Below are 72,089 nucleotides of genomic sequence, written 5' to 3' on the forward strand. Positions count from 1 at the left end.
GCTCCCAAAAACACAGCACACAGGTTCACGCAAACCCCTCCACCACGTTAAGGTGGCGATTCTTGATGGGGAAAAATAGCATAGGTGTTGGGAAACCTCTTCAGGTGTTGCGAAACCTGGCATTAGATGTTAAGATACCTCTTCAGGTGTTGAGGAACCTGGCAATAGGTGTTAAGAAACCTTTCAGATTTTGACAATCCTGGAATTAAGTCTTGAGCAACCTCTTCAGGTATTGAGAAACCTGGCAATAGGGATGTTTTTGAATTGCACTTAGGCTGGACCCTCCCCTGGGACCAATTTGCCTTGGGAGACCCTTTGCAGTGGCTATTGCTCCCGAAAACACAGCTCACAGGTTTACAGGGTCATGCAAACCCCTCCACCATGTTAAGGTGGCGATTCTTGGAGGGGAAAAGTAACATAGGTGTTGGGAAACCTCTTCAGGTGTTGAGAAACCTGGCAATAGGTGTTAAGAAACCTCTTCAGATGTTAAGACACCTGGTAGTAGGTTTTAAGAAGCCTCTTCAGGTTTTCAGAAACCCGGCAATAGGTGTTAAGAAACCTCTTCAGATGTTAAGACACCTGGTAGTAGGTTTTAAGAAACCTGGCTGTAAAGCGCAACGTTGCAGCTAACAGAAACTGTTGGTGATCCGAAGTGCGCTTCCCCAAACGTGTCTCTGACGTCACACTCGGTGATAAAGGGTGAAGAAACCTGGTAGTAGGTTTTAAGAAACCTCTTCAGGTGTTAAGAAACCTGGCAATCAAAAAGCATAGGTTTAAAGAAACCTCTTCAGGTGTTAACAAACCTGGCATTAGGTTTTAAGAAACCTCTTCAGATGCTAAGACACCTGGTAGTAGGTTTTAAAAAACCTCTTCAGGTTTTCAGAAACCTGGCAATAGGTGTTAAGAAACCTCTTCAGATGTTAAGACACCTGGTAGTAGGTTTTAAGAAACCTCTTCAGGTGTTTAGAAACCTGGCAATAGGTTTTAAGAAACCTCTTCAGGTTTTCAGAAACCTGGAAATTACAAAGCATTGGTGTTAAGAAACCTCTTCAGGTTTTCAGAAACCTGGCAATAGGTGTTAAGAAACCTCTTCAGATGTTAAGACACCTGGTAGTAGGTTTTAAGAAACCTCTTCAGGTGTTTAGAAACCTGGCAATAGGTTTTAAGAAACCTCTTCAGGTTTTCAGAAACCTGGAAATTACAAAGCATTGGTGTTAAGAAACCTCTTCAGGTGTTTAGAAACCTGGCATTAGGTTTTAAGAAACCTCTTCAGATGTTAAGACACCTGGCAATAGGTTTTAAGAAACCTCTTCAGGTTTTCAGAAACCCGGCAATAGGTGTTAAGAAACCTCTTCAGATGTTAAGACACCTGGTAGTAGGTTTTAAGAAACCTCTTCAGGTGTTTAGAAACCTGGCAATAGGTTTTAAGAAACCTCTTCAGGTTTTCAGAAACCTGCAAATTACAAAGCATTGGTGTTAAGAAACCTCTTCAGGTGTTTAGAAACCTGCCATTAGGTTTTAAGAAACCTCTTCAGATGTTAAGACACCTGGTAGTAGGTTTTAAGAAACCTCTTCAGGTTTTCAGAAACCTGGCAATAGGTGTTAAGAAACCTCTTCAGATGTTAAGACACCTGGTAGTAGGTTTTAAGAAACCTCTTCAGGTTTTCAGAAACCTGGAAATTACAAAGCATTGGTGTTAAGAAACCTCTTCAGGTGTTTAGAAACCTGGCAATAGGTTTTAAGAAACCTCTTCAGGTTTTCAGAAACCTGGAAATTACAAAGCATTGGTGTTAAGAAACCTCTTCAGGTTTTCAGAAACCTGGCAATAGGTGTTAAGAAACCTCTTCAGATGTTAAGACACCTGGTAGTAGGTTTTAAGAAACCTCTTCAGGTGTTTAGAAACCTGGCAATAGGTTTTAAGAAACCTCTTCAGGTTTTCAGAAACCTGGAAATTACAAAGCATTGGTGTTAAGAAACCTCTTCAGGTGTTTAGAAACCTGGCATTAGGTTTTAAGAAACCTCTTCAGATGTTAAGACACCTGGCAATAGGTTTTAAGAAACCTCTTCAGGTTTTCAGAAACCTGGAAATGACAAAGCATTTGTGTTATGAAACCTCTTCAGATGTTTACCCTTAAACACTGAGTGTGTCGTCGGCAACAAGTTCGTGCAAGCACACTTTGGATTACTGTAATTAGGTCACGGTTTGCGCTGTCGGAACACTTCCAACAGTTTCTGAAAGCTGAGATGTTGTGCTTTACAGCCAATATGGTGTCCTTACGGTAATTTCACTCGCGCCTCTCCAGGTGGACATTTTGAGGTTTTGGTTTTAACCCTTTAAAACCTAAACCTGGCTGTAAAGCGCAACGTTGCAGCTTACAGAAACTGTTGGAATTTTTCCGATAGCGGTGATCCGAAGTGCGCTTCCCCAAACGTGTCTCTGACGTCACACTCTGTGATAAAGGGTTAAGAAACCTGGCAATAGGTTTTAAGAAACCTCTTCAGGTTTTCAGAAACCTGGCAATAGGTGTTAACAAACCCTTTCAGATGTTAAGACACCTGGTAGTAGGTTTTAAGAAACCTCTTCAGGTTTTCAGAAACCTGGCAATTACAAACCATTGGTGTTAACAAACCTCTTCAGGTGTTAAGAAACCTGGCAATCAAAAAGCATAGGTTTAGAGAAACCTCTTCAGGTGTTATCAAACCTGGCATTAGGTTTTAATAAACCTCTTCAGATGCTAAGACAACTGGTAGTAGGTTTTAAGAAACCTCTTCAGGTTTTCAGAAACCTGGCAATAGGTGTTAAGAAACCTCTTCAGATGTTAAGACACCTGGTAGTAGGTTTTAAGAAACCTCTTCAGGTGTTTAGAAACCTGGCAATAGATTTTAAGAAACCTCTTCAGGTTTTCAGAAACCTGGAAATTACAAAGCATTTGTGTTATGAAACCTCTTCAGATGTTAACCCTTAAACACTGAGTGTGTCGTCGGCAACACGTTCGCGCAAGCATACTTTGGATTATCGTAATTAGGACACGGTTTGCGCTGTGGGAAAAATTCCAACGATATCTGAAAGCTGAGATGTTGCGCTTTACAGCCAATATGGTGTCCTCACGGTAATTTCACTCGCGCCTCTCCAGGCAGACATTTTGAGGTTTAGGTTTTAAACCTTTAGAACCTAAACCTGGCTGTAAAGCGCAATGTCGCAGCTTTCAGAAACTGTTGAAATGTTTCGGATAGCGGTGATCCAAAGTGCGCTTGCGCCAACGTGTCTCTGACGTCACACTCGGTGATAAAGGGTTAAGAAACCTGGCAATAGGTTTTAACAAACCTCTTCAGATGTTAAGACATCTGGCATTAGGTTTTAAGAAACCTCTTCAGGTTTTCAGGAAACCTGGCAATAGGTTTTAAGAAACCTCTTCAGATGTTAAGACACCTGGTAGTAGATTTTAAGAAACCTCTTCAGTTGTTAAAAAACCTGGCAATCAAAAAGCATAGGTTTAAAGAAACCTCTTCAGGTTTTCAGAAACCTGGAAATTACAAAGCATTGGTGTTAAGAAACCTCTTCAGGTGTTTAGAAACCTGGCATTAGGTGTTAAGAAACCTCTTCAGATGTTAAGACACCTGGTAGTAGGTTTTAAGAAACCTCTTCAGGTTTTCAGAAACCTGGCAATAGGTGTTAAGGAACCTCTTCAGATGTTAACACACCTGGTAGTAGGTTGTAAGAAACCTCTTCAGGTTTTCAGAAACCTCTTCAGATGTTAACCCTTAAACACTGAGTGTGTCGTCGGCAACACGTTCGCGCAAGCACACTTTTGATTACCATAAGTAGGTCACGGTTCGCGCTTTCGGAAAAATTCCAACAGTTTCTGTAAGCTGCAACGTTGCGCTTTACAGCCAGGTTCAGGTTTGAAAGTGTTAAAACCAAAACCTCAAAATGTCCGCCTGGAGAGGCGCGAGTGAAATTACCGTAATATTGGCTGTAAAGCGCAATGTCGCAGCTTTCACAATCCGTTGGAATTTTACCGATAGCGGTGATCCAAAGTGCGCTTGCGCAAATGTGTCTCTGACGTCACACTCGGTGATAAAGGGTTAAGACACCTGGCAATAGGTTTTAGGAAACCTCTTCAGGTTTTAAGAAACCTGGCAATTACAAAGCATTGGTGTTAAGAAACCTCTTCAGATGTTAAGACATCTGGCAGTAGGTTTTAGGAAACCTCTTCAGGTTTTCAGGAAACCTGGCAATAGGTGTTAAGGAACCTCTTCAGATGTTAAGACACCTGGTAGTAGGTTTTAAGAAACCTCTTCAGGTTTTCTGAAACCTGGCAATAGGTTTTAAGAAACCTCTTCAGATGTTAAGACACCTGGTAGTAGATTTTCAGAAACCTCTTCAGGTGTTAAAAAACCTGGCAATCAAAAAGCATAGGTTTAAAGAAACCTCTTCAGGTTTTCAGAAACCTGGCATTAGGTGTTAAGAAACCTCTTCAGATGTTAAGACACCTGGTAGTAGGTGTTAAGAAACCTCTTCAGATGTTAAGACACCTGGTAGTAGGTGTTAAGAAACCTCTTCAGGTTTTCAGAAACCTGGCATAGGTGTTAAGAAACCTCTTCAGGTGTTTAGAAACCTGGCAATAGGTTTTAAGAAACCTCTTCAGATGTTAAGACACCTGGTAGTAGATTTTAAGAAACCTCTTCAGGTGTTAAAAAACCTGGCAATCAAAAAGCATAGGTTTAAAGAAACCTCTTCAGGTGTTTAGAAACCTGGCAATAGGTGTTAAGAAACCTCTTCAGGTGTTAAGAAACCTGGCAATAGGTTTTAAGAAACCTCTTCAGGTTTTCAGAAACCTGGAAATTACAAAGCATTGGTGTTAAGAAACCTCTTCAGGTGTTTAGAAACCTGGCATTAGGTGTTAAGAAACCTCTTCAGGTTTTCAGAAACCTGGAAACAGGTGTTAAGGAATCTCTTCAGGTTTTCAGAAACCTCTTCAGATGTTAACCCTTAAACACTGAGTGTGTCGTCGGCAACACGTTCGCGCAAGCACACTTTTGATTACCGTAAGTAGGTCACGGTTTGCGCTTTCGGAAAAAAATTCTAACAGTTTCTGTAAACTGCAACGTTGCGCTTTACAGCCAGGTTCAGGTTTTAAAGTGTTAAAACCAAAACCTCAAAATGTCCGCCTGGAGAGGCGCGAGTGAAATTACTGTAAGGACACCATATTGGCTGTAAAGCGCAATGTCGCAGCTTTCAGAATCCGTTGGAATTTTACTGATAGCGGTGATCCAAAGTGCGCTTGCGCAAATGTGTCTCTGACGTCACACTCGGTGATAAAGGGTTAAGACACCTGGCAATAGGTTTTAGGAAACCTCTTCAGGTTTTAAGAAACCTGGCAATTACAAAGCATTGGTGTTAAGAAACCTCTTCAGATGTTAAGACATTTGGCAGTAGGTTTTAGGAAACCTCTTCAGGTTTTCAGGAAACCTGGCAATAGGTGTTGAGGAACCTCTTCAGATGTTAAGACACCTGGTAGTAGGTTTTAAGAAACCTCTTCAGGTTTTCAGAAACCTGGTAATAGGTTTTAAGAAACCTCTTCAGATGTTAAGACACCTGGTAGTAGATTTTAAGAAACCTCTTCAGGTGTTAAAAAACCTGGCAATCAAAAAGCATAGGTTTAAAGAAACCTCTTCAGGTGTTTAGAAACCTGGCATTAGGTGTTAAGAAACCTCTTCAGATGTTAGGACACCTGGCAATTACAAAGCATTGGTGTTAAGAAACCTCTTCAGATGTTAAGACATTTGGCAGTAGGTTTTAGGAAACCTCTTCCGGTTTTCAGAAACCTGGCAAAAGGTGTTAATAAACCTCTTCAGGTGTTAAGACACCTCTTCAGGTGTTGAGAAATCCTGGTGAAAGTATGGAGCTTTCCTTCAGCTCATGTGCTTCACACACTGTCGAGAGCCATCACTGTGGGGAGGTTACTAGCACTCTCGGTCAGTTGTGGAAGATGCTTAACATTGTCCTCCGCTTCTTTGGGTAAATTGTCCAAACAACGTTATCAACAACCTTGAATTTTCTTACACTAAGCTTTCCAGCTTTGCAGCTTTCTCCTCTATGGGTGGAGAAGCCAGGACAGCTCCTACTCATAATATTGGTCGAGTGTGAACTGGTGATCATTATTACCTCACAGATGATGTCACCTATCATTCTATCATGATATGTCATGGAATAGTAAGACTTCATAGAACACTTTGATACATCAAAGAAGATTGGAATGTCATCGTACTCTTTGATATTTCAAAGAAGATTGGAATGTCATAGTACACTCTCTGGTTAGATTTATTTGTATTTGATGATCATGTATTTTGATGATGTATATGATTTCACTGTTTACCCACCAACCCACCCACCCTCTCAACCCACCAACCCAGCATTACTGACAGTTCATTGTTACTGTTTGCAAAAGGTTTTGGGTCTGGTAATTAATACTAATCTTTCAGAATTACTACAAGCATAAATGACTGCAATTTTACAGCAAATGATATGTATTTTAACAAAAATACAGAACTGTCTTAGATTCTTTGCACCTCTTCCAACCAAAGACAGTGTAATCACCTAATCAGCTCCTAACATGCCTTGGCCCACCCTCCTATTGGCTGTACTGTTGTGACATTCTATTGAATGCAATGCTTTTATTTCTCAGACTAAGACATGTGGATGGCAAACGATCAGCACAACACAGGTTAATTAGTGCATTTTGTGCATAATGATCATAACAAATGACATGATGGGGGAAACTAATCATGGTCAAAGGACACCACTTGAGTTGTGTATCGCTTTGGTAACGCATTGATAAGTTTGTATGCGGAGCTTTCGCAGAGCCGTTGCGCCTTGGAATTCATCTTTTTCCTGCACTGTGAAACCTGATGAGTTCAACTCAAACAGTTTGAGGAAACCGATTTTATTAAAGTTAAAGTTTATTCACTCAAATAAAATATTTATTCATGCCTAAATTGTTTGAGTAAACATCACTCAAGTAATTATTGTTAAGGTAACTTGGATAAATCAAGTTAATAATACCAATTCCATTCAGTTAATTGAGCTTAAAACTATTAAGTATTTTTCACTCATATGTAGCATTTCTCCAAACTAATTTAAAATGTGTTATTGGAATTCATCTGAATAAAGTAACACTAACTTAAATGCATCTTCTTTACACAAATGTTACTATTTAAGTTGAGTTCACTCAGTTTTCTTCCACTCTGCAAATTATTACGTTCTAGTTGTGACAACTTCAAACTTTGTTGTAGCTACTCAGTTCATTTGAGGAAACTGATCGCCTTAAACTGATTAAGTTGTATTAACACAATATAAAAAACCATAACTTAAACAATTTATTTAATTGAATGCTGAACGCTCTTGACTGAATGCATAACATTTCAATGTTCACAGGTCTGAAAAAGTTTACTCCTTTCCACTTTTATGTTTCCATCACTGACTGGACATCCACATGAAAAGTGACGCATTTTCCCTTGAACTACCTGCTGGTTCAAGTTCCAAGAAACATCAACCAGATATTATATTTATGTGCACACTTTTTGTGTAATGTGGCCTTACATAAACAAATGTAATTTTACATTTATAAAGCTACATTACTGATTGAACTATATTGTAACGTTGCCAATGTTGCAGGAAACATTCCTGAAGCAGATATATGTGATCTGCAATCTTAAAGGCCACAGCAAGCTCAACTATAACATGTAAAAAAAATTAAAGGGGATTTTTCAGCTCAGTTTTCACTTCTAATTAAGTTACAGTGTCCGTAATTTTATACAATGAAGCTGGTGAATAAAATGTCATACAGATTTATATGTTGAAACAGTTATGACAGTAAGACTCATGAAAATAATTAACTCGAAAATAAATGAAAACCTGTCTTTTCCAAGTGGTAACGCAGAAAGTGTGAAGAGACCACAGAAAAACTGCAGAACTGCAATCTGGTAAAAACTATTAAATAAAGCTAGAAGTCCCTGTAAAGTGATTCGCACAATACCTGTCACCCCGGGACAGTTCACCCCAAAATCAAAATTTGTTCCTCTGGCCTGCAGTGCTATTTATCCATTTATACAGTTTTGGTGTGAGTTGCAGAGTTTTGGAGATATCGGCCATAGAGATGTCTGCCTTCTCTCCAATATAATGGAGGAAATACCTTATTTCTGCAGTAGAATCTACCAGAAAGAAAGTAGTTCCTACATGAAACTGCTCACAACAATATCTGTGGATTATCTTGAGTAACTTGAGTCATGATTTCTGGAAAGAGAGACTGGTTTTGAATTTTTCAAATGTATTTATTTTTTGGTGCTTTTAGCACCACAAGGTGAGTGCCGTTGAGTGTCGTCGCGTTATATTAGACATCTTTACAGCTGATATCACCGAAACTCTGCAACTCACACCAAAACAATGTAGATGGACTACAGGGCAGGGCAAAAATATGTATTTTTGATTTGGGGCTGAACTGTCCCTTTAAACACACAAAAATCTGAACTGAAAACAACTAAGGGACCACAGTTCACTGTTTATTGCTTATGCATATTGTTCTCCGCAGTAAAATGCACTCACTTGTTCTCACTTGTTAAACAGTTTAGGCATGCAAGCCAAAACATTTGGCATAAAACATTATTTTCAGACAGTGCTGACGGAGCAGTGGCTCTGTTGACGACTTCCTCCAGCTCATTTCTCAAGGCCTGTAACTTAGGTTTGAGCTGCTTTCTCCCATCATCAAGACTCAAGAGGACAACCTGGATGAAGTCAAAGAAGCCACTTGGCGTTCTCGGGGTGGCTCAAATGGAGCGCAGAGATTAGTCCAAACAAAATCACCAGAGAACCTGGCCAAGATCTGTGAGACATTACAACCTGATCCTCAAGGACGATGGACACGTGGCGAGTTTCAAAGGGAACACCTGCAGACACCTCCTCTTCATCCTCTACTGCCACCAAAGCCACTGCTCCCTCCTCGGTTGCCTCCAACTCACCCTGAAAAGGGAATTCACATGTTCATTGTGAGTGAGTTTGAGCGTACAAAACATCAAGCTAATAAAAGGCTAATGATATAAGTAAAACGTAATTATTAAATCATTATTTTGAGATTTTTACATGCAAGTAAAAGCGGTATCAATGTAGGCTTAAGCTAAGAAATGCTGGACCATAATTCCATGTACAGTGTACAAGATTATTTAGGCAGATTATTACCCTCAATTTTTCGTAGGGGAACCCTTAGGGCCTTCTGGAGATATCAGCATTTCAAATGTTGTATTTAATTTCTTTCATTTAATAATTATACTCTTCTTATTCTGATTGTTGCCTCATTTTAATTTTAATTTATTTTTAATTTTATCTCACAGAACACAGGAGTTGCCTCTGCTTAGGTCAGTTAGTTTGTGTTATTGAGTGACTTCAGTGAATCCAAACTAACCCTTCAAAACGCTTAAGTCAATAACACAAACTAACCAGTCAAGGCAGCAGTAGACCAGTAACTCCCATGTTATGCGAGGTAAAATTATAGTTGGTTTTGGAGAGTGTGATATTTGGCAATGGTGGTTTTAGGTCAGAAAAGGCAGCAAGGTAAAGCGGTGAAAATGCAATAAAATAAATATAGCATACACTCAAACTGATATAGTGCCTAAAATACGTTTTGCTGCTGACCCTGTCCACAGCAGTACATTGCTTAGCTTCCTACAGCGGTATCTCTGCTGCTTCTAATGTAGAGAATTGCTCAAGGCAGCAAAAACTTTGACGATATGTGTGTCTTGTCAACATTTTTTCAAGTTTTTACTCACTTGGACTTCACAAAAGAGTGCGGGCCATCTGTCTTTTAATTCGGCAATGGGAGGAGCCGAATTCACTATTTCTTCACGCCTGAGTGCAAAGGTGCGCTGCATATGTCGATGTAGAGAATCACGTCTCTCTCCATCAGTGTCTTCTTGAACTGCTCCACCATCTCAAGCCTCAGGGTCTCCTGTGTGTCTCTAGTTTCTCCAAGGGGATAACTGGGAAGGAAGTTGACTTCCCCTCTTTTGGGTCTTTTGATGTTGGCCCTGGATGCTGCACCCTCTGGATTGGTCCTGCTGCGTTTTCCTGCATTCACAGCCACATCCTTAATGCCAGCCTCTGCTACGTTTGGTCCTGTAGTTGCCCATTTTGAAGCGCTGGCTGTTCTTCCAACCCTCATACCCTGTTTTGGGTCCATTTTCTTTCAGACAGGGGTGTTTTTCTCACTAGAGCCTCTGCAGCCTTGCCAATCTGTTTGCTACTAGGATATGCTTTATGCTTATATATTTCAGCAGCCATTACATCGAGTATGTTGTGTTTTTGATCCCTGGTCAACCTGAGTGTTTTACCCCTCTTTCACAAATGCAGAGTTGCCCTCCCTCAGAGCATACTCCGCCTCGTATGAGAATGCTGGAACAACAAATATCTCTGGCCATCGGCAAAGACGCTCTGGTGAATCTGTGTTATCAGACAGTAACACTGTGTCATCTGTGCTGGTTGAACTCAGATCTGACTCGACAAGTCTTAACTACCTTAACGGGTTGCCCTGGATGGTAGGTCCTCTATGTTAACTAAATTGCACAGGGCGTTGTCAAACTCTGGGTCTTGAAACTGAAGGCGAAAGTCATAGGACAAGTTCAACTTAGTTTTCACCTCACATATGAGGGCATTTACAGTCTCAGGACGAGAGGGCGAAATGAGCCTCTCAGCATTGATGTCATCGAGGGACGACCCTTAGTTTCAGGGCATCAGTCGCTTCCATTGACACTGTGTTAGGGAGACCTGTAACAGAAAACACAAAGAACTACTCCAGGTGTTGGCTCTCTGTTTTTCACTAGTTGTGTAGACCACCCACAAATATCAGTGTAGACCTCAACGTTACACCATGGTATGAGTGCATTCTTGTTTCTTCCTGGTGTGCAGCAACAGTTAAAACACATGTAGTGTGGCTCATACTATTTCTCATAACTTTCTAAGATGCACAAAGTTACCATGTAACCACAGCTGACAGAGGTTAGCCATAGCATTTAAGGAAAAGTTTGACATTTGGAGAAATGCGCTTATTCACCTACTAGGCCTTTTGCCGAGAGTTAGATGAGAAGATTGATACCACTCCAATGTCTGCACAGCAAATACAAAGCTACAAGCAACAGCGGGTTAGTTTAGCTTAGCATTAGACTGGAAACAGTGAGCCAGGCTCTGTCCTAAGGTAACAAAATCCACCTACTAGCACCTCTTAAGATCACAGATTAACATGTTATATCTCGTTTGTATAATCCATACGCAATCTATACACCAAGGACTGGTGCAGACTGCAGCGTATCATCCGCTCTGCAGAGAGAGTGATTGGCTGCAACCTCCCATCTCTTCAGGACCTGTCCTCCTCCAGGACAATGAGGAGAGCGGGGAAGATCGCTGCCGACCCCTCCCACCGCGGACACTATCTGTTTGACCCCCTCCCCCTATATGTTAAAGCACCATCAGACCACGGCAAATTCATGGCAATAAACAGTTTCTGATTTCTGATTCTGACCACCTTTAGTCGTGTCAGAAACTGGTTATGATTTGAAGGTTTATAATTTCAACCCGTTCTGTGGAGTACAAGAAAGAAATGAATTTCTTCTTCATATTCTGTACCTTTGTGAACTTAAGGACTTTGGCATACAGTCCCCCTGGGGTGGTCAAGTCCATGTAAAGCCATAAATAAATATAGACAAAAGCCCATACTTCAGTCAGTGGCATTTTCCAGGTCTCGTTTTGCAGGCGTTATAATGGTGCAAGGTTCTAAAGCCAAAAGAGTCATTACCTGTCATGAAATACTCACTGGAAGACAGCCTGACCTCTTCATAATTTCAAAATGCCACAGTTGCTGTCATTCACAGATCCCTGCTCATTTGTGCCTTCCAGTCATTTCTGCAGCGGGAAACTGCATCACCCACTATTACCATCTGCCTGTCTGCACCAGCCTGACACGGGTTAGCAGGTTTATTTATTTATAGAGAAGCGCACATGACCAATCCTTCCATATGGGAAACATTTAATAAAAACAGGACAAATAACCGGAGCAATCATCTGAAACCCTCCCTAAATGTGTTCATAGACAAAACTTCTAAACCCAACACATAGACATACACAGTCTGTGTGTCAAAGGAATCAAACTTCCTGGAAGTCATTCAAGAAAGTCGAAAGTCATTATGAGCTGTGTGAGAACCCTGCGAGAGTAATTAAAAGAGACAGTAGAAATAACACTGAGGTGTGTGTGTGTGTGTGTGTGTGTGTGTGTGTGTGTGTGTCAGCACTTGTGAACCAGCAGGCGTTCAGGATTTGTTTATACAGTGCTCAAGTCCTGGGGAGAAAAATCCCATTCAGTCAATTAAAACTACCCCATTAAAGGTAATTGGGTTAGACTGATGTGACAATGTGGGACCTTAATTAAATATCAGACATCTCTGATAAAGATGAATATTAATGATAATGATATTCATGCCTTTTTTTTTTTTAGAGCTACAGATAAAATAGGATTGTCATTAGCATAATGGAGGTTAAATTAATGAACATGCTGCACAAAACGAAACTATGTATACTTGATCACAAAATTCAAGACCGTGGTAGAGAATGTTGGTAAAAGTAACCAGAAACAAGCATTTCCAATGTATACGTCTTGAATTTGATGGCGTTTAAAACGTACGTTTATTTTGAGTTTATTTTTATTTTTATTTCATTTATTATTCTGACAAATATATTCCCGATTAATCCCTTAGTTATAACATAAAATGTCAGAATACAGGGAAAAATGTCCATCACAGAGTCCCAGACCCCAACAAGACGTCTCTTAAATAGTTTCTTTTTAGGACCGAGAGTCCAACACCCACAGATATTCAGTTTGAAATGATATAGAACAGAGAAAAGCATAAAATCCTCACATCTTAGAAGCTGGAAACAGCAAATGTTTGTTGTTATTGCTTAACGGCGTGTGTCAGATCGCAATCCCAAATACAGTCAATGACAAAAAATGAGTGAAAAATATTTACTTTTGTTTTAATAATTTACCTTTCTGGTTCAGAAATGTTGGCTCTACATCTACTGGAAGCCTTTTACTAATGTTTTAACGAGCTCAAGAGTCTACAGCCAAGCAGGGTTCAGTGGTGGAAGTATTCAGATCCTTTTCTTAAGTAAAAGTAGCAACACCACACTGTGAAAATACTCCACTACAAGTAAAGGTCTTATCAGCACAATTCACTTAAAGTATCAAAAGTAAAAGGGTGTAACGGCTCATCCTGTTCATTACGTCTGTTTTGTCTTATTTTGTTCATGTTTTATGTTGCACATTTCCTGTTTTATTTTGTTGTACTTACCTCTCCTCTCGTTTCAGACACTTCACTTCCTGCCCCTGTGTGTTTCCCGCCTTGGTGATTACCTGCCCCGCCCTGATTGGTCTCACCTGTCCCTCATTAGTTACTCACCTGGGTGTATTTAACCTCCGCCACTACGAGCGCCCCCTTTATCCAGATATATCAGCTATAGCTGCTTTAAGAATAATCTGCATATGCCTAGATTGGGAGTTCAGGTGTTTTTGGTTTTATTAAGAGTTTAAAAACTGTTTTATACTGTTACAAAATGTTATTTCAGTAAAGTTTACATTCATCAAAGATAATTGTACTAAATTTTGAATCAGGCTTGTGTGCTGTTGCCTTTTATTTGTTGTGGGTGTCTAATCAGAACCCTTTTTGGATAGTCATTAGCAATGTTAGAAAGAGCAAAACTCTTCAATAATCTCCCGGCACTTTCTCATATTGGTATCTTCTCCCACCAGCTATTGATTGGTCATAGTCATCGACCTCAATCTTCACGGAGACCTTCGGGACTCCGTCCGGAACAATGTGTGAAACAGAAAAGAGAAAGAGAAAATTGCTGGTTTCAGCTTGGCTGGGGAGACCAAAAGGCGCCCAGATGATCCAATATATGTCATTTTATCTGACTGCGTCCAGGCTGCAGCCGCTGCAACCACCGCTGCATCAATCATCCCATTCCTCCCGTCAATATAAATGCAAATCATACAATCTGGCGAGGCTGTGTGGATTATGACTTAGCAGTAGACTGTCTGTGCAAAATGATGCTGTGAAAGGTCACTGGCTCATTAAATTCGGGCGATTGCCAGGACTTGAGCAGGGAGCATAAGGGGACGAGCTGACTCGTCTGTACACTGTAAAGAGCGACAATATTGCTGGGCCTTTTTAAGACGTTCAGAGCTGGGACTGTTGCGCTGGGTTGCAGCTGTTTGATGTGTCGAATCACTCACAGTGAGGCAACGCTGCATAAGTGAACTGTGCGACATTTGTCATTTGATTCGACGTTTATACGCACTGGAAATGTAGTTGATTTTCCAACTTGTTTCATCATTAGCTCGGCTAAAGAGGAGAAAACAGTTGGGAACAGTTTTACAGGGGGGGGGGGGGGGGGGATGTTTGTGTGCATAATAAAAAAAAGAACGTGACCTGAATGACTAATAACTGAAAATACCATCTGCATAGATTCAGAATCAGAATTACAAATTCATATTTCCCAACATGACCGGGCTTTCCATAACTCCCCAAGTGATGCAGTGAGGCACACACAAACACAAACACACACACATAACACGTGCACACATGTCAGGATGATACTGTTTTTCTTTCTGAGTTTTTTTTTTTTCCATTTTAATTTTTTTTTTTTTTTTATGAGTTCGGTGTTTTGGACCACCTGATTTCATTCTGTCAAAATTAAAAGGAACCATAAACCCTGTACTCTGTCACTTGTCACCACTCATGTTATTTAGTTAAGACAATGTATTTATGACATTTTGGTTGGGAAATGTCAAATAGGCCCCTGTAACTAATTCAAGTGACTGTGAGTGACCGACAAGAGTGCAGGATTAAAGGTCCCATTTTATGCTTCATTTAATTTCAGCTCTATAATTATATTCTGGGACTCCACTAGAGCAGCTTTGCATGATTCACAGTTGAAAAAAGTCCTTATGTATCTTCTCCTGGCCCTTCATGCAGCCCCTCAGCCCCCCCCCCCCCCCCCCCCCCTCTGTCTGAAACAAGCCGTTTGAGACAAACTGAACAACCTCCAAAAACTTGAAGAGTAGTTCCTGAGCAGAGCGCTCCAATAACTTAGACAGACTGAGCGGGTGGATGAGCATCCCTGTACTTGGTGGGTGGTGCTGTGCCTGGAGCAGATGACCTGCTGGGGGGGGCGTGGCTGAGGGCGGTGACTGTATAGTTGTGACATCACAACCTTACAGAGGTCCTGATGGCTCGTTTAAAGGTACAGTGTCTGAATACGGGCTGTGTTTCATTTCTCTGGACTGAGCGTTTTGATCCTTTCCCAGTATTTATACAGCACCCAGACCTGCTTTATAATCAAACAAGACATGGACATCTCACTCTCTACAATATGGGACCTTCAGTTTACAGAGGTTTTGGTCAAAAACACGGTCTACAGTGTGACGGCTACAGGGATAGCAAAACGTGTTGTTTGTGACTGTCCAACTCTCAAATGTAATGATTTACCTTACCCTTGCAATTTGACTGTGTCAACAGATTTATGTCCCCATAACATGAGTAATACATGTCCACACACACACACACACACACACATACACACACCTCTGTTCTGGACTTAATTTAGTGGTGGCTAAACTCCAGCCTCAATCAAACAGTCCATTTAAATTGCAGACCTTTCTCCACTCCAGGGATAATTACCCCCATTATTCTATTGATGAAGTGGCACCTGAAACATCCCTTTAATGTTTTACCCTTTTTGCATTTTGCAGCAGCAACACGCCTCCCGTGCTGCATAAAGCAAAAAGTTGTTTTTTAAAAAAAGATTGCAATGACACGGGTTCAACCTCCAGAAAAAGTGGCCACCTGTTTCAAACTGCGGTAACGGAACATTAACCTCCACCTGCTGCTTCTCTGTCCTCTAAAAATATCGATGCAACAAAGTGCCCCATTATACCTTCTACCGCTATCAATATAAAACCGAAAGAAAAATTAAGTTATTCCTCAGATATTAGAGAAGTGTAAGTCTTGTTATTCATTCAGGCCAGCCCCTCCTTCCCTGCCCGTCCCCACAGAGGTTTCAGTGGCACGGCAGCCGTCCTCATTTGTTTTGCAAACTAATTCAGGGCTATCAGCAGCCAGGCCGATTAATTAGGCAATCGGTCGGGAGCGGAGGGAGTCTGTCACAGCGAGGTCACTGCATGAGGTGTCCATTATTCTCATCTTGCACTGAGGTGTATGGAGACCTCTTGCTGTCGGCCTTTTATCCGTGAAAACAATTCTGACCCGCCGCAGAAATGTCCCAGCATTACTGTGCATTTAAGGATTTCAGTGCAGGTGTGATCCCCGCTGGTTTCCAGCTGCTCACTTTTGAGGAAGTTTGGGCATTTTTTGCTCGATAAGTTACTGGAAACAATTAATCAATTGTTTAAAATAGCTGTTGATTCATTTTCTGCTCACACTGACTTATCAGTTCATCAATGGAAGACAAAGAGTTGCAGGGCAGTGCAATACCATAATAATAATAATACAATACTGCATGAAGTGAAAGGGACAGGTGCGTGTTATTGTATTTTGGCCTGCTGTGTCCATCGTGAATGAACATCATAACATAAATCTGCTTAGAAATCATTGAAAAAAAAAAAGGAGCTTGCCTGAGAATCATCACATAGTTGATTCATAGTTTTCTAAAGTAATCCAGTAGTAGCCTGTACATCCACAAGTACATAGCAAACAGGAACTGCCAATAGATCATCTGGCATACTTTTAATGTTGCCAGTTTCCAAAACGTTATAGGCTGAAAACACAGGGCTCAAGCTGAGAATTTAAAAAGCTCTTTAAAGTCAAAACACACCCACACCGTACAGCTTTCTGTGATCCTGCACGTAATGTCATTGAAATAAATGTACAAGAATTGACGAAACTGTAATACTTAATCGTGTTTTTAATCTGTGGCATTCCTATAATGTTCATATGTAACATAACACATTGTATATAACATATACTATAGGGACTCACTCATTAGGGGCTAATGCTGTAGAGTCCAATACAGTTTCAAAATTTCTTTTTTTATCGCCTATGATTTGAGTGGTTTTGAAATCACAGGCCACATTAAATGAATATGCTGCTCTCTTCTGGCGTAGAATATGAACTACAGCCAACTTTAAATAAGCTAGAGGACTGCCACCCTCTACCAGCTGTAGACTGATGCATATGTTGCGGTCACTTGTCAAGACCATGTGACCACGTACTGAAACACTGAATCAAAAAAACAAAACAATTTAAGAATACAAATTACAATACATTTGAATAAAAACTCAAAAACATGAAATATGCACAATAAAAAAAAGAAAAAAGATGCTATTCATTCAATGCTCTTGGCACGCTTTAATATCGCTCATCAATAAAAAATCTCTGAAAGATAAATCACTGTTGAAGATAACTGTGGAAGGTGAATTCACGGAGAGCTGTGCAAAAAAAAGTGAGGATTTGCGGCTTTTCTCCGTTTAATATCATTGTCAACGCATTCTCTCTGGGTTTTGGGCTGTTCCCCTGACTAAACAAGCATTTTACAGACTAAACAATAAATAAAATGATATAGAATAATCGCAAGTTGCAGCCTGCGAGACTTGTGGCAGCCCTGCACAAAAACCACGTTACGCCGGTGGATCGTAAGCATCGGCCTGTGATCAGGACCTATCGGTTAAATGCCTCACACAAGTGTGTATTTCCCAACGATGGCGTGTCCAGACTGCATTGTGCTAGTCACGACACTCGTCACGCCGCGGAAACAGTTGCTTGAATTCCCTTAAATCAACTTTACTTCAAATTGCTGTTAGACAACTAGGTGCAGTTTTGTTTTTTTCCCATTAAAATCAATTTATCACTCACTGACCTTGAAGTGGTGGCTCATCTTTTCTTTTCTTAGCTCCACATTCAGACTGCTGCAACTCCCTCTTTACAGGTCGTAGCCACATTTCAGTTTCACTCTGAGGCTTTAAGCCAAATTAAAAAAGCTTTCAGCCTCACCCCAGCATCTCTTCACCCCCTACCTGTTTGTTTAGGAGCAAAGCTTAAGGGTCAGTTCATGCTCCATTTAGAGCTCGTTCGTGAAGTGAAAAGCCACTGTCGTAAAAGGGGGCAGGGGGCATGGTATTGTTTAATCACAGGGATATAGGCGAACATTGTCAGACAGTCTTTTGAAGACATTCATAGTGTTGCACATAAGCGCGTGTGAATGTCAGATTGTAGAGTTACAGCAATGGTCCGACACGGCTCAAGCTAATCCCACATCAGAAAGGTATGGGGGGAGGAGGTTTTCAGAAGGTCTTCAACCATCCAGCAAGCGCTTCTGACGCAGTATGCTGGCCCCTCAGATTTAGGCTCAGAGGCATCACACTATCTGATCCCTGTTTAGGGCCTTTTAGTCACCTAAACATGAGCACAAACCTCAGATCCTTTGGTAAAGCACTCCTGATGAGTCCAAACTGCAGTCTAGAATATAGATAGACAGGACTGATCGAACCAGGGCCCCTATACTGTGGAACCGTCTGCCTGAGGAGCTGAAAGAAAAAAAAAACATTCACAAGACAGGAAGACTAAACCCTGTCATTAGCCAGTGTGGCAGTTTTTGGGGTTATTGTCTGATCAAGTGCTTATAGTGCAGAAATATTCTCTCTGGTGCTAATTCTGACAGGAAAGCCGACAGCATATTTTGCTTCTGCTGAGGAAAGCGTGTGCTGGAGAGGCCATCCTGGGAGAGATCCACGTCGGGACCACAAGGTTGTGTGTTTGTCAATAAAAATGTTCGAGCTGCGATCTCCAGGCAACTGGCGGTTCTTCTTTGTGATCTTTCGTCCGGGTGAAGGCCCAATTAGTTCTCCTCGCATGGGCTCTGGGGACTCTAACAACATTTCATAAGTTACACTTTTTCGTTAAACTTCCTGTTCCTTGGCAAAAGAAGACATCCTTACTTCCAGCGCAACATGACACGGTCAGTTCTCCTCGATCACTCGGCCTCATGCCCAGGCTCTTATAATCAGTCACCCACAGTCACAATCAGCCAGACGCACTACTGCCGCTATCCACAGGAAGCAGAGGGCACAGAGCTGCATGCAGCACAACACGTCTACGATATTGGGGGAAATACGCTGGCAGGCAGTGATGAGGGTCAGCCTTACATGCCAGTCAGCTCTGCTGGTATGGAAGTAAACTCTGCCATGCACCCACACTTGAAATCTGTTTTTTTTTAATTCTTTAAAGAATTCTGCCAGCTGAAGATGATTTTCATAGTTTTGGGGAATACCCCCGATTTATGTATTTGTGTATGAGACAGTGTCACTGAACTTAAGAGAAAAAGTTCAAACACGTTCAAGAAGTTCAGCTTTTTTATGTGGAAGAAGTAAAACTGGGGAAAGCATGAGAACCAGCCGGCAAACTGTGAGACACAAAAGCAGATTTTTAAATTCTTCACAACATGGTAAAAAGATTTCAGTTTACAATGTCGTACAAATAAAATTAGATAGCAATAATAATGGATGGAGAGACAAAGTGATTCCAGTTATTTACAATGCAGTTTCAGGATTATTTGCTCCCGTTTGAATAATAAATAATATTAATTTGAATAATTTGAATAATACCATATCACATTAACAGCTGATTCCTTCAGTATCTGCATGTTAAACTCTCTCCCTCCCACAGCTGTTCCTCCACGGACGACTAAGAAGAGGGTCCTCATCTACCCAACCCACCGACACTTGAGTCAGATATTCAGGTGTATCATGCTTGTAGTGGCTCCATGTAGCCTTGGGCCACTAGCCTCAAATAGAGATGAGGAGTGGGCCACAGAGGTCTGGTAAGCTCAATTCTTTCTGCCTTGTTTTCAAATGTTTTTGGGGTTTTTTTTCAACCAACGATGCCTCAAGGGACTGTTTAAAGCAGTTTAACGGGTCATTTATTCATTACAACTTCAATGTATTGTGTTGCATGGACTCGTAGATTACCTGTGTGGTGTCATACTGGGATCTTTTTTAAATCACTTTGCTGGTTGAGACGCCCCAGGCCACATTCTAAATGCGTGTTCTGCTCTCTGCTGGCGTATATTAATGATCACAACTAAGATGTCACCGATTAATAATCCAAGCAATCACATGCGTACATACCCAAAAAAATATATATTTCATTTTTAATTAAATATTTGAAAAAAATAATAATAACAAAATCAATATTGAATATTACAGGAATATTTTGGAAATTATAGTGATGAGGAAAGGAGGTAAACAATAAATCAACACTGTATGCACTATACAGTAGTATAGCACAGTATAAGCACCTGTAGGAATATTAGTGATATTACATTGAATTAGTTTAAAGTATGACCTTTAAAAGTATACTGCCAGTACATTACAGTCACCTATAACGCAATTTACTGTGCTCTTCAGTTTTTAAGTCATCATTACAACAGCTCCGTGCCACGACTGGGCCGCCCCTCTGAGGTTTTGAATGTGGCTCAGTCATCGTGTAGCCTCGCCCCCCTGGCTCATATAATCAGTCACCTACAGTCACAGGCAGCCACACACACACACACACACACACACACACACACACTACAGCCGTCCGCGGAGAGCAGAGCGCGCAGAGCTGCAGCTACACATGTGTTTGTGGACATATGCAGTGAAAAGGAGCACAATGATGAGGGTCAGCCTGCAAACTCTGATAACATGTGAGTACACTCATTCAAATTTCTCTCTCTCTTTTTACACAGAAGATTTCCCTTCATGTAAATGTCTTGAGGAAGTCAGAATATGGGGGGGGGGGGGATTTCAATAGTAGATGGTGACATTTGAGAGGGGAAATGCGGACGTACAACGTTAAACAGTTGACACGTCACCTCAACCACCACGTACATTCTGATTAATATTCAGGCTCCGTTGCAAAAATGTCCCTGTTGCTATTTGATGTAGCTCTGAACCCTTAGAATTGTTGAAAATCTCTCCCAATGTTATTTAAGTTGCTGTTGATGGTGACTTTCTGTTTTCTAATTTCCTGTTTACAGCCAAGTCAGGCGTGTTTCAAGACATTTTTCACAATTTTCACAACAAAGCTACAAACGACAGGCTGTTTTCAAGATAAAATCACAAGCCTGCTCTCCTTGATGGGTCTTACACAGCAGAATGCCTCTTGAAGGATTTGGTCCTGAGCTCTGCAATTCCAGTGAGAAAGTACACAAAATACTTCCACTGGTCTTCATAACTTACTGACGATTAAACAGATTTGTGTCGGTGACATTAAAGGTCTGTGGCAGGAAATCTTTTTTTTTTTTTTTTTTTGACTTTGACTCTGTGAAGAAAGCCGTGCTGTTTTGAAACCTGCGACTAGTGATGGCAGTCTTACATCACAGGATGTGATGTGAGGATGTGTGAGGATCAGTTGAAGCATATCCTAAAGAATGAGACTTTCGGTCACAGGATGATGCTGAAAAATTACCACTTTTGCTACTTTTACTACATTTGAAACACTATGACCAAAGTGCTAAGAAGACGGGAAAACCTTGAATGTGTCATACCTGATCTCTGCCCTGACTTCCTGTTCCTTGAAACGCTGAAGACGACACACTCGTCCTAAAGCATGACATGATCCTGCTTCACAGAACATAATTCTGCCGTGACTGTTAACTGTGAGCCTCTCAAGTCTTTTATTTTGAAGTTGAAAGTTGGTGACGCTGTGTTGTAAAAGTCCCAGCTGCTGAAATACCCTGACAGACTGCATTGTTAAAGGATAAGGCATTATTCTATCATTTTTCTTATTGTCAACAAAGCCCCTGAAAAGACTTAAACCATCAATGTGTTAGTCCATCTCTCAGCACTTTCTTACTTCCAGACCTTCTGTGGCACTGACTGCCCAGCCCATTGGTACCTGTTGAAGACGTAAACTTTCCGCCAGGAGGCTGACTTTTTCCAGGGCCCGCACATGATAAACATCTGTCTGAAATAACAGACGAGCCATTGTTCAAATGTATTGATGATGCATGATGAGTCCATTGAGAAGCACCATCTTGTTTCCGACAGGGTCCAATAACATGTGCAGCAACAACAACAGCACTACAGTGCGACTAAAGGAGTAAACAGTAAACAATGAGACAAATAAAGAAAATAAAAAGTACCTGTAAAGAGATAACAATCCGAAACAAAAAACGCAAAGGGGTACGCCAGCAATTTAGTATTATATTTCCATAAAGTTGGACTCACAATGATGACATCATCAGGGTTATCAGAAGACATTATACAACTGTTTTCACGGGCTGAGTAGGACTGCTGAATAAACTGACCTTAATGTGTCAAATAGGTGGAGTGGCCCTTTAAGATAAGACAAATGACATCAGAGAGGACCGAGATCGAATATGAGCAGGTGAACAATCTATGGTCCTCTTAGAGACTATGGGGGCCATAAAAAGGAGCTGATTGGAGAAACAAGAATGGCTGTCGTATGCTCTTATGTGTTGAAACACGTTGCTGCAGGAATGCACTTTAACTTTAACTTTGGCAAGTAACAAACATCTTCTGTCTTGAATTGCAGGTCTGCTGTTGTGCTGTGCGGCAACTGCACAGCATACAAATGAATCAGTCACACCGACATTATCTTCATCGCCCTCCACTCTGACGCCAGCATCTCCACTGAATACTGGGAACACGCCGACCACCGTCAGCTCTCTGAGTTCATCAGCTACCCAACCTGCCATGTCATCTGCTCATCTCACCAGTGCATCTCAGTCCACCGACAATGCAGCTTCCACTCCCCAAACCAACAGCACAGCCACCGCCATGGCCACCGCCACCCAGCCCAGCAGCACCATCAGCAGCACCATCCAGCCCAACAGCACAACCACCGCCATGGCCACCGCCACCCAGCCCAACAGCAGCACCATCAGCAGCACCATCCAGCCCAACAGCACAACCACGGCCGCCCAGCCCAACAGCAGCACCATCAGCACCACCGTCCAGCCCAACAGCACAACCACCGCCATGGCCACCGCCACCCAGCCCAACAGCAGCACCATCAGCAGCACCATCCAGCCCAACAGCACAACCACGGCCGCCCAGCCCAACAGCACCACCATAAGCACCACCGTCCAGCCCAACAGCACCACCACGCCCACCGGCACCCAGCCCAAGAGCAGCACCACCACTATCACCCCCACCACCACTACTACCAGCTCTACAACCAGCACCACCCAAACCACCACTGTGGTACAAGAGGGACACAAGTCAGAGGCTCTGAGCTCAGGTGCGCGGCAACAAAAAGTTTTGTTTTTGTTTTTTTTCACATTTGCTGTTCACAAGTGTAAACAATGTAAAATATGTTGTGTGACAGGTTTATGGAAACTAACTGATGTACTCATTCGATCTTGATTTTACTTTATTTTTCTTTATTTACAAAGAAGACATATAGTAGGATAGTAGAGTGTCCACACGACCGCTACAGATGTCCCTGCTTCACTCCTAAAAGTGAAGGACAGCCCGAACAGGAAGTCAAAGGGGGCTGTCACCCCCGACATTACAGAGTAATCTACCAGAAATGCGCGCTTGCACGTATTTGATTGACGGCATTGCATTGCGGAAAACGTTGAACCAGGATATATATTTTTTTGTTGTGTCAGGACCCCGCACCGTGTCAACGCTGTCGTCTCATTGAAATGAATGAGGAAGCTGGGATGACACAATGCTGTCTGAATGCAGACTTGCTGTTTATCACTGGACTCACCTTCATTTCCTCTGGTGTGCTAGTTATTTATTAACTTAAATTAATTATAAAAGCATAGTCAAAGTATGTTGCCAGTAAACTGCAAGTTATCTCACACTACCATCTGTTTTTTATGTAAATTGTTCGTGTTGTGTCACACATTGGCTGACACACAACCACACCTGAAAGGAAACCAGTAAAGCAGAGGTGATCACCGCTCTCTGATTAAAGAGGTCAGATGTACGCATGCAGTAGTCCCAGCATGAGATTACCTGATCCTCCCTCTTCCTTTGACCCCCTTCGGCACTGCGTCAGTCCGTGGTTAATATGTGAATGAAACAGTTTCCTCCCGCGCTCCCTTGTTTGCTTTGCAGTCGAGTCTTTACAGCAGCTGTTTGAAGAGAAAAGGCCAATTCTTTTCCTGCTCATTCTATCATTCACAAAACTGACCGTTTTTTTTCATGACGTCCCGTCATTTTCGGCAACGTCATTTATTGTGGCAGCACAGGCCGCTACAGACCTGTTAGTGTATGCTGGAAGTAGAACAGGAAAATTCATAAGCGCGATGTCTCTGCAAATTAGAAACTACTTCACTTGATTTACTTTGATATGTATCTTAAGTTCAGTTACCTTCTTTGGACTTATGTCCTGTAACTGAGTTTGAACTCTGTACCTCATGTGCAGGAACTTCCTTCCCATCACCAGTAATCATTACATCTGATAATACACGTGACTCAGAACTTTTATGGCGCCTCTCTAGGGCGGTGGTTTTTTTGAACTTGAACTTGTGAACGGCTTCCAGGTAAGAGGAGTGATTTGGAGTGTGGCAGCTGTCGGGGGGGGGGGCCTCGGTGCCATCTCACAGGTCCAGTTTCCCCCAAGGAGATTACTAATTAATACTTTAAGCTCAAAGGTCAGTTTAATCATGTTTACGTTGTGAGGGAAGGTGCCCATCAAGTCTGATACAGAGTTAGAGATTTACCAGAAGAGGATTAAAGTCAGCCACAAACAGAAGTGTAATCATCCAGTCACGTACTGTATGGGTCGGACCAATAAGGGAACCGTGAGGTGTGTTCAGACGATGACTGGCAACCTCATGAACCCTTTGGATGGCACAAACTCATTTTTAAGTTAGACCTGGTGAAGCTGAAACAAAAAATGATTCTGGGAAGTTCTGAAAGATAGAAAGAAATTTCGGAACCCCTTGGACAGATCATTACTCTATCGCAGGAGTAAAGCGTATTTTTTGACCAACAATGGATATTTTCAGACTCATTGCCTCTCTCTTTCTCTGTCTCTCTCTGTCCAGGAAGTGTTGCAGCCATTGTTTGCGTGTTCATCGCAGCTGTCGTCCTAGTGTTAGGTGGGCTGTACCACTACAAGATCCGGTGAGTCCAGAGCTGAAACAAATCTCCTACAAAGTACATTAACATGCTACGGTTAATGCCCTGAAGCTCAAGCAGTGACATTTTGTGTGAAATGTAATTTCATGCAGATAATATTTATATTGACTAAGTGAAAAACAGCAATTATGAACGTGTCCCTGGTTTTAGCCTCAGTGAGTACAGTCAGTGACCTCTTGTTTGAATAACAAGAAAGAGTAGTCCCTTAGGTTTCATCTCATTTTTGTTAGTGAATACATATATATTCTTTCTATTGTGTATATATATATATACATATATTCTTCTCCGTTTTCTCCATTCCAGACGTACGTCCTACGGCCGTCTTCTGGACAATGACCACAGCAATTTGGGAAACTTCAACAACCCCATGTATGACGCTTAAATCTTAACTTTTGACCTCCTGAAACCAAAGTCCCCAGTCTGCAGAAGGAGAACGTTCCGATCATCAGAGTATACATTTTATAACTGTGACATGATAGCTTGATTCCACTCCATTATAAAAATGCAAAACACATGTGACATTTCTAATCTTTGTTCAAGTAGCCTCGTTTTTTATTGGTGGGTACAGTAAACATGAAAGGACTCGGGTAGCTTCTCAAACAGCTCTGGACACAGCAATGGAAAATAGTATTATAAAAAAACAGCGCCACCAAAATGTGTGATTTAAGGGCTCACATTTCTGCAAGAACATGCATGAAGAGAAAATAACGTACATCATGACACAAAATGTCTCTTTTATCATGTATTGATCTCATAGGCACCATCTGAGACGCCTTTTCCTTACTAAAACTGTGAAATGATGAGATTTCGGTACCATAAGTAGATGTTCAGAGCTTCGAAATTTCAGTTCTCAACCTAAATGTAGCCGGCAGAGACAAAGTTCAAATCTTAGACAAGCACTCATGTCCTGCTTTTACGTAGACTTTTAGATAAGGAGGAGGTAAAGAGTCAGTAGTCGGATTATGGAAATTCTATGAAAGTGCATGAAAGGATGTTGACGGCGCATAACTCTTGCTCTCTAACTTTCCCCGAGTGGATTTACAGCACAGGGAGTGGAGGTCGGCGAGAGAATGAAAATAAGAACAGGAGAATATCAACTAAATTATAAGGAAATAGGAAGGAAAAGACAAAAAGAAACCCTGTGTGTTATCCTGAATCTTTTGAACGGTTTTCATTTGAACCAGTAATCTTGACAGTGGACAATTTGGACCATTGATTAAGCAGAAAAGTAAGGGTTAAGGCTTGACTCCTAATATCTGTAGAAGGTGTTTCAGTATTTCTCTTTTAAGCTGGGAAGTAGGTTTTTTTCGACAACACAGCGGGCCAACGTTAGCGTTAGCTGCTACGACCACCAACAGAGGAGTCTAACTTGAGGAAAAGGTCGGTAAGGTTGTATTCATTAATTTTACAAATTCAGTGTGTGAAAAGTGTGTTTTGCCATCCAGGGAGTTGCATCACATGCAGTCCTTTTTAAAGTTAATATTGTTGTCGTGTTACAAACTGAATGGTGCAGAGGCAGGGAAGTGTCCTGAAGTGTCCTTCTCAGCAAAACACTGAAATCTGCTCCTGCTCCAAATGTGGCCTTAATAAAATGTGGGCTCTGTCTCATACCTGATCAATTTCAACCACTAGTTAGGTTTTAAACATTGGATGTTATTAGTTTGACGTTTTTTTCATGTTTTAGTGTGATTTCGCTGTGCTTAGCAGCTCAGCCAGGCAGGCTGCATTTCTGATTGTAATTTTCCCTCCTTCAGTATTTAATATAGTATCGTTTGTTTGCATTCAGGTGAAGAATAATGTGACACTTTTGATGCTTTTGACTAAATATTATTGTGTGATATGATTGTATTTAATTGTTTGTACAATAAAAGCGATAAAAGAACAATGTGAGTCCCTGTGATGAAAATGACAAATACGAGCACGCTTTTTTTTGCTATGCTAGTAGCATGGCTCTAGGGATGGCAATGTCAGTCTGTTGGTCAACTGCTTTGGTCCAGACTGAAATATTTCAACAGCTGGATGTGAAGTTTTGTACAGACATTCATGGTGCCCAGAGGATGAATCCTACTGACTTTGGTGATACTCTGATTTTCCTCCAGGGCCACCGCGAGGTTGACATTTGAGGCTTTCAGCGAAACTGATGGATTATCATATAATTTGTTGCCATTCATGTTCCCAACAGGTTTATTTGCTTTTACTTGTCATCTAGCGCCATCATCTGGTCAAAATTTACTATATACCTATATACTATACAGACCAAATACCTCAAAAACTTCCCATCAGCCTCAGCTGTACTTTGTGTTTAGTGCTAATTATCAAATGTTAGCATGCTAAAATGCGAAACAAAGATGGATTAACATGGTTAACGTTACACCTGCTAAACATCAGCATGATCGCATTGTCATTGTGAGCATGTTGGCATGCTGAAGTTAGCATTTAGCACAGCCTCACGGAGCTGCTAGCATTGCTGCAGACTCTTGTCTGGGTCGTGGGATATTTCTAAGACTGAAATATTAATGTTTGCTGAATTTTGATAAAAATAGAAGTCCAAAGTCTGCCAACAGTGTTTATACAGCTGCATTGTTTACTGTACACCTCAAAACAAAACACAATGTCTTTGAGGTAACAACTGACGTACAAACAGAAGGTCGTGGTGTCATTAAAACAAAAGGGCTTTATCCTCTGGGGCTTTGTATTTCATGTGAACAAACAGATATTCTGAACTGACAATAGTACCAAACGAGATCAGAGGTTACCAAAAACATCAGGATTCCTCTTCTGAGTGCCATAAATACTGTTGATCAATAGAAAATGAATTGAAAACACTTGATAATTGAACTGTTTTGCCAAACAGTCTCTGGTTCCAGCTTCTCAGACGTGAGGATTTGCTGCTTTTCCGTGTTTTATATCACCGTAAATTGAACATCTTTGGGTTTGTGACTTTTTGGAACTGCTGGGACCTTTTGTCAGTTTTCTGACACTTTTTTTCCACTTATGAAAATAATAATTAGTTGCAGCTTTAAGCAAACTGCTGGTCTAACAGGACAACATGTGCATCAGCCAAGCTTCGCCACTATAAGGTCCTACTGCTAGCAGGGTCAAAAATAGAAAAAAAAGACTCAAATCTTTTAGAATAATCTTTAGAGCTGCCTCCACGCTTGTGACAGTAGTTTACAAAGCACGTACACATTTTATTGAATTACTGGAGTTGTTCCAAAATAATCTTAATAATAATAAAAGCTGCGTCAGAGAGCAGAAAAGGTTCAGACCCTTCAGCTCTGTGTTGTCCAGAATAACTATCTAACTATCTAAATTCAACACCATGATGGCCGTTTCAAAATCATGTGAAACAAACAGCAATATGACGACACAGTGTGTGCGTAAAACACACATGGATGCTTAGGTTCGGCTCAGTGTCTTTCGTCTCTGCTCCTCAATGGGCTGCAGAGCATTTATTAGTGGAAGCTTTAATAGCAGTCCTGTCATCACTGCCCCCCCCCCCCCCCCCCCCCCCCGTCGTAACTGCATCCATTCTTCCTCTTCCTCAAACCCTCTCCCATGAAATCCTCCTCTCCTGCCCACGCTCTTCTTCCTCCCATCTTCTTTCTTCTTCTAAACCTAAACTAAACTATTTATTGTTGCCTCTTGGCCTAAACATTCATGGTCGCATGTTACTAAAATACTGCACTGTGACTGGACAATCATTGACTGGTTAACCTCAGCAGTGTGTGGAAAGTACCAGTGTCACCAGTTGAGTTCATCTCTCAGTTAACCTGCGTTCCAGTTTAACGCTCTCTCTCTCTCTCTCTCTCTCTCTCTCTCTCTCTCTCCTCATTAATTCTAGCTTGTAGTTCACTTCCCGTTGTATTCTGTCAAGATCCAAATAAACTTTCCACGATTAACGTAGGTATATCTTAAGGAGGTGAGACCCTTGTACCTGGACCCATTTGGGGTCGCTCCACAACAGATAAATCCCTGTAAAGATAAGTAACAAGGTGAGTGAAGCATCAGCTCTCATGTGTGAATCAGACAGACTCATGTATTCATGCACTTTGGATCATTTTCCTCGTGACTACTGTTTACCGACGCTAACGTAAGCTTGTGAAGGCCTTAACTTCCTTCAACTGACCTCGAATTGAAAAGGAAGAAGTTCAAACTGGCCAGCTGTAACCAGTCTGTGTTCTGTGTCGAGCACTGGGTCCGCAGGAAATGTCCAGCGTGGCGTGTTTGTGTGCAAGGTAACGTGATTATCTCTGTGGCCATCCATCATTAAAAGTCGTCATTACACCCGTCAGAAACTCTTTTAGCTTGTGGACCAGGAGGGTGTGGCCAGGGCGAAGGCTGGGCACAATTGTCGGGGCTGTGCAAGCAGGGTGGCAAGGAACGTGGGGAATAGGGCCCAAATGCGGACAACTGAGGCAGAGCTTGATACAGGGAGATTATTTCACGAAGGACATGAACTGATACATGCAGTGAAGGGTGATTAGGGAATGAGGCGCAGGCGAGCAGGTGACTGCAGGGCTGATCGGGGAAGTGGGACCAGATGTGTGGGTGAACGAGGACGTATAGTGGAAAAGGCTGAGGGCATCCGGTGGACAGCTAAGGTTTACACCCAGAATCTAGCACACATTGTCACACAATTTTAAGAAATAATAAAGTAATGTCTAAAAGTTTACACTGCTTCATTGTCCACCCCGACGTGAGCCTTGAGGTCTTTTTCCTTTCCACCACCTGCACGCTTGCGGTGCCACGCTGTCTGCGTGGACCATCCCTCCACAGAAGGGGGACCATTTTTGTAAAAGCCTGTAAAAAATTAAGATCCTACATTACTCATCATTATTTTTGTCTCTGGTTACAATATATAATACCACAATTCACTCACATTTTACATGCATTCAGCTGTTATTATTGTGAAGCGCTTACCACCACCACCACCACGGTTTTTGTCATTTTATGTGGCTAATTTAATGGTCTGCGTCCGAAGTATGTGAGTGAGCAGTGGAACGACTTACCCAGGCGGTTTTGAGTTTTTGTTGCATTCGAATGAAGTGTGTTTTATGACGAGTTATCAAGGCAGTTAAGCTAGTCCCAGTTCAGTAAAAGAGAGGAACTTGAATTCAGAAGGTGTGCGGTTGTATTTTTGGGTTTAATAAGGAAAGTAGGTGTAATTTCATTCAGTATTTCATTTGACATTTTGTGAGTTTAGTTACTGGGAGTGAAAAAAGCTAAGAGAGCTTGTGAAGCGTAGTGAACTCGCCGCTCACACACATCTCCCAGCTGAAACGAGGGGTTGTTGGTCAGCTGTTGGGCTGACTGTGGCCGGCTGGAAAAACGTAACATATAGCCCTGCAAAAAAAATAAAATCCTACATTACTAATCATTATTGTTGTTGTATAACTAACGATTGCTTTCCACTAGCCAAGAGCGGTGCAAGGCAGGGCAACTGGATCTGGCCTTGGTTACTGCGTAACATTAGCAAACGCTAAGCTAGATTGTATCACGGAGCCGATGTTTTGGCTGATGCCCGGGATACGAGTACGGGAACGAGCAACAGGAAGCTGACTGCCGTTCACTTCGCGGCCACCGGTGTCATTAATAACAACAACTTTCTGAAAAGTCCATATAGAACCTTCAAGACAGAGATGTTTGCAGTTTGTACAGGACGTATATCCTAAATCTGCAAAGTTACAAATGACTAAAGAAGCAAATATTTACCCCCTGAAATGTAGCCTGGTAACGTGCAAGACTAGAAAGTAATATAAAACGGAAATAATCAAGTAGATACAAGTACCTCGAAAATGTAAAGAAGCTTTCCACCACTGTTACGTCACCTCGCTATCTGTCGTCATTACTGGACAGCAGAAGTAATAATAGAGGGAGCAGATTCTGGTGCTGCACTGTTATTATCAGGCCCTAAATACTCCAAGCAGTGTGTGTGTGTGTGTGCGTGTGTGTGTGTGTGTGTGTGTGTGTGTGTGCCCGCTAATTACACTGAGGAAAGGGCGGGACCATCTTTTATATTACAAACATCTGGACAGCAGAATATACTGTGTATATAAAGGGTGTAACAAATACAGTCCTGTTAAAATAACAAGATAAGCAGAGTCTCACAGGCTGGCAGTGCTGCTCAGAGACAACACTGCACAGCATGCGTGAAGTCCACTGAGTATCACTTGGTTGGTTTCACCGTGCTCGGTGTACAGAGACGGTGTCAGACTTTGACAGACAGGAAGAAGCCCCCCCCCCCCCCCAGACTGTACAGGTAAAACTCCTGCAGGTGATTATCAAACTAGCTCTCTACTCACACCAACTTTTAAAACCTCAAAAGCTTTTTGGGTTTGTTTGTTTAGTTCACAGTATTGCAACATGCTGCTCTCGTCAGTTACAGAGAGAACATACAATGTGGTGACCTGTCAATCATTGTGATCTGAGCTGGATCAGATGCGCGCGCACACCACTCATGCTGCAGTCAATGTCGTCACTGGAAGATGGAGTATGAGGTCTTTGCTGTGTGACGTAGCACCTCTGCTCTTTTTCTCTGGAGGTTCCCCAACAGCGATTTACAACACATTCATTTATTTTTTTTTGAGTAAGACACTCAAAAGTAGGACTTTTGGAAAAACATAATGATAAAAAAAAAAAAAAAAAAGTGATATCAACTGAAAAATGTATCAGTTGCAATTGGAAACCTGAACTATGCAGGCAGCATTTGTGAAGGGCTATAAATCTTAACTCTAGTCTGAAACCTTCGAAACCACACACACACACACACACACACACACACAGGCACCAAGCCTACTAACAGAACGGAAACCGTTTTCTGATTAGCAGCTCTTTTTGACTTTCCAACGCACTGAAGCGCCGCTGCTTCTGGTTTCTTTACATGTTTGAACTTTATGATTGCAAGCTCTTGCAGGGTCTGAAAACATGCTGTTTTGCCTGTCGTTGTTGTGTGTAAATTATTACCCCCCCCCGCGGCCAATAAAGTCTAACTACCTAACTAACTATCTAACTGTGGTTAAGTTGGAAAAGGAGATAAAAGGTAGAGAAACAAAACTAGATGGAGATTTTGGAGATAAGAGTGTGAACAGTATTCATTTTATGAATTTTGTGTCAAGCAAACCACTGCCACCTCACTCCTGCCCATTTATCCATATTCAACCCGACATCAGATGATGTCGTGGCAACTAAAAAGGCAGAACTGCAATTGTTTTTTTAAATGAACTGAAACTTTTACGTCTGCGATCTGGCAGAGTGGGAAGTGGCAGGGCCGAGTATTCGTGGAGGTCTTGATGATTGAGATGAGGTGCCGCTGGTGTGGCTCTGCTCTGGCTCCAGCACACCTGCCTCCACTCACACCAGCAGCTCACACGCAGCGCAGAGCTGTTCGGTGCGCCACGAAGATCCAGAAATTCCCCTCGAAAAGCCTCGTGAACTCTGCTCCTCTTCAGTAAAGAACTTTTTCCCGTTCCCTGTTTGAGACTTTTTTCCGTTTGCCACATTTCTAGTGTTGCAGTTGTTTGTGACTAATGGTGGTTCTGGCGGCAAAACTCCTGACGCCTCAAAACTCTCTCGAAAAAGTCTTGACTTAAATTTTCTTTCTATTTCTTATGTGCTGTTTGTGATTTGTATCACCAGTAGATGTCACCAATCACCAAGGTTAGCTGCATACACAGAGGAGACGGCTGAGAGGAACATGAGGTCCTCAGGATGCGTGTGTGTGTGTGTGTGTGTGTGTGTGTGAGCTCTTGTACTTCTATCTTTTTCAACCTTCAGAGTGAGGACATTTTGCCAGGTGTACACATATTCACAGACTCAATTACTGATTAAAATAAAGCTACCATGATTCAGACTGTCGATTACTTAAGAAGTATTTAAAGAGCGAACATAAGCATACTGCCAAAAAAAAACCTAATTATGTGTTTTTATCTTTTACGAGGTTATTTCTTAAGCAATTTGTGACACTTGTGAACTCCAAAAAATAGGTTAAACTATTAATTCAAAGTAAAAAAAAAAAAAACCCACAAAGAATAAAATATTAGAAACTCAGTACTAAAGTTGACAGTATTGTATTGTGATGAAAAGTTGTTTTATTCTGAAATGAAACATAAATGAAGGAATACCAGGTTTTGTGTGTGATGCATCATTTGGGAATTGATTGAAATGTTGTCCCCAAAGACAGCCCCTTCTTGATTTTGCACTTGTAAGATGAAACTGGATGGATGGATGTGATTCAATTTAGACATTTGGGCCAAATTTTGTGTGCGTGTGTGTGTGTGTGTGTGTGTGTGTGTAATATGTTGCTTAGGGCCCAAAATGTTCAGAACAGCCCTGCCTCACCAGAAGATTGATGCTGTTGTATTATTTCATAGTTCTTTTCAGTGAGTCAATGCCATTCTCCACAGACAGAAAGACATGTAAACACCACACACAGACTCACAAGGTGAAAGCAACACCAGCCACACGCTGTCAGGGCTGGTAATTAAAACCAAAAAAAAACCAGATCAGCAGAACACAATCAGACCACTAATTAGACTTAATGAAAACATTCCGTTAAGCCACATTTCCCTTTGCATTTTTGGTTTGTATCTGCAAGTCCTTACAGCGGAGTGTCTTCATGCTTCACTCTGATTCCAAAAAGACGATTCGACCAAAAAACAGAGAAAATTTGAAGCAACACATAATGGAACTTAATTAAAATTCAACAGTGATTTTGCAAAAGGGGATCTCATGTTTGTCAAAGGTTCTTACTTAAACTCAGTTTGAGGGTTTGCAGCAACAACAAGTCTGTGTAAATGGATCTATGTCATTTACACTTGTATCGTCCCAAACTGCAAGCTGACGTTGACATTTAAATTATTCAACCAAAAGTCTTGGTCCTGGTTGGTTCACACAGCCTGTTATGCATTTCTCAAAATTAGGAACGCGTCTAAATTTTGGAGGAGGTCATGTGACCTGACAACACCACAGGCATCAGATTAAAAAGACCATCTTTGGTGAATTATGTTCGGTTTTAACTAGCTTACGACTAGCCCAGCTAGCTTATTTGTGTTGCAGTAGCTGTTTCTATGGTACAATGATGCTTATTATCACTGACATTATTTGCATTCGTCACAAACTATCACTAAACCGGCTGATATTTGCTCCGTTGGTCTGGGAGCCGATTTATAGACACGAGTTAAAACACAACTTTTCACCAAATCATGTAATATAATAATACATCATTTATTAATGATGTCATTTTCAACAAGCGATCATAACATAGCGTTTTACACAATAATGAGCCCATGTCATGGAAAACTTGACTGTGAGTAAAAGCTTAACTAACCACTGTGTTTTGAAATATTGCATTAGCACACATATCATACTGTTATAAACACATAATAAAACACAAATGCCAACACAATGACCAGCCACCATGACAAAAACAGCTGATCCCGGAGCTGTGTGGGCAGAGAACTGATCTCGATGTTTGTCAGACTGCTGTAGAAGAAAGTCTCTCGGCCCTGAACGCTGCACGTTCTAATATGAAACTGGTCCGATATTCGCTAAAATATAGGCACAAGGTCACAAGCAGCAGATGGCAACCCAATAAAAACAGACAGGACGGTAAAAGACAAAATAACAGAGTAGGAGTACTTCTTTGTTGCTGAAACACACAAGGTCAACATTGTATTGCATCTATTTTCACTACAATATCCACTTGTGGCAACTAAAGCATAATTAACGTTTTTATGAACATATTTAGGCAAATCAAAGCACTTGGTTACGTTTCAGGAAAGACTTGTGGTTAGTTAAATCTTACACATCAGTGACTTGAAGCACAGGATAGAACATGTTTACTTTTTGAATACTTACTTCAAATAATGACGTTACCTAACCTTAAAGCTGGAGTGCAGACCTTTTGTCTTCCGAGAGAGTTGCGTCAACTCAGTTCTCTAACTAATTACCAAAGATCGCAGGTCTGTCTCTCTGTATTTTCCATGGATGTATTATATTTACACTTTCGATTTATGCATTATATTTATTTATGTATATATACTATTTTCTAACTGCTTGCCAGGAACATCCTGAAGTCTACGTGAATCACGTGACGATCGAACATTTTGAACTTCCTTGATGCGACTCTGTCTCTACCTGGCCCTGCTGTAGCATGGCAGTAGCCCACTCCGTTGCTACCACGGTTGCTCCCCCGTTCAGGTCTGGCAAACCAATCATTGCTGGTCGACGTAAAACGCATCACTACTGGTGCACCAGTTCAGGAGTGTCGCCACAGACACCAGATTTAAAAACTCCGGTATACTGAGAAATACAGAGATTTACCTGGCGGCTTAATCAGCATTGTGTGAAGTCGTTCGGACCTTCATTTATATGTAAAAGTCCTGCGCTCCAGCTTTAAACAAAGTGTTTTTGTAGCCTGAACCTAACCGCACATGGGATGCAGGATGTGAACCCTGTGCCATATTTGCTGATCCACCCCGGCCCCCCTCAATTCTGTTGTACTAATACTTCCCGAACTTGGCGGTGAGAAATAATCCAGGCATCAAATAAGTTTTCATCCAGTTTCCCACAGCACACTCTCCATGTGATAAAAATACAAAGAGTTTAACACGACATCTTGGTGACTTCCCATGACTGTCTGAATCAACAAGTTGAAACTTGATACTGTTGCAGCACTGACTGCTAGAACCATGACTGGACTGAAAACTAATTGACCGTGAGTCACTGTTTTTCACCGTCAAACAACACTCCCACAGCCTTTCTGAATTGTGTCAGCTCAGGTTCGTCAGGCAGGCTGGTGACTACAAGGTTGTTGGTTCAATGGAAACGCAGAGCTGCCACAATGACGGAAAAAAAAAAGAAGTATTTAACAGGAAACCCTTTGTTGCAGGCTGCGGCTGCAGATTGCACAAAAATGCGTCTTAGAGTCCACATGCTGATGAAAATCGTTGTAATGTAAATCCCCATTGCAAGTAAAAGTCCTATTTTCTTTCACTCATCGTGCAGAATGCCGTTTTACACAACGTTGTGACGTGAGGTAAAATGTTACAAACCTCCTTCAGGAAATGTTGTTTGACTGCCCTTGAGCAAGACACTTACGGGATATGCTCGGTAGCCAACACTGCCGACTTATTCTAACTTCACATACTCTTATGAAGGGTGCAACATGTCTTAAAATAACAGGCCCTATTCATGAAGACAGAAAGAGGAAGCAGCCTGACCATAAACTATCACTGACGGGGAGACTTTTATCGTCTACTCCTACGACCTTGGTTCCAAATCATCAAGGTTTCTATTGTGAAGAGAGTTTTTTCAGACTATGTTTTTCATAATTGAACCATTAACAACAGTTTGGCTTTACCGCGTTAGTTGTCCGACTGTTTACTTGCCTAAGCCTGACCCGTTGACTTACAAACTGAGCGCTTCCTGTACATGACCATACTTGTGAAAAAAAAAAACTGTGGTTGGATGACGGCAGCAATTAGTTAGGATCTTCCCATGAAAGGCTCTGGATAAAGTGGTTGAAACTGTTTCCTGAGTTATTTCTGAGTCTGACTCAGAACAGATTTTGTAAGACTTTTACATGTGATACGTGAGTGAAGGTGAGTTTACGATAGGAAGCGTTTTTACTTCTCAAGCTGTTGGAGACGTGTAGTGTTAAAAATAATGATGGATATACTTTGGTGTCAGTGACAGTTACACTGGGGGGGGGGGGGGGGGGGGGGGCATGAGACATGACCGTGACCATGGTCCATGGTCAGAGCCAGAGAAACATTGCGAGAAAGAAAATAAATAAGATAAAAAGTAGAACCAACAAACTAGAAGAACTAAATTGCAAGTCTTTACGTTGCATGGTTTATGTGGATATGTGGGTTTGGTGCATTATTGTTTGATTTAAAAAAGACATAAAAACCACATCTATGTTTGTTGGCCATGTTTACCCTGCTTGCCATGGTTGCTCTGTCAGTCTTACATGTGGTTCTGGGTGAGGTCTCACATTTTTCAGGATTGTTTGTTGTGTTCATCTGTGTCCTTAAACTTGCAACTTCTCATGACTCATCATGGGGTGTTTGTATGATTTTCGCCATGAGAAGAGAGGAGGACAGTTTCAGAGCGATGAAGTAACACAGTTGTGTCATACACACACACACACACACACACACACAGCTCAGATCAAAGTGTGGCTCCTCTCTTACTCTACTGTAACATTCCACTGGCTGCTCAACTCTCGGCCTGTACGTTGGACCGTTTCTCCGTTACCTCATTCAGACTTCCGACTCCGTTTCTCAGTCCCTTCCTGTCACCATGTCAAATTTCAGGTTAGCCTTTGACACAAAGCATCGTCACGAGGTGCCGACCCTAACACCAGACAAAGAGCATTTACATCAGGCGATTCTGCAAAAACCCAGATGGCATCAAATCCCAATGTTTTAAAACTCTTTCTTTGTACAATATCTGCACGTGGCAACTATGGTAGAGTTAAGGTTTGGGAAAGTTTGCGGTTGCGGTTACTATTTTAAATAAGACGTGCTATATGTCCATCCTCCATTCCCACCTCCCCCGCCTTACTTTCTGTCTCGCTACATTAAGGGTACACTACTTTCTGCGCTGGCGCTAAACATTGGACGGAAATCCTGAGGAGCCGAATTGTCCAATGGCTCCTATTGAGCATCGGTAGCAACAGCAGTAACAGCAAGGTTTTCTGTAGAACAATCTCTAACGCAAGAGCAGACTGATGAGCATGAACTTGTAGCGCTTCATTTTAGCAAGTTGTTTTAGTAATTTATTCCACTTTCGTTTCAACTTGCTCTTAACCTCATTAACCTCACTGACAGGCTATTACACACTTTTGCTGTGTAGCCAAACATTGTTCAAATCCGCAGAACTTTTTTGTGTCGTTAAATATAATGGAATAATGATACTGTCAGACAGTGCTGGATAAGAGGATTTTTAACTTAAAGCCACTTAAGGGGAACTAAAAGGGGAAAACTGGACGTTAAGGGGTTAAAGAAAAACTATTTTTGTTCCACAATCAAAATTGCAAAACGGCCTCCATCCATCCATCCGGAATCCATTTGAACATTTGTGGCCCTGTCTTTCTACACAATCTCCATAAATGACTCTCAGAGCCATTCTCTCAGCCCCCCGTTCTTTTACGTATATGCAGATGACACCCTCATGATCACATCAACATACACCACAAACTATAACGAGTTGAATCAACACCTCTCTGACATGCTCATGTATACAAAGGTAGTTATTTGATGCAGGAATATTTTATTAGATTGTAATTCAGTTGTTCCAGGTATTTTGTCCACCCCTTGCACACCCGTAATTTAAAAAAATTAAAAAAAACAGTAAGTAACTGTAAATTGTTTGTACATTTGCCAAACAAAATACATAACTCATGATACTAAACAAATAACTTTTCCAGTGATTCAGCATTTGGGTGATCTGTAAGTGTCTGGTAAACCTACTCTCCTGCTCCTCCCCTCCACTCCGGCCCCAGGCAACCCAGTCTTGCCCAATCCTCCCCCCCAGGTCCCCTACCCTTCACAGCCCAGCCCAGCCCAGCCTCCCTGTCCAGGGAGCATATATGAACAGCAGCCAGTCCCGCATGGAGGTCAGACGTCTTTCTGCAACGGAGAGTGATCCCAGCTGCACAGAATCCCACTGATTTTATATAGGATTTAAGAGAAGTTAGAAAGAACTAGAGGACAGACCTGGTGCTACTGAAAACTGGTAGGTTTATGTTTTTTTTTTACATATTTTAAATTTTAATTTAGATTTATGCTTTAGTTTTATGGGTTTATGAGCAACCAAGTATGTGAATATTTATTTCTTAAGAACACATAGATTTTTTTTATTTCGACTACAATCGCAATTCTCTCAATGTAAATCTGTAAATCTGAATCTTATGCCCAGCCTCTGACAGTGTCTCGCTTCTGGTTGTGTGGAAGTGACTGTATTATTATTATTTTTTATTTTTTTTGCTTCCCTCCTTAGCAGACAAGAACCAATCAGAGATGGAGCGTCTGACAACCACCCTCGTCATCATTCTTCTTACAACAGCCTCCGCTAAGCCGGTAAGTTTACCACAAAATCATCCATCATCATCCTCCTCCTCCTCCCTCACTGCTTGTTCTCTCTCACCGACTGTGCGTCACTTTTCCTGTTTTTGTTTCTTGTTGCAGTCATTCTCACAGCGGAAGTTGTTGTTTTTTTTCCAGTATTCTTTTTTTGTATGAATATATTTCAGATTCTAGAGATATTCTAGTTTAAATCCTCTCTATTGTATGGTAGTGCACACAACAATAGTGCAACAATTCCCTGTTTATGTTGAATTTCCTCTCTGTGTCATTTTCACTAGTGCTGTGCGATTGTTGTTTGTTCAACACATTGCAGTATGCTTTAGACTTCAATTCAATTTAACTTATTGCGACTGTTTGAACCCCCGTTCATTTACAAATAACACAGAGGTCGACTGATAGAGCTCATCTATTTTGCACCTTTCAAAAGTTGGACTGAAATTATCGGTGTGTAATTGCCAGTTTCGTTTATTTTTCTGCCATGATAGCACCCCCTCCCCCATAAATAGTGTTCTCCAGGGGGCCTGAATGTTCGGTTTAAACTGATGATGCTATATCGCACTTGTTATATCCCGTCAAGTCCAAGAAGGAAGTTAACATTTGTTACTCAGTGCTGCGATTGGAATCACAGGATAACGTACAGAGTTGCTGAGGTTACAGGACTAGGCGCTGCTGCAAATTTTGACACTCTGGTCATTTGCCATTACGAGAAGATAAAGTTAGTGATAGTTAGACCCCCCCTTGCTTTGTATAATGTATATAACACTGAGTGTGCTGGTATAACATGAATAAAAAGTCCTCTAGTGGGAACCGGTGCAAACATTTAAAGCCTAAGCTAACAAGCTTTGTTGTAAAAGGGGAAGCAACGTCTTTGTTCATAGGCTCCTGACAGCGCTGGTATTGTAAATGCTGGCATACTGTCGCACTGTCATGACGTTCAGTGACGTTTTTAAACTTTCAGTGCCACCATTAGTGAAATGATATACTTCTACATTGCCAGCACAGTACGGTTGATGGTTAAGGTGTGGAAAAGTTTTTTAAAAAAAACAGCTAACATTAACTATCGGCCTCATCACACGCAGGACACACTGCCTCCTGCACTGGGCACTGTGTATTATCTGCACACTGGGCTGAGAGGAAATTGCAGGCTTTATTTGACAGTATCTGAGTGTAACGTTTGATATTCCCTCTCAGATTGGCTGGCGTCGGCATCATGACGCCGACATCGCTGACAATGACTGGATAAAGGGATGGCTGGTCGGAAACAACTGGTGGTCTTGGCGGTCCACTGAATCTACCACCTTCGAAGACTCCTCCTCAGAGTCGCGCCAGTCACTGGAGTCTTCGGAATCTAGTGAATCTTCAGAAAGTGAGTCTTCGGAGGAGTCCTCTGAGGAGTCCTCTGAGGAGTCCTCTGAGGAAGTTCTAATCACTGATCAGACCACACCGGTCGTGACCACCACTGCCGTGACGACCGTCACCACAGAAGACGGGAGCACGCTCACCCCTGAAACAGGCACAATGAGCACAGGCCAGCCGACGACACCCGGCAATGCCACTTGTTGTTTTACCGTGGAGATTCCAACGGCAGCTCCCATCACAGACAACAGAGGGGACAACTGAGCAACTGTCAGCCAGCTGCAAACAACTATTTCTATTAAACATTTGCTATTTTCAGGGAATTTTTGACTCTAGTTGCGAGAGTTAAACCTGAGTGGGCTTTTTCACACTTCTGTCAACACTAATATCTTCGTAAGATTCTAATTAGGGACATTCAAGGTAGTAAACTCTTGTTAAAGACTGTCTCACAACTGATTCACAGGTTCAGAGTTTTTAACGTCTGATGGTTATTTGGAGTGCATTATTAAATGCTGTGTTTTACTACAAATATATTATTTTGTTATACATGTACATTCAGACGCATTATTGGGATTTCATTGATTGTTTTTATTTTTCTGATATGACATAAAGACCTGCGGTGTTTTAGCCCTCAAATGGTGATACTGCTTTGAGGCCAGACCACATAGATGTGTTTATACATGGTAACATAATTTACACAATCTGTGGCTCAGTCATGCTTACCTATAAGTATTAGAAAAGTGCCAGCAGGATACCTTGGTGGATTTATTCCAGCGTGCCAAAAGTAGTCGATTTTAGTGTTTCTACGTAGACCTGCTCCTTAAATACCATTCAAAGTATTTCATTTTTAAGTTTGAATATGCTACGAGGATTGTAGCACCTGCGACACGAGCTTGTTAAAACAAGTAGACGGTAGAAGATTGTCACTACGTACATGTTGCACTGAAATTGTACACACAAACAAAAGTCGCCCTTCTGCATGGAGCATCCAGAGGATGCATCCCACGGCAGTGTGTTTATAGACTGTGGGGAGGGAGTGTCCTGTCCTGTCCTGTCTTGTCTGTTGTCTCTACATGCCGAATAAGATGATTTATGCCACAGTGGGTTTGCTTTAATTATAAGTTGTGAATTCATCTTTTCCCAAATAAAATATGGCTCAGAGGGCTGAAGACAATACCTTAATGTTGTGGGTTTGTTTCTGTTTTAACATGTGCTGGAACTGGATCTAATGGGCACGATTGAATGTGCTGTAAATAACAGTATTGATTTTTCTTCTGAAGAAAAATAAATCTAAACAACAATGAAATGGCCATGTTTGTAAAATCATCATCTTCCTTCAGTAGATTGAGTTATTGATTAGAGTTTCAAGGTTTCTCAAACTGTTTTGGCACTGTGTTTATGAAGTACTGTAATGGGAATATGAATGCAACATTGTTTTGTAACCTATTTATAAGAGCGTGAAGGGAACTGGAGACAATGATTTAATTTAAACTACTTTCTATGGGGAAATTAATCTTGAACATAAATATATCAGTCTAGTCTCATGATGAAGCGACCCCCACATGGGGTCTCGACCCAGTGGTTTAGAAACTGAGGAATAGAGGATGTTCTTTACTCTTTACATGAGGAATGAAGTGGGGTTCAATTTGGGTAAAGGTTAGTTCATTTTTGTGTGTTTCTGACACATATCATATTTAAGATTTATAAGGTCACTTTACTGACATCTAGTGGTATCTAGCCATGCATGTCATTTTGGTTTTACGTGTCCATGTTTAGCGATATACATCTTTGTGTTTGACAAAGTACATTTAAGTGGTTCAACAGCAACATATCCTTCAGGAAACAATGCCCCCATTACTATGAAAACGTTCCTATGAAAACTGGTGGATATCTCAAAGCCTGGGCACATAACAACCTAAACTTTCTGCCAGGGTAAGTGAGAAAATATGTTCAACAAATTTGGGTGAAAAGACCCCGTAAGGTCACAGCAGAACTTCAGACTGTGTCCTGCTTAAGTGTCCCTAACAAAGACAACAAACTGTACCTGGTCACACGCTGTATTTGCTGTATTTGTAAGTAAGACAGAATACTGCCTGTAACTCAAACCTTTGACCTTTCAGTCCTAAAGGTTATTTGTAATTGCTCAAAGGACCAAAACAAGCACTGATCACTGCATAAAATCCTGTTGCTTACCTTCCACTCAAGTCTAAAAAGTGTGTTTTCAGAGCAAGCAGGGTGGACATGAAGCGCTTGCAAATCACATTTCAATGACTCAGCCCCATCTGGTGGGGAAACTCATTTGTTACTGTCCATGTCAGCCTTGGGGATTTTAAAACAGGCTTCTGGCTGACGCGTGGACCTGTTGAACCCTTACATAGCCTGATAATGCCCCCGTGCATAAAGCCAGGTCCATAAAGAAATGGTCTTCCCAGTTTGGAGTGGAAGAACTTGACTGAAGGTGCACAGAGCCCTGACCTCAACCCAGTCCAACGCCTTTGAGATGAACTGGAACACAGACTGAGCCAGGCCTGATCACCCAACGTCAGTGTTGGGCCTCACTGATGCTCTTGTTCCAGCATCTGGTGGAAAGCCTGGAACCAGAAGAGTGGAGGCTGTTATAGCAGCAAATGAATGCCCATGGTTTTGGAATGGCATGTTCCCCAATCACATACGGGTGTAAAGATGTAATCATACGTTTATATTCTTCAAAATGAGCAAGAGAGTTCATGAATTCTACATAGGGTGGGTTCATTCAAACCGAGGAAGCGTTTCAAAAGTTGGCTCGTTTATATCGGACTAATAAGTAAATTACAAACTTGACCTGGAAACATGGATAGACCCTCAGCGACATTCAGTCACTGACGACAGCTCTGTGTCAGTAAATTAGAGACTACCCTGAGGGGGCCAACTGCGGTAGGTCCATTAAAATCCTAAATGTTGGTTTTCTTTTCTTTTTCTTGACCTGTTTGGTTTGCTCAAAAACAGTGAGTGCCTTCAAAGACTTGATTTATTGATCGGCTCTCAAATCAGAATTACACTGCTCTCACTGTGACTCATGGATAAATATAGTAATCACAATTAGCCTATTATCCTGTTGTAATTTTAGTCAGCGACATAAAAGCTAAGCTCAGGCATACTTCCAACGCTGGGTGAGCTGTCAGCGGCCCTCCCTGAAGGAGTGGCACGGTGCCGAGGGTGAAGAAGGGGGCAGGAGGGATCGACGCCAACCCCTGCAGGGTCAGGACATGATTTAATAACTAAAAAAACACTGGTTTTTAAAAGTCTGAGAGGGGCGGCAAAGCTGTACAAGTTCTTTTCTCTCATTTTTATTTTTCACACTAGTCGTATACCACAGCCATAGGAGCATGCCACATTGCATTTCACTACACATATTGCTTGTCTGTTTGGCATATAAACTGATAATCTATAAAGAATTTCATGTGACAAATAAGATGTAAAGAAGGACACCAAAAAGTATCAATTTGCCCGGGAGGCCTACAGTTATGGAAGTCTTGTTATTATACTTATTCAGGCTCACAGCTTCGATTATGTTCGCCCTGCTATCGGTGTCTGATCAGTGGATGTCTTCAAACTTCATGTGGTTTCTCCTCGGTAGACTTGACCGTTACAACCCAGGGGAGGCTGCTTCCCCTGATTTGAAGTGAACGCGATGAAAACCACCATCGCTCTCCGTGTGTTGCACATTTCCTGTTTTATTTTGTAGTACTTACCTCTCCTCTCGTTTCAGACACTTCACTTCCTGCCCCTGAGTGTTTCCCGCCTTCGTGATTACCTGCCCCGCCCTGATTGGTCTCACCTGTCCCTCATTAGTTGCTCACCTGGGTGTATTTAACCTGCGTGCTCCCCTCCTTCTGTGCCAGTTCGTCTTTGTCCTTTGTGCTAAGTGTTCCAGCCATTTTCCTGGTGTTCTTTGTGTTTTGACTCCCTGGTTATTTGAACTCCTGTTTGGCTTTTTGGCTACGTCTCTTCCTTTTCCCTCCTGGATAATCTGCATTGTCTGACTGCTCTGCCGTGTACCGAACCCCGCCTGTTTTTTACTTTTTACCTGCCTGAGTCTGAGTCGTGCTTTTGGGTCCCTTCCCTGTGAAACCAGTCCTTACAAAACTCACAGAGGCGCCTTGTTGGCACGCCTAAGTTGCCTCTGTTCGTGAACTCAAGTAATGACATCTTTTACAGTGTCTGTCTTCATTTTCTCAGGAGGGATAATATATCAAGCCATGGCCTGTCTGTGCACAACCGAACATAAATCACTTCCCTACATGTGACATACATACATTTGACGTTGTGCACTCAGAAAAAGAAAGACATCAGAGTCCAAGTTGCAATGTTTAACTTGCTAAGTTTGATCAAATATATACTTAGTCTTTATTAGATGTCTGTATCATATTCCAAAACCTATATTCATGTTTGTTTGTAGCACACATCCTTAGGACAATGCACAATAAGAGGCCTGTTTCTATTGTCGCTCTTTATGTGTGTATTGTCTAGACATCTCTGTCACTTCATTAAAGTATATTGGATCCTTAGATTAGCAGTTCAGAGGTGCGACAGGAGCGGCATCAATCTTAGCACATTTTTGCCTGTCTCGTCGTTCCACCTGAGGGGGCTTCACCGCCGCAGTTTGGGGGGCTCCGGCAATGTGAAGCCTGTAATCAGTCAGAGCTCCCTCTGTGTTTATGTGTCTACGCAGCGTTTGACAGAAGGGAGGATGAGGAGAGGAGGTCTAGACAAAAACTAGGTGCTTCAGTGTGAGATTTCCGTAGCGATCACTCCCACATTGCTGGCTGTGGCTGAACAGTTCTGCCTGTAGAGGACCCGAGCAGGTCTGCACTCCGGTCCAGGCTTTGACTTGACAAACACAGGACATTTTTTCACATGCATAGGGCTAGCTTAGGGTCACGTTTTTTTTTCCAACCTAATATTACTTTCAGTATCAAAATTACAATTCTACACTGATTTGAATGTGCACCAAAAACTGTGTCCTTGTCTCTCTTCACCACACAGACACATCCCTCTGCAGCAGAATCAGTCTGTCCCTGTCCCTAATGAACACACACAGGTCATGACTTATTGCAGCAATGTACAGGCGCTAGCTTTGGGCCAGTTCTGAAGCACCGGCGTGTTAGATATCTGTCCAGCTGAGTATACTTATTGTTCAGTACCACCACTTTCTACTGAGTGCTGGAAGTTGTAGTGTAGTTATTGCGTCCTGCTCAAAAAAAGACAAATAGAAGGCCAAGGTTTGCAGCTGTGTGAGGTTAGGCAGCCTGCAATATGTGGTCTAGTTCAGTTGGGCAGCATATGAATAACTGTATGATTTCGTGTTCATAATTTGTAATATGTTACGTGTTAATTGGTGAGCTTTAGAGGTGTTGGTAGGCATTCTTTTTTTTTAACTTTGGACAGAACCAGGCTAGCTGTTGCCCCCTGATTCCAGTCTTTATGCCACCTGCTGGCTTCAGCTCCATACGTTACACGCTGACGAAAGTGTATTTCCTGAACATGTTAAACTATCCTTCAAAATAAGGGTCAGTTTCTAGAACAACTTTCAGTCGCATGCAGTCTCTACTTTAGTCCACTGTCATTCTTTTTGTGCATTTCTGTGTATCATTATTTCATGACTCTCTCGCCACCCTTCCTGTATTTACATCTACAACAAAACAACCAGTACAATATATATTTTTTTTTTTATGAAAAAGAACTTTATTAATATTTTAGAAATGGTACAATATGATACATTACAGTAAACAACATGGGACAAACAACATGTAGTGTAGGTAGGGACTGTGCAAATGAACAGGAAGGTGTTGCATGTATGTGCGGTTGTTCTGCATCTATACCTGATTGAACCCTGTACTGGATGGTGAGTTTCTCCTGGTTTTACAGCCTTTTATCTACACCAGCAGATGTAATACTAGCGAGCAACAAAGCTAAGCCACACAGGCAGCAAATGTATGGCTTAATGTCAAGTTTAAATTGTATTACGCTTGAAACGATTACAAGTATTTAAATAAACGGTGCGATTACCTCTTATTTTAGAAGCACAAAAACAATGAAGGTTTGCATATTGCAGTTATTAATTAATGATGATTAAATGCAGTGTTGTGCTAGTGTAGATATCAGGACGCAACTGTGTTTGTTTCTTTGTTCTTTTCCAGTTTTGACCTTTTACCCTGCAGCAACAGAGGGGAGAGGGGAGGGGGCAAAGGTCATGAGGTCAGTCAACCTCCTGTTGCAGGTAGCAGTCGTCACTCTCAACATCCTGTGAAGTTACTTTTCCCCTGCGGGGTCAAACATGGGATTCACCAGGGCAACTAGACCACAGGATGCAGGGGTTATTGGTTTATTTAAATACAACCCAGAAGAAAAGGCATTTCTGCTGGATGCACAAATAATTACAGAAATATTGTCTGAACACACTGAAATCAATAATAATTAAGCCTGGGCTGTCCCTGTTTGGCCCTACAGTGGAAAGTATCTCTGGAGGGGGTTTGTTTGCACCTGGATGCAGCATGCGCTCTTTATATGAATCTGTCTGACACCACCGACCACACCATTTCCTGGATGGGCGGGGCTTATTTGGCAGTGATGACCACTGGCATGTCAGTGGTGGTGTCGGGTCCCGCCGCCTGCTCATCTGAGTCACTCTCAGTGCTGTCACTCTCATCTGATTCGCTGTCGGCAGCTCCGGGCGTGGCTGTGGCCTCCTCGCTGCTCTGGCTCTCCTCGTCCTCTGACTCCTCGCTGGCGCTGGCGCTGTCGCTGGTGGTGCTGGCGCTCTCCTCCTCTTCCTCCTCCTCCGGAGTGCTGGAGCTCTCGCTCTCGCTGGTGGTGGCGTCGCTGGTGCTAGTGCTCTCCTCCTCTGGCAGGGCGGCCTGGCGGGGACTGATGTCCTGGTCCTGAGTGGTGCCGGAGGAGGCGTCCAGGCCCTGGCTCTCCACCTCAGGGGTGCTGGTGTCCTCCTCCAGGAGATCGGAGTGGACCTGAAGAGCCTGGAGGTGAGGCAGAGGAGGGATGGGACAATTAGTTTGTCCAGCTTGAACAGAATTACTGAAAGTGGCAGTTAAGATAGAATGAAAGTATCCATTGAAGTGACAGTAAAAGTTCTGAAATGGCTTGAAGTCCAGGCACTGAAAGGAGCTTGTGTCGGCTGAAGTACAATCAGTGTCACACAGGGTGCAAGTGCTAAAAGGAGGCCAAAACGTTAGCTGAGGTCAGGTGTTTTGTAGACTGACGTGAGAGAAAGGAAGAGTGAGAAAGTTAGAACAAGTAGTACAGAAGAATCCTTTCATACCGTAAGGTTTTGTGGCGTTGAGCTACATTTTTAAGCACTAGCTCTGATTCGATATTTTCTAAACACTACCCAAGTGTGCTGACACATTGGCAATGGTACGGTAATACAAGGTAGCCAAATTGAATTTCATTTGGACTCTACTGACGGCCTAACACTCTCAGGAAGCTCAAACTGACCTGTACCTTGTACACCTGCAGTGACTTCTCCACCTCATTGCCGTCTGTCATGTCGTAGGCCATCTTCTTTCCCGCTCCGACAAACTCGTAGGACTTGTAGGGACCAGGAACCTTGTGGTAGGATTTGTCCTCCACGTAGACAATGGACTTGTAGTCGCTGGGGTAGCCCCCCAAGTTGTCGCCGCGGGCTGTGTCCGTGTCGGTGACGATGGTGGGCACGATGGGCTCAGAAGTGGTTTCAGCCACGGGTTCCTCTGTGACGATCACTGGGGTGACGGTGACGGTGGCGGGAGCGGCAGTGGAGGACTCGCCTGACTCTGAGCTGTCGCTAGATTCGTCCTCGTCAGTTTCCTGGAGATACAGAGGTGGGAGGAGAGCTGTCAGATATTTTGTGAGTGACAATCTATGGTTATGATAGACTAAGATGTGTCACTCCAAACACATATGTGCACAGATCAGAAACCTCTATCTGTATGTAACATACAGTATATCAACACAAGGATGCAGCAACACAGCGTCTCTGATCTCCAGGTGGGTTAGGCCACATATATACAGACTACTATATACAGACATATATTACTATATGTAACCAGACGCGTTGCTGGTGTGTTTTTACTCACGCTCTCCTCTGCTTCATCATCGTCGTCGTCGTCATCATCTTCACTGTCCTTGCTGTTGACAGAGGCTGTATCTGAGGACGAAGCGGTGTCTGCGCTGTCCGATTTGACTTCTACTGGGGCCTCTGCTGCCGCCTGCTGCAGAAATCATGAAGACAGAAAGTCATGAACTTTACCGCAGAACCGGAGGAGGCGACAAAAGACATGAGAAAAATCTGATCGTTTGACAAGATGAGTCCTGATAAATGATTGGTTGATTTTATTTAAATAGTTGGCTTGACATGTCTCACCTCGTCTTCATCGGAACTCTCTGTGCTCTCATCTGAGCCAGGAGCAGCTGCTGCTACAACATTCTGCAACACCAGAGAGACATTTGATTAATCCTCTTCCTCATTGCTTCTTTTTCATGTCTCAGGCAAATGCCAGTCAAAGAACGTTAATTAGTGGATGGCTCTTTGCCTTTGTGGCGTTAAAAAAATGAATCAGAATCAGAAAAAAAAAAAAACGTTATTGATGAATAAAGCTTTAATAGGGGAAACTCAATAAGGTCTAACTCAATGAGTGACTTAGACAGCTGTTAAAATGTCTTCCTTAACTTTAAAAGACTTTGAAGAGTTTCCCCCAGTGATCCTTCCTAGGGGGCATCACCAGAAGTTTGGTTCTCCCCAAACACAGCTCTTCGGTCTCTGAGAAGTTAAGCTCCAAAGAACTCCTTATTAATTAAGGTGATAAGGGAGTCCACATGACGGTGATGGTATACCGATAGAGAACGCATGTCTTTCATTTGGACCAAGAGGAGAACAGATTGAAAAAAGCAGATGAAGTGGATGAAGTGGAGGAATATTATACCTGTACAGGTGCTGCACGGGTCTGAGGAACCACTGCTGCCTGTTTCCTGACGGGTTGAGCTGCTGGTCGTCTCCCCTGTGGACAAGACCAACATCAGTCAATATGGAAGTGTCTCTCTCCCCCCCCCCCCCTCTCTCTCTCCAGATACTCACCACTTCCTCTGAGCTCTCCGAACTGCTGTCAGAAGGTTTTCTCGCCTAAAAGGCAAACAAAGATGTATATAAATTTGAATCGAGAGCGAAGTAAGTAAATGAACCAAAACCAAATGTCGAAATTGATTGAAACTAAATGTCAAAAAAAATGCAATGTGATGCACGGACAAAGCTGCTGTTCTCAGGTCAGCAAAAGCTATCTTGAAAGCTTTGACTTGACGGAGAAAATGACTCACCGGCCGGCAGAGAACCGTGGCGAAGAGCAGGACGAAAACGACGGCCACTTTCATTGTGTCAAAGTTTGGTGTCTGGACGGGGAGAAAACCAGAAACACGCAGGTTGAAGTCACACAATGAAACATCATCATACAACACAATAAAATAATAAATCTTAATCTTCATACACAGAGTTCGTACGACACCAAAATTCCCAGTCCGGAGGCCATAACTTCACAGGAAACACAATGACATGTCAAACTCAACATGAGCTGCGAGTCGCGTCAGCAAATGCTCTCGCCCAGATTCCGTCCTAAAAATGGAGGTCGCACAGTCACATGACCGTTAACAAGCAGTGGTACTTCCTGAGGCCTTGGTATGTCACAGGAAGTCATTACGTCCTTAATTACAGACCTAAACGAGTGGTTAGGTGTCCCTGACAAGTCTGTTTCGATACAGTAAAACATCGGTGTGGTGCGTGGTTTGTTAAACTATGAGGCAGGATGTTTCTGGCTGATTCTGGTCCAAAAGTTGTGAGAAATTGGTCTGAGAGTGTTTGGCTGAAAAGATTTAAGGGAGAAACCATTTAGAGTCTAGTTTGCATTTTTCATCAATCACTCTGCAAAGCACCTAGTGGGATCAGATCATTGCTGGTTCTGGTCTTTTCAGACCATCCTTTGTTTCACTGCAGGTATTAAACCTTAAAAAGCGGCTTTAAAAGCATTTCTTTTTCTCTCAGTTCCCCTCTTACTGTACCACGCTCTGCTTTTCGTGTATGCTGTGGGAGGAACAGTCTGAGTGTCTGCTTCTATCTTTAATGATGGACTCTTCCTATACTGTGTAATTCACCAGGTTATAACTGGAAAGCCACAGTGCAGCAGAGACATGACAGACGCCCATATGTGACTGTATGCACGCGTGTATTTCGGTACGTCTATCTTTGTGAGGACCGCTATGAGTTTTAGAGAAGGGACACGTGTTTGGAAGCCTCAAGTCTTTAAAGGGCTGTTTAAGGGGGATTTAAGATTTGGTTTTAAACTTAAGGCTGGAATTAGGTTTAGGATAATTCCAGGATTAGGGGCTTTATGTCAGTGTGAGGGCCCTCTCAACAGCAGCAGAAATGTCACCTTCGTCCTTGTGTTCTTGTACATCTATCTTTGTGAGGACCAAGTTTCAGACCTCGACAGTAAGGACATTTTGTCTGGTCCTCACTTCTTCCAAGGCCTGTTTGAGGATTAAGCCTTGGTTCTAGGGTTAAGAGTAGAATTTGGTTTAGGTTAAGGTTAGAACTGGGGTTGGGGTTGAACATGTAGCTGTGGAGGTCAAAGGAACAGTTCGACATTTTGGAAAACACGCTCATTCGCTTTCTTTCCGAGTTATATGACAAGATTGATACCAGTCTCATATCTGTAAGCTAAATATGAAGCTAAAGCTAGTAGGAAATTAGCTTAGCTTAGCATAAAGACTGGAAGCAAGGGGAAACAGTTAGCCTGTCTCTGTCCAAACCAGCCTCTCCGAAGCTCACTAATTAACATGTCATATCTCTTTTGTCACATCTACAAAAACCAAAGTTGTGGTTTTACGAGGAGTCAGACTATTTCTTGGCCAGGAGCATTAACTTCCTGGAGACTTGTCAGGTTGTCAGGTTGCCAGGCAACCAGCAAAGACTTTTCTCTAATCATTTTGTCTTTATTGTAAAATACTGGATAGTTTGACAAGGCCAAGGGGTCGTGAGTAGACATAGCTTCGCGTTATAAGCCCAAACCTTTGGGAACCACTGCACCACTGAAAGTTAGTCTCCAAACATATGAAATGTGATTTTAGCAATTTTGAATTTTATAATATACACCAAATAATGCTATGTTTCTCCACCTGATGGTTGAAAAACAACGTGGTCTCAGCTAAAACAAAAGTCCCCCGCTAGAATCGAACTGCGGGTGTCGCGGTTATATGGTATACGCCTCAACTACTCCTTAACCACCATAACCAGCTCTTATTTTGGAAGTGGACTAAAGGGTATAACAGGATGATGCCTCACTTCCAGGCCAACACTGAACACTTTAAACACTTTAGTCTCGGCTCTCAGTTTGTGCTGAGGGGATTCCGACTGCCAAAAGTGACAGCAAGCGGTTTTGATAATTACAAGTGAGAGAAGACCTCAGATGTAGTTATGCACTTCTCTCTGCAGACTGAAAAGCACTCAAATGTTTAGTGGTCATGCGTTTATTTACTTCCATCGTAAGACAGAGAACAGGCTTGGTTTCAGAACTTATTTTAGCTCTGAGACTCTGCTGGACTTTGGCCTTTCTTTGGAAAACTAAACACCTACAAAAAGAACCTCAACCTTCAAAACTCTCCTCAGCTCTTCAGTTAAAAGGCACTGTTGACTGAGCTGGTAGTTAATCAGTATGTGTGTGTGTGTGTGTGTGTGTGTGTGTGTGTGTGTGTGTGTGTTGTCAGTGTGGTTAGTCGGGGCTTGGTCCGGGTCATGTGACACATAATCCAGAGGTTCGTTTCCTGCTGCCCACACAGCTTCCCCTTCCTGCCCTGGTGTCACTGTGACACTAATGAGCCAATCAACAGCCACCCCGGCTTCACATCTGACCAATCATAGGCGGACTTCCACTTGCCATAAAGTCTTTAAAAAGAACTGGTAATTAAGTGCAATAAACTGCAGAGCTTTTATGGCGGATAACCAAACCCTCCTGTGGGTTTCATGCGAGTTTGCGCCGCGTTGACTTTTAATTTCTGATGATGTTGTACAAGAGCGTTTAAAAATTAGTCACAAATGAAGCGGGAGTTCCTTAGGAAACTCTTAGAGTTGCAGTTGAAAAGAAGTTACCAAGAACACTGCAAAACAATCTTTAGGCCACTGCTGTCTGTTACTGAGTTCTAAATCCACTGCTTTCCACCTGTTTCAGATTTAGACAAACCTGTTATTAGAAAAGGGCAGATTAATGCTAGAATCAAAACAAATTACATTTGCTTTTTCTAAAATTTAAAACGAGTTGATTTGTATTGGATTTGAGTCGACCACACCAAACTGGCGGACTTTTTCTCGTTTTTTAAGAAAGTAAGACTTTTTGGGCTTATATACAGACTATAGTGTGTTTTTAAAGCTTAAGAAGGAAATGATTTAAAAATGTAATATTTTTGTTCAAATAAATTCAAAAAACCTGCTTTTTGTTTACCCACATTCACAGTGTTGAAAGGAGAAATCCACAAAGAAAATACACTGCATCGCTAAAAGTATGTGGGCGCCCAACATGTTCACCATATGTGACAGCTGAAAATTCCAAAACTATGAGCATTAATCTGCTGCTTTAACAGCCTCCGCTCTTCTGGGTTTTAGAACCTGGCTGCAGGGATATGCTCCCGTTCAGCCATGAGAGCATGTTCGAGGGCCAACACTGATGTTGGGTGACAAGGCCTGGTTCACAGTCTGTGTTTCAGGTGTTGGGTGGGGTTGAAGTCAGGGCTCTGTGCAGGTCAGTCAAGTTTTTAGAAGGAGACTATTGTCTAATATATCACTGCATGCTGTAGCATTAAGATTTCCCTTCATTGGAACGAAGAGGCCCAGCCCAAATAGTTAAAAACAGCCCCAGACCAAAAGTACATAAAAGTATGTAGACAGGGGCGTCCACATACTTTTGGCCATATAGTCTATTTCAAATGCATGAAAGAACTTTTCACACTGCAAGTTTCTAAAGGTTGAACTGAATCTTTCCCAGCGGCTAAAACAAATATTAACCTGCCCTCCCACCTCTCATCACACCACCAGTGCTGCAGAATAAACTGCACGCAGTGAATGTGATGTAGTTTGTCATCTATTCAGTCTGACCTTGTTTTGCAGTCGGAGGAGGCTTCAGGAGTCCCGCGGCGGCAGACTGTGGAGCAGAAACAGACAGACGTGGGTTTGTCTTTGGTTTATCTCCTGGGTTTCTCCTGGATGGTTGTCCGCTGCTCGGTGATGCTGCTGCTGCTGCTGCTGCTGCTGAAAACCGAGGCCCCTGGTTGGCTTATAAACCCTCCAGCCTCTAGGAAGCGGCCAATCAGCTCGGAGCTTGTGATGTCATGAGGTTAACCGCTCCGTGGTCCACCTCTCCTCTCCTCTCTCTCTCCCACTCTTCCTGTGGTTGGTGCTGTGGTGGTGGTGTGGGGGCAAACGCACACACACACACACACACACACACACACACACACACACACACACAATGCAAAGACAAATACATGGATGAAGACATGCAGACATTTACAGCCCAGACAGAAGCACATGAATGTACTTTTTCTGCCTCTCTCGTTCTCACACACACACACACACACACACACACACACACACACACTTGTTGTGTATGAAGTTAATTTAAGGACATGTAGTGACAGGCTCTGGGGAAAAACAGCAGCATATAGTGTCAGGTGGTAGGACAGTGATTCAGCTTCCTCACAGACAGAAGAAAATCATCTGACTGAGGTCTCTCCGGATAATTGAGAATTTGTCTGCGACACCAGACTGATTTGTCTTAAACTGTCGGACAAGAGGAGAGGCATGTTTTTTTTTTCTTTGTGTGTATGTGTAACAGTCAAGTACGATATATTTCCAAGTGTGTGAGTAACTCTTTATGAATCGTGTCTGTGTGTGTGTGTGTGTGTGTGTATCTATATGTATGGATATATTTGGAGGAGCAGCGTATAAATCCGACCCTGTATAAGTCATATTTGATTGTTATTTTATGATAAAGTACAGGTCAGAGAGGTACACCATACATGACTTCATAGTATTTCCACTATTTTTCTGACACCAGTTATCAGTCTGCTTTTTTAATTAGTTGGCGTGACAATTAAATGCTGCGATACATTACTTTAAAACTGTTGTGTGTTTTTATTCTGAATTCTGGAAGTCCTACTCCTGGGCACTCAGTTCGGCAATCTAGTCCATCAACCTAATCCAAGTATCCTCTGCCAAGATCCCTGTTCATACATTTTGTCTGGATACCTTCAAAATATTTCGTTTTACATCCTGCTGACTTCTATTTGAAAATAAGCGAGCGAAGTGGCGGCTTTTTTATGAAAAAGATGAAAAGGGGGTTAGGTGGGTCGTATCCAGACAGACCCGCATTCTCTGAATTCTCATGTAATTTGCTGCGACTACAGAATCATTAAACTTGATTGGCTCATAAAGTGTCTGAGTCTGTCGGTGCGCGTTGATGTCTGACACACTGACACGCGCGTTTACATCTAAGAGAGGTAACGAACAAAACTAGGCACATGCGCACACACACACACCTAGAAATCTGCAGATGCATGACGTGGAAACAAATAGATGAACAACTTCATCTCCCACACATCTCAGAAACATAATGCTTTGTTACTTTTCTCCCTAAGATACCCAGCGTTTCTTCATATTCACACTTAAGATTCAGTCAAGTCATTCGTTCACAGGAGGAACGGGCGTGTTCAGGACAGCAAATGCACAGCGCCGGGTGGCTAACATTTAGCTGCAATGATTCGACAACACTAACACAACACAACTCCAAATGAACGACAATGGCTATAATGGCTACAATATCAACAACATATGGTGATAATGTCAATGTTTTTTTTCCATATGACAAAAAAAGTATTGCAACTAAATAAAAAAACAAAACAAATAAATTTCCACTTTGTGCTTAGGATGAGGAAGTATTGTATTAACACAACAAACAAAGATGGTTGACGATCGTAAGGCGTATGTGGAACGCGACAGCAGCCTATGCTGTATTTTAAAATTGTACTTAAATGCAAGGCGGTCACAAGCAGCAGAAGTCACCCAACACAACAAGACATGTTCCCGCAGGACGTCTGACAGACGAAATATCACAAGCGCTTCAAGCTGCCTCCTGCTTTGGCAACATGTCTAACGGACCTAAATCAGTCATTCAGAAACAGGCGTTAACGAAGATAATTCGGCGGACGCATGCGGCGTCATAATATACACACACAGACACATTCAAACACACACGCACGCACTAAGTCATATATAAATAGTCATTTAATGCGTTTGACGCACTGATTTATTTGAACGCGCGGAAGGCACGCGCAGTTTATCTGTCGACACCGTTAGCCACTGGGCTACCACGCGCGCACTGACAGCGTGATTACAGTAACACAGTGTGTGTCATCGCTCTGGTCGTACAGACATGTCGGGCTCTGACAGCTTAATGAGTTCTGAGGCCTCAGAGTCACAAACATGCAATTGCACGAGCGCTCAAATCAAAGCTTTTCCTCTCCTGCCGACACTCCGAGGTATGTCGGACATGAAACACAGCGGGAGAGTCCTTCTCGGTCTTGTTATGACCCCAGAGAACCGTCACTCTTTGATAATTGAAGATTACAGATCTTAAATGTTTTTGCTGTGTGTGTGTGTGTGTGTTTGCCCTCCCCTTTAACTGCAGGAGTATCAGGGTGATTGACCGACTCCTTTTTCCTTTTGTTTTTAATGTTTTGTTCATTGTTGTCGCAGAATATAAATGATGTTCCTGCACATTTTATTCATTACCTTCATGCAATTGTTTATGCTGTATATGAAGAACACAGGCCGTTGTAATTAGGGTTATTTTGGAAACCTTGAGCCTTGAAAACTGAATAACCACAGATGTGGTGTTGATTTGCAAAAAGACGTGTGTGTGTGTGTGTGTGTGAGAACCTGAGTGATCTGTCATTTGTTGGATTAAAAGACGAACAAAGCAGCATGAGACATGTCTGGGATGGATGCGTCAGGACACGCTAGATAACGTTTTCTACCTCTGTTTTCACCCAGTGACAGAAATGTTATGTTTACGCGTGTCTTGTGTTGTGTTTATGTTTCAACGTGTCCCAAGTCAATTCCATACGGTATACTAATACTACGAAATATACACTATGTACTAAAATAGATGACACACTAATATAGCATCATATATGTAGCATTTATTCAATAAATGAATCTTGTTTTAAGTTGTGTAGCAAATCAAGTGACTATATATATATATATATATATATATATATATATATATATATATATGAAGTTGTAGCAGCAGACCGTATATTCCTCTGTGCCAGTGAGCTGTACTGTTGCACTGGGTGACATGTTCCTTCAATACCATGAACTGTGTGTTCACTGTAGTTTATTTTGACTCCCACACACACCATATGCACAGCCCGAAACACTCGGAATACCACAGAACCGAACATGTATTAATCCACCACTGAAAATAGTCCCCGACAAATACACTATTAACTCCTGGTTTGAGTGACATTTCCTAAAAACTACAGTGCCCAGCTGTTTTGCACAGTTTAGCCTTTTTAAATCGGAATCAGATTTAGAATCAGAAATACTTTATTGATCCCCGGGGGGGAAATGATACGATATAATGAATAAAACTGTATATTTGGGAAACTGTTTTTAAAGATTTACGTTTCCACTTGGAACCAATGGGCTTCGGGCTGAATTCCACAGACGCAGAGGTATTGGGAGACAGACAGCACATTGGTTGGTACTTCACATGGGATTTGTTGACTGAAAGGAAAAATAATGAATCATGCCAGCCTTATCCTTCAACGGGTAGATTAGCAAGAAGCAACAAGTTGCAGTTCTATACCTTCAGCACTGATTTACAGTAGAACCCAGGTTAAACTGTTGAAATGTTTACTCTTTTTCCACCTGTGAGCAGCTTCTCAATTTCATTTCTGAGTTCCAGTGTCTGTGACAACACACTAAAATCAAAACGAATTTAGTCTGCAAGCTAGCAGGTGCGGACTACTTCATCTTTCTTCAGCCACATACTCAAAACACAGAATTAGGACGTGGTGTTCAACTAGGACACAGGTATTGAAAATCAGTAACAAAAACAATATAAATAATGTGCTCACTGGAAATTCAGGAAGTTCTTGTAATGCATTTTTTGTGTGCAAATGTGTTCATGTTTCTGTGTGTGTGTGTGTGTGTGTGTGTGTGTCAGGGTCACAATATATCAAAGACCTGTTCTCCATTGACTTGTTGAATAGAAGGTGTGGCTCAGTTGAAGTCCTCTGTGGGCTACTGACCCCAGTGAGTATAGTGAACCGTGATGTGGAAGACTGCAGAGCATGGAGCAGTTTCTGATCAGAAAAGAAACTATTAAAGAAGTAACTGGAGACCATCTTAAGAAGGGCTCACACCAGCCGTCAACATGTTGATGTTCCGACACCCACATACTAACATACTGGCATTCAGTGATCCCCGAGTGATTAAAACGAATGTGGGCCAGAGGTGTAAAGTGGGGGGCCAATGTTGCGTTGTCACCAGACAGTCAGACATATAAACACCACACAAAGATTCACAAGGTGAAAACAATACCAGCCACATGCTGTCGCCGCTGGTAATAAAGGAGAAGCCAGTGACACCAAACAGCCTGACGAAGAAGAAAATGTCAACTAAGACAAACCGCTGCAGCAGCAGCAGCAGCGGCAGCAATGAAAAACCAAAGTACAGTAAAAACATCAAACGTGACGAGTGGAGGATGGACTGGTCTGGGACACCGAGTCTCCTGTAAGGCCTCCTACAGTTTCCAACAGCGAGGACAAAAACAAATCTGAGTGGCGTGAAGTGTTTATTTGGAAACACACAAAAGTGTCGTTTCATAGTTCAATAAAATTGCCCCCAAAAACGAGGCAATTTTATATACACTGTGAAAATGTCTTTCTATCTGTGTGTCTTCCTGTTTGTGCATGTACGTGTGTGCGTGTGTGCATTTACATAATGATTTACACTGACGGTCTGCCACACTTCATCAACAAACACAGAGTCAATAACACGCTGATCACTGCTGCAACACGTGACCGTCTCCAATTCTACTCAGTCAAGACACATAAATCACGAAGACAAACCAGTCGAGGACATTCGGGAAGGCAGGTATGAAACAAAATACAATAAGAAGCCAGGGGCCGAAATAACATACAATAAACTAGAATTAAAAAAGTATAGATAATAGGGTGTCCTCCAACTGTTCTTAGATCTATGAAAAGGTTCCTCCGGTCCAAAAAATGGCTATAATAGAGACTCATCAGCTGAATCTGCAGCTTTACGGAGCTTTATTGTGACTTTCGGCTCATTTTTTAGACGTCCGGCACGCAACACTACTGTTCCAACACTCTCACCGCTTCCATAGCGTAAATAGGTTCTAATAACCCACTGTACACCACCTGCTCAGCACCCAAACAGCAGACGGACGCCGTTGGAAACTAGCTGGTGAACATAAAGGAGCATTCAGCAGCTAAAGAGCCAGATCTTTTTCTCAAGAGCTGACAGAGAGCAAAAGCAGAGCTACAGGAGAGGAAATATTAGACTTGACTCCAAAGGAATGCTGATGTTGCTCCGTAATAGACTTACAAGGTGATGATATGTCAATGTCAATGTCAATACCACCTGATTTCAAAGAGCGTCATTCTCAGCCGGACAAAATGAACCGAACGCGTACACACACACACACTCACAAATGTGCATTGGGAAGCTGATGTCATTGGTCATTTTCTACTTGTGAAATGCATGTGAGGGGCCTCGATCTCCGTGGTCGGCCCCGTGTGGAAATATTCCTCTTAATAGCAACCTCAGGATATTCTTGTGTCCATACAAATTGCCGCGTTAATCTTTAAAAGAACATTAGTCCATCAAGTTCTGTTATCGTAAAAAATATATATGAGAGTGTTAATGGATGCTGGGAGAGATCTGATGTGGTCTGGCTGCTGATGGAGACGGAACAAGTCGCTGTGGAGTTTCACACACACACACACACACACACACACTCAAAGACATGTACATATACAATGCATGCGAACACACGCACACACGCACACACACACACGCACATGCACATGTCCAGGCTATAAATGTGGTGGAACACTGGCTGGCAGACAGTGGAACAAGACATAAATGAGAAGAGTGTGAAACCCGCTACGATAAGGACTTTCCCAGACTGTGCATGTGTGTACGTGGTAGTGTGTGTAAGTGTGAGTTTGTTTTTGTATTTCTATGAGGACCAGAGACTAGAAAGATGAAATGATGTCCGCTTGCTGCATGTCATCTATTCTGCGCGTTAAAGGACTGTTTTAGCTCGTTGACTACAAATCGCATGTAGGTTTTCGTGAGTGCTGACCGTCTTCTACCTTCCAGTTAATGGTTTCAGGTCATCTTCTGTGGATGTTTATGTTCAACATGGACAAATCCTGAGGTGCCTTTGACTCCCTGACCTTCCCTTTAGCTCGACCAATAGTAAAGATAGTGAAATGCTTGCTGTTGCAATACAGAGTGTGGCCACCAGGCCTCGCAGCACAGCGCCGTCCCGACCGATCACACCTGAGATCCGTCAGATATTCATTGTAAATAAATGCCACGTGGACATTGTTATTTCATGAGACTCCGATCAGATGCGGCTCCAGCACTGAACTTTATAACTGTGAGCCGAAACAGCAACAACAATGGAAGCGGCGGTAAACTTCATTTGGACTGACGGCTCGGTGGACCGGCCCGAGCGCGGGAGGCCTCGCCGGTTGCCGGCAGCCTCGCCACTTTCTGTGAGTTAGGCGGTCAAGTTGAAAGTAGAAAGGTCACCTGACAAGACATCAAGTAGAGCTTTGTGACATCGCTCAAAGAACCACTACGATGTGAGGAAGAGGCTTTATGTGACCGACAGGGAGCTACCTCTAGTGCTAGCAATCTTCTACACTGCTTACTGATTACCTACAGAATCTTCTCAGCCTCATAACAACAAGGGCTTTAAACCTAATTGTTTTCTGTTTTACTGACTGAGCCAAGACGATGGTGAAACCGGCCACAGTTTGGATCTTTTCCTGAATTTTGCATATTCCATAAACAAGTCTGGATAAGCCGCGGTTGTTGAGGCAGGAAATAAATACATTGTGAAACAGACAAGGCTGTGGCTTTATGTGGCTGGGGTTGCCTATCCGCCGCGTATAACAGCCGACTGCTGGACCTCTGCAACACAAACACAGAGCTCAGTAAGAATAATACAGTTAATCTGGTGGAAAGTTCTTAAGTAAAAACAGAGACGGCCTCCAAAACTGAGCAGAGCGAGGACCAAACCTGGCAACCCAAGAAACAGTTCTTCTGGGGTGTTGTTGCTGATTTTAAAGCAGACATAGTTTTCATGTTCCTAATTAAATATAAAATAACCAATAAGACCAATAAGAGCGAGAGAGGAACAAAGAGCTTGAAGTAAAACGTGTTTTTGAAAAACAAAAAGATAAAATAGTTCTTTCAGAGTTTTATATCACTTCCTGATGTGATTCTTTTCTTGCAAACCACAAGTTCACAAATATCACACACACACACACACACACACAGGTCTGCAGTATTCTTAGCTTCCGCCCCCAGTTTCCACCGTGACTGGGTGGCCGTTCACTTCCTGTATCTGCTTTGGCCGCAGTGTCTCACTTCCTGGAACCAGCAGCATGTTTCCATGGAATGGCATGGCTTTCATTGGGTGAGTGTTGAAAACATCTGAAAAAAAAAAAAAAAAATGTCCAGGTGGCCCAGAATAATAGCTTTCAACTTTAAGTCATTTATATTTTAATGGTATTAATTACTAATGGTTACCAAAAAAAACAGAGTTCTGCTTTTTCTTTCACATTTTCTCCTATGTTGTTTTGGCAAATAGTTTTAAACCTGGGCTTTTTTTTTTACAATGTTTAAATAATAAGGGGACAAGCTGTCAATGAGGTGAGGTATTTCTCCTTGTCCCGAGAACATGGTGGAAGTAGCTATGTGAATTAATAAACATTAGCAGAACACCTGAAAAGGACAATCGCTGCAGAAACGGGTGCATGCAGTGGTGCTGGCTGCGAGTCTCAGTTGCAGAAGATTGAGGTTGACATCTAACAGCCAACAAGCTAAATGTATCCTTCCTGGAAGAAATGAAGTTTAGACTGATGCTAACATTACAGAAGGTTGGACTCCGGTCTGTTTTGACTCTCCCATTGCCAAGATGAAAAACAAAGCAAAATGGCAGGATGACAGGCGGCCCAACTCTTGTCCAAGAAAGGATTGCATCATGTGACCTCTGTTTACAAGCCCTGGTTCGGTTGCAGATGGGCGCCCTGTATCTAAACGGACCAAAAATGACAACGAGTACTGAAGCCAACGTTGGTTCGGACCAAAAAAAACAAACTTTAGTGGTAACAAGCTTTGCCCACACGGCAGTGGCTGTGGGGATGCCGGTTTGGTGAAGGATGCTGTGTTGTCCTTCACTTTGTCAGCAGCGGCGCAAGCTGATTGTCATGTGGAGAAACGTGACTGGTGTTTTTTTTTATGGGTTTTTAAGCAGGGGGGGGGGGAATCACAGGAGTTTGGTTTCCTCCCTGAGTTTCTATTGACAGTATAAACCTGCAGATCCTGATCAGGGAGCAGAATTACGAGTGAGATATCACAGTTTGCTTCATACGTGAATTCGTTCACAGTTTGACTATAAACGTGTCTACGAGGCGTGTGCTGATGAGAACAGCTGATAAAACGTTACAACTGTCTGATGAGCCAGGGTAATTGCTTTTTGAGTTTTTTACGCTAATAAAATGAAATCAACCCAGGTGTCTGTCGTCACCAGTCACGACTGCTCCTCCTATGGACACCATAGCAAGTTGATCGCTGTTGCTATACATTATAACATTCAGCGATTCCTCAGTTCCAATTTTTATCCTATTATTTCCTGGTGGAAGACATTCATTCAGTTCACTGTCCAGATACAGATGTGAAGTTTATTTTCATTTTTCTGTTTGTGCTTCTGCTGCGTAACATTTGTGTTCACATGCAGATTTAGTTTCATTTTCAGCCGCTGTTGCCACTGTATAATCACCTCCGTCTTTTCTGTTCCAGAGAGTAGTTTTTCCTCTTTTGGATCCACTCTGACATTACAGCAGGTTGTCTGTCACTAATTACAGATGCACTTTTTTTTTTTTTCTGCAGTTGTCTGGCACTGAAACCAGGCCACTGAGCTTCCTGCCAATCCCAACTGTACAGTCTGTATATAGACCAGTGCCGTTGAGTGCATGCTGCACAAAGCGGTGATACTTTTCTGAGAGAAACATTGCGCCTGTTTCCACTGGCTCTGTGAGAGTTGTACAATAAAACTCTCTGGCGTTTCACAGCTTTGTAATGCAGGAATTCCTCATACAGTAGTAGAGAGGGAAGCAGCAGTCCAACACAAAGATGAGTGATTCAACACAGTCTTGTGTTCCAATTTTGCCTCTTGTCGAGAGAAGACTTTACATTTATTTGCCTTTTTTTTTTTTTTACTGGCATGCACGTGTGTTGGCCATTCTCTTTAGTGTCTGAAAATAAGTTTCTGCCTTTCTTCTGTCTCAGAATTCGTCACATCAACCTCATCATGAATCATATCCTGTTTCAAACACTCCAACTAATACTCTCTCACAAAATGATCCCTCACTGCTCTCATTAGCTTCCCTCAGCTCATCCTACATCTTCTGCCACTTCTCTTAACATAAATGTGTACTACATGGAGTCCTTACATAACGGTAATGACAGTCCTTTACACATAGAAAACGGCTTGTTCTTTCGATGGTTATGCAAAGATCTTCAGCTAAATGCAGGACATTTCTGCTCTGGTGAATTTGAGGTATATATTTTGTGTGGATCTGCGTCAGTTTAAATGCACAGAGCGGAGCAGCGTTGGAATTACAGGTCTGAAATATACGTCGAACTTCCTGCCTGTGTGAGGAGCTCAGGGTGGTTCCCTAACAACCTTTCTCAGACATTCCTCTTCTAATTACGCCTGAGGAGAAAATGTGTGTGTGTGTGTGTGTGTGTGTGTTGGATGGGGGGGTTGAAGGGGATGGGGGATAGTAAAACATAGTAAAGTCTGCCAACATGTAAAGCTCTATATTCCACTTGATGTGTCACAGTCATTACCGTCAGACAATCTCTGCTCAGAGCTCTGTTTGGTTTGGCCTGCGTCTCAGACAAGATATTATGCCTTTTGTTGATTTTGTAGTCTGAGGATGTAATTCATAGCATTCTGGATATAGTTAGGGTGGAGCTGGATTTAGGTTCATTTCAACTCTCCATATCTCCATGCCCATACATATGTGGGCATTATGCAACACCCGTTTTGACTAAACAGTGCGTGAGATATTGTTGCTGTAGAAGGTGGATGACTTCAGGGCTGCAACTATCTAAGGATGGTACTGGCTATTTTTTTTTAATTTACTTTTTTTTTTTTATTAATTGATCGTTTGGTCTATAAAATGTAAGAAAATAGTGAACAATGCCCATTGATAGTCCCCACAACCCAAGGTGAGGTCTTTATAAGAGGTTGTTTCGTCAGATGCACGGGCCAAAACCCAAAGACATTCGGTTTACTATCATATTAAACATAGAGAAGCAGAAAGTCTCCCATTAAAGAGGCTGGAACCAGTGAATGTGTAACGTCTCGTCCTCTTCGTCCGCCTTGTCTTGTCTTGTGGTCACGCTCCATGTTGTATGTTGCACATTTGTGTGTTCCTGTTTTATTTTGTAGTACTTACCTCTCCTCTCGTTTCAGACACTTCACTCCCTCATGTGTTTCCCGCCAGCCGGATCACCTGCCCCGCCCTGATTAGTTTCACCTGTCCCTCACTAGTTACTCACCTGGGTGTATTTAGTCTGTGTGCTCCCCCTCCTCCTTTGCCAGTTCGTCTTTGTCCGCCGTGTCGAACGTTCCAGGTTACTTCCTTGTGTCCTGCGCTTGTAGTTTTTGGGTTTATGACCGCAAAGAATTGAACAAAATACAACATTTCAGCAAGCTAACAGCGGCTAAATGTCTATAAAGCCACCATCACTGGCAGAACACTAATACAATCAATTCAATTTACTCTGTACAAACTCTACACTGTTTGTGTGTCACTGGTTTTAGTTGATAACAAACTGCTACAAACATGTAACATAAATAGCTAATTTACCCTTAATTTTCATTTATCTGGCATATACCGAGCTAACAAAGGGGTTCGCTATCTTTATCTTTATTGTGACAACGCAACAACAGCAACATTATCCCACAATTTTATTCAATGCTAATGTTAAATAAAAAAAAATATATGTGGCTTTAACATTGAATGTTCACATGATTGTATAGGTATTATTGCTCCCAGCACCAATACATAGCAGCCTTTATCACAAACACTAACACTTCTTCTCTCAGTCATTAGCAAGAATCAAGGCCATTGTGTGGTTTCTTTGGCTGCTGGCTTGTAGACTTATGTCACCCATTAGCAAGCAGCATGACCATTATTTTTAATGCATATTTTTAGAGTTTGTTCCTCGCTCATTAGCGAGCACCGCAGCCATTATATTTTAGACATTTAAGTCATTCCTGCTTCCTGACAGTTTGTGGTTTCATTTGCTGCAGGCCTGCAGGATTAGATCAAAATGGGACGAGACCCAGCAGCTAATCCTGATCTTGTAGACGGATATTAAGTCAGAGGTTTTGTGAAAACAAACACATTAAACCAGATTACACTGAGGGTAAGAGCACTGATATCACTTCAGACTTTTTGTGTATGTGTGTCTCATTAAAATGTTATGAGGGTCTGTGTTTGTGTGCACAATTTAACTTTAGAGTGTGAACGCTATCTGACTAAGCCCGACAGAGTGAGTATTTGTTACATGTCTTTTGCATTAAACAGCATTAAAGTTCACATTTAATGAGGCGTCCACCACCCATATGTTACGTTCTCCAGAATCTACAAATGCGGGTCTTCCACGTTTCAATAATGTAAATTTCCGCTTGATAAAATTTGAGTTTTATCACAATGGCCCGAATAAGCCGTTGTACCCATCAGTATCAGCTAAGCAAATTTTAATTAAACACAAAAGCACCGCAAAGATTTACTTCACTGCCATTGTGAATCCACTGATTACAGTGGTGTGAAATATGTTGGCCATAATGTTGTCACAATCCGAGCCTCAGTCTTTTTCTGGACGGGAGCAGAAAGGTGCTCATCCTGTGATTGGTCTGCTTCTCAAGGGCCATGGCCAACACGCTCCTATTAAGCCTTCTTTAGAGCAGGCCTAAGTACAACCATGAAAAAGGAGATTCAGTTAAGTACATATGTTTACAGTCCTTGATCCAAGATTTCTTGCACAATGTGACCTCTGCCAAAGCCCACACTTTATGATGTTTGTCCAAGTCCTGGTTGACCAACGATACCGATGTGGCAAGTGTCTTGGGAAGAAAAGTTCATTAGAAGCTTTGCTGTGATGCTGAGAAGATGGTGAGCCAATGGTGGCCCATCCCACGTTGGCAGCCTAGTGAGTCAACCGGTCACCAAGTCACATTGGGAATAATAAAGCCGGGAGGAAGTAACAAGAACCATACATTTACTCTAAGCTCTACGTAGATGACCTGATGTGAAGGACTGGACCACCAACAAGGAAGAATTGATCCCAGACTGCTGGGTGGGCAAGTATTTTTGTATTGCGCCACTCAATGACTTAGACTTGGGAGAATATCCAACACCCACTTTATAGTTGTTGTTTTTTTCAAAGGTCACTGTGAGGAACTGGTGATGTTCGGAGGACAGAAGCACTAACGGTACCTTCAAACAGAGAATGGTTACTACTGCGTCTGCCACCCAATCATGTTTTTTTATTTCTATGTATTGACTGACTGGATGCAGTTTTGTTTCACTTCACTCCTTACATTAAGTTGCAACATCTTTTTCAGTTGACATGGAAGTCGCAGTAGCAGTTAATGTTTTTCACCACTAGAAATGCGACGATTATTTTCATTATGGATTCATTTGTTTTTAGCCATGGCTCTAGGGTTGGCAAAGTCAGTCTGACGGCCTACCACTTTGGTCCAGACTGAAATATCTCTAGAACTATCAAATAGACTAGAATCTTTTTTTTTTTTTACCAACATTCATGGTTCCCAGACAATGAATCCTGCTGACTTTGGTAATCCCGACTTTTCCTGTAGTGCCACTGCAGGAAAAGTGTCGTGGCCGGGTTCATTCAGTCCCATCAGGGTGGTGTGTTTGTCACTGCTGTGTGCATGAGAGCATGCTTGGGGGTTCATGGGACTCGTTGTACCACCAAGAAAACTTCTTGTGAATGACATTCATCCCATGCATCGACCAGCACCCGGCCAGTATTTTCTGGTCATGTTGGCTGCTGTCTTGTAGGGTGTTGGTCAGTGTTTTTGGGGTATTCTGCCCACCAATAATATTTAACAAGCAGCCTGGTAAAACCGGCCGTAAAGTTATGCTTCAACAGTGTTCTGTTTCACCAAAAGGGGGGAAAAAAAGCACTGTGGTGTCATTAAAACAAAGAAATATGTTGGTTAATAGGTTATTGACGCTCCTGAACTAGACCAAACAAATGTGTTATATAGCTGTGTTTTTTATTACTGTTTGGGAATCTTCATTCCAAGACTTTGGTTATAAATATTCACTTTCAGGACAAGAAGATGCTAGATCAAGTTACCTGTTTGTCATTTCGATTTAGCTAATATGGGAGTTCCATATATTTGGGGCTAAAAGCAGTCTAGTTCCCCACAAGCGCCTGTGTAAACTATATTCTATATTGGCGTGAGGGTGTGGCTGCAGAAGGGCTGCATGGGGTATTTTTGTCTGTGAAGATGGACGGCTGTGGTCATGTTGTGGTCAGACTCTCCGCTCAGACCAGACAGTTCCTCACTTGCTGGAGAGAAGAGACATGAGAAAAGATGCCATTAGAACAATCTAAACATTATTTTAATGCTTGTGTGAAGTTTTGTTTATGGTCCCTTTTTTTAAATGAAATTTTTACTTTTTAATTATGTTGATGGTTGTATGATGGGAGCTTTTCCATTGACTGATGCCCAATCTGTATGATGAGTGCATGGTCGGTAGCATTACATAATACACACTACAGGAACACACCACTGAACCAGCCACGAAAATGACAGCTAAAGCGACCAATAAAAGCATTGTATTTGGTGACATCCTGCAGCATAATCATCTTGTCTCCATAGGCATTGGCTTGGTGATTCGCAGGTCAAACAAGACTGAAGTCTACAGCCAAACTTGTGGCTTTGTGGGGCACAATTGCAATACCGGACCTCCTCTGGTAAACGTGTTGAATTTGCATCTCAGTGACCTGGTTACATTGAGTCTGCAGTTTGTTTTGGACAGTAAAGGATACAGTTTACCCCCTTATAACAACAAGCCAGGCTCATGTCATACACAGCCTCACCGCGGTGTGTGATACAGTATCATTGTGGCATACTCACTACGTTAGCCACAGGTTCTTATCTATTGTTCTCCCAAACCTACAATATAAACTGTGGTAGCTGCTGTTGGAAAAACCCTTCTTTGTTTTTTTTCACCAGTTCTTTGTGTTATGGAAAATCAGGCAGAAAGACAATAGACCTGCAGCGACTTGACTGTACAATAGGTTCTGTATATATTGACGTAGAAGTAGAATTACTGTCAGATGGATGAAGATTTAAAGATGACGCATTTACAACTTTTGTCCACTGTATTTCTGCACCAGCCTCTCTTTTTTTTTTCCATCTGTTGTACATCTGAAATACAGTCTATACTTTGTTATGTTGTCATTGTGAGCATGTTAGTATGCTGAAGAGCAGCCATACTGTGCCGCGAGCATGGCTGTGGACTACTAGTCTTGTTTCTGCTTATCTGTCTCTCGTCCGCTTTTTTGTTCTGTTTCTTGTGGTGCTGTAACTCTTGTTTCCCCCCCGGTGGATATCTACAAGCTAATGCTAAAAGATAGATGGAACACAAACATTGTTTGTACTCTAACGATCTTATCTCTCTCTTAAAATCTTGTCTTCTCTCATCCTATTTGGCAAAGAGTTTTTCAGATTTTTCTAGTCTTTATAGTCGTGACAGTCTGAAAGAAGCGGTTGTTGAACGACCAACCGGCAACATCCCCGCAAGAACATTAATTCTCACATCAAAACAGAAGAAGAAAGTCGTCAAAAACTGTTTTCCTTGCTAAGTCATACAGCAATCCACTGAGCTGTGCAACTGATCAACAGGTACGACACTTTATGTTTGCCCTACGCGGCTGTTTTGACATTACGGCCTGGGATGAATGATGAATTCATGGATGCGATGGTCTTCAGAAGACCTAGGTGAACAGGGAGGGCCACCCCAGGCTTAAAGCTCGGACTGGCACCTACAACTCAGGAAGCCATCGATAAGGTATATGCTACCCTCCTTGCTGTGATCAGGCATCATGTCCAAATCATAGTTACAATCGGCTCAGCAACTGTAACGCCCACCCCACCTTCAGGGTAATTGGCAACTCTAAATCGCCTGTAGATGTGGTTGGTTGTCCGTGTGTATGTATGATTGACCAGCAACCTCTCTGGGTGTGAGCTAGGATAGACTCCCCTCACCCCCCCTGCACAGGATAAGCAGGTATACAGTAGATGATGGATGGATGGAAGATTCCCTGAGGCAGAAACGGTGGTATAGTGAGTTTATTTTATATATGCCAGTCATTTTTCCACTGGAAAATAAAAAAAAAAAAAACATCCAGTGTTTTGCAATAATGTACTCAGTGGACACACAACCATAAATGACTTGACTAAGCCTGAAAAAAAAAATGTATGTGCTTTCCCTAATTTGAAAGCTATGTATAGACTCGTGCCTCACTCACTCCCCATAAACATTTGATTCTCAAACGTCTTTACTTTCCATTCCAAAGTGACCCCAGACCTCCTCGTTATTTACAGGAGGTTTCCTACCAGCCCCTGACCCCGCTAATTCATTAATTTCAAATAAACATGGTTTATATGTAATATCTGCAGTAAAACTGACCGCTGCGAGGTAGTTAACGTGGATTTTCACTGTGGCAAATGTGATGCTGAGCATTTATAATGGCAAAAGCATCGCAGCTGATACAGTGCGACTGTGAGGTCAGAGTCCCAAAATCACAATGTGGGATCAGCAGCTTGGCCGGGCTGGCTTTGTGTTTTCATGGTCAACGACTGATGATATTACAGCATGTGGCAGGTCCTAACTACATACTGAAATGTATTCACCGAAAGGCTGTTAAAAATTATAACAATAAAATGGTTATATGTAACCTAGACGTTTTCAAATTGTTCACTTTTTCAAAGAAATGCACCCCACTTTGAACCCAGACACCTTCTTACATGCAAACGACCAAATCAGTGTTTATTAGGCGTGTGCAAAGAGCTCAGGTCGACACTGACATGCCATCCAGTGATTTTTCCGACTGTGTTTGTGAGAACTGTTGAATTCAAAGTGAGAAACAGTGAATATGGAACCAAACCTCTGTGCGATTGCCGCCACCGCAGGCAAACAAAATGCAAACAAATGCAAAACGCTTCTTCCATGTTTGAGATTCTCAGTCAGCTGCAATCTGATCGGATGACCTTTTGATAGTTTGACTTGATAAATAGTGACATATTGTCACCCCTTTAAGTTGATATGATGAACAGTTGCCTAATTACACATCCACAACACAGGGAGGAACGTTAGCATTCAAATGAAATCCTGCGTCCATCTCTACCAACTCCAGGAAAAAAAAAGAAAAAAGGTCTGGATCTTCAGCTACTAAATGCTCCGCTATGTTCCCCAGCTAGTTGCTAACTGTGTCTGTCTAGCTGTTTGGTGCTGAGCAGGTAGCGGACAGTAGGCGTACAGAGTGACCAACACACGATCAACAGCCTGTTAAATGACTCAAATGAGCAGCCAGTTTGTTTACTTGCACAGTTTCCCTCCTCGTCAGGAACCGTACTTTGGTGTTGATTTCAACACTCCGCAGCAGCGATTTCCCTATAAATCAAAGCGGTTATTAAACCTGTTGCAGCAGTTAGCATGTGACAGCGGGCCGGCGCGCAGACAAGAAAGGTGGAGAATGCAGAAGAAAAGCACAACAGCAGCTGCGAGCCAGCCCTCAGAAACCAAAGTGAGTGGGCTGAGCTTCAGTGTGTTTACATCTCATCAGTCAATTCCTAGAAGAAGGGGATGAAAAAAGAGCACGGCCTGCTTTTATGTCATTACCGAGTAATTTGTTTTGATATGTCTGAGTCAAGGAGAGAGAGAGAGGGAGAGGCATAAACTCAGTTTTGACAAATATGTTTTATGAGAGATGGTGTTTTTCAGCCACAACTCTCTCTCTCTCTGACTTCTCTGTTGCCATTGAAGGCACACTAGTAAATCAAATACCAAGGCTTTTGTACAGTGTGCGTCTGGGAGGTTCGTCATCAGTGAAATAATATAACTGATCAATATTTTGTAAATCATAGGCGTAGATAATTTAGTAAAATGTATTTAAGGCACACAGACACATATAATCCAGTCCTCTCACTTGACTGCCCAGCGTTGAACGTTGCATCAGTTTGTCACAGCTGCTGTTTCCATCTTCACTGCCGTCCGTAAAATGTCTTTATTTTCATCTCTAAACGCGCCCACATTTCAACAGACAACACGCATTCGTTAAGTTAGGCCTCTCCACATGCAGCTTCTGTCCTTTCCTTTCCGAAATAAACCTGTCAGCTAACAGCCGCACTCTCTTTGTTAGGACTTCTGACAGTCACAGCCCACAAAAGTCCAACATGCGACGCGAGACGGTCCCACCATCTACACAAGACTTTGCACTCTGTTGACCAGGGGCTGCCCAGGTCGCTAGTAGTCGTTAGCTTAAGCCATTAGTCCACGAGTCGTCGCACATTTGTGATGATTATTTAATTTTTAAACATATGTTTGGGGGGGGGGGGGCATCAGAAAGTGCTGTATCTAATATTAACACTCAGACACACACACACGCACACCCATCACTACTTGAACTCTGTGCTGAGCCAGTGATTCTATTTACATCTTTACAAGCTCTCAAACCCTCTGTGACCTTATTGCTGTCAGCTGCATCTTCATTTACTGTATCTGCTATTAAATCCCCACACACACGAGACATCACACACACACACACACACAGATATACACACATGCCTCCATTACATTCATTGTTCTCACGATGTGAGTCAATGTGGACAACTGTGTGAACTTATTTTAAGTCATATAAACCCTGAAATAAACCTTTCGGCCTAATTGCAAACAA

General features: G+C 42.2%; 2 protein-coding genes across 2 annotated transcripts; one reads left to right on the plus strand and one right to left on the minus strand.

Moving 5' to 3' along the window:
* Positions 1–20,771: 20,771 nt before the first annotated feature.
* parm1 (prostate androgen-regulated mucin-like protein 1) lies at positions 20,772–27,105 on the plus strand. The gene is made up of 4 exons (XM_070924918.1): positions 20,772–20,800; positions 22,654–23,361; positions 25,127–25,205; positions 25,524–27,105. Exons 2-4 carry the CDS (start codon positions 22,815–22,817, stop codon positions 25,600–25,602), a joined length of 705 nt encoding a protein of 234 aa, XP_070781019.1. The 5' UTR covers positions 20,772–20,800; positions 22,654–22,814; the 3' UTR covers positions 25,603–27,105.
* Positions 27,106–47,265: 20,160 nt separating this feature from the next.
* Positions 47,266–50,068, minus strand: spp1 (secreted phosphoprotein 1). Its single transcript, XM_070925255.1, has 7 exons — positions 50,015–50,068; positions 49,779–49,823; positions 49,627–49,701; positions 49,068–49,130; positions 48,781–48,915; positions 48,167–48,511; positions 47,266–47,682 (listed from the first exon to the last, which is right to left on the minus strand). The coding sequence occupies exons 1-7, from the start codon at positions 50,066–50,068 to the stop codon at positions 47,266–47,268; spliced, it is 1,134 nt and encodes a 377-aa protein (XP_070781356.1).
* Between the last annotated feature and the right edge of the window lie 22,021 nt (positions 50,069–72,089).

This window comes from Enoplosus armatus, chromosome 18, assembly GCF_043641665.1.
Source record: "Enoplosus armatus isolate fEnoArm2 chromosome 18, fEnoArm2.hap1, whole genome shotgun sequence".
In the NCBI taxonomy this organism is placed as follows: Eukaryota; Metazoa; Chordata; class Actinopteri; order Centrarchiformes; family Enoplosidae; genus Enoplosus; species Enoplosus armatus.

What these genes read in the sequence shown, in the direction of transcription:
- parm1 (XM_070924918.1), top strand. Translation starts at nt 22,815, where the DNA reads ATGTCATCTGCTCATCTCACCAGTGCATCTCAGTCCACCGACAATGCA. An exon ending in GTCAGAGGCTCTGAGCTCAG is followed by an intron (nt 23,362 to 25,126) that starts GTGCGCGGCAAC and finishes CTCTCTGTCCAG; the next exon opens with GAAGTGTTGCAGCCATTGTT. An exon ending in CTGTACCACTACAAGATCCG is followed by an intron (nt 25,206 to 25,523) that starts GTGAGTCCAGAG and finishes TCTCCATTCCAG; the next exon opens with ACGTACGTCCTACGGCCGTC.
- spp1 (XM_070925255.1), bottom strand. Translation starts at nt 50,068, where the DNA reads ATGAAAGTGGCCGTCGTTTTCGTCCTGCTCTTCGCCACGGTTCTCTGC. An exon ending in CCACGGTTCTCTGCCGGCCG is followed by an intron (nt 49,824 to 50,014) that starts GTGAGTCATTTT and finishes TTTGCCTTTTAG; the next exon opens with GCGAGAAAACCTTCTGACAG. An exon ending in AGAGTTCCGATGAAGACGAG is followed by an intron (nt 48,916 to 49,067) that starts GTGAGACATGTC and finishes TGATTTCTGCAG; the next exon opens with CAGGCGGCAGCAGAGGCCCC.